At 43.5% G+C, this 71,157-nt stretch overlaps 3 protein-coding genes and 2 long non-coding RNA genes across 6 annotated transcripts in view; 3 read left to right on the forward strand and 2 right to left on the reverse strand.

The window, feature by feature from the left end:
- LOC122679165 overlaps positions 1-2,677 on the forward strand; it is a 6,972-nt gene extending 4,295 nt beyond the window's left edge. The window contains exon 2 of the long non-coding RNA XR_006336342.1: positions 2,611-2,677. This is a non-coding gene — a long non-coding RNA (uncharacterized LOC122679165). The remainder of the gene's footprint in view (positions 1-2,610) is intronic.
- On the reverse strand, positions 1,705-5,261 carry SNAI2 (snail family transcriptional repressor 2). Its single transcript, XM_043879441.1, has 3 exons — positions 5,052-5,261; positions 3,847-4,392; positions 1,705-2,936 (listed from the first exon to the last, which is right to left on the reverse strand). Exons 1-3 carry the CDS (start codon positions 5,128-5,130, stop codon positions 2,755-2,757), a joined length of 807 nt encoding a protein of 268 aa, XP_043735376.1. The 5' UTR covers positions 5,131-5,261; the 3' UTR covers positions 1,705-2,754.
- Positions 5,262-5,272: 11 nt separating this feature from the next.
- Positions 5,273-14,632, forward strand: LOC122679164. Its single transcript, XR_006336341.1, has 3 exons — positions 5,273-7,317; positions 9,027-10,460; positions 14,575-14,632. It is a non-coding gene; the product is annotated as an uncharacterized LOC122679164 (long non-coding RNA).
- A 12,618-nt stretch (positions 14,633-27,250) lies between these two features.
- Positions 27,251-57,773, forward strand: PPDPFL (pancreatic progenitor cell differentiation and proliferation factor like). Of its 2 annotated transcripts, none has more exons than XM_043879442.1 (5): positions 27,251-27,395; positions 40,173-40,267; positions 41,596-41,673; positions 41,959-42,058; positions 57,502-57,773. In XM_043879442.1, the coding sequence occupies exons 1-5, from the start codon at positions 27,259-27,261 to the stop codon at positions 57,605-57,607; spliced, it is 516 nt and encodes a 171-aa protein (XP_043735377.1). In that variant the 5' UTR covers positions 27,251-27,258; the 3' UTR covers positions 57,608-57,773. The 2 variants fall into 2 exon arrangements, with proteins under 2 accessions (XP_043735377.1, XP_043735378.1); XM_043879443.1 differs by lacking the exon at positions 57,502-57,773 and adding an exon at positions 42,299-43,397.
- On the reverse strand, positions 56,642-57,447 carry LOC122679163 (serine/arginine-rich splicing factor 3-like). The gene has a single exon (XM_043879444.1). The coding sequence runs from the start codon at positions 57,329-57,331 to the stop codon at positions 56,837-56,839; it is 495 nt and encodes a 164-aa protein (XP_043735379.1). The 5' UTR covers positions 57,332-57,447; the 3' UTR covers positions 56,642-56,836.
- Positions 57,774-71,157: the final 13,384 nt, after the last annotated feature.

The following is a 71,157-nucleotide window of genomic DNA, read 5'->3' on the forward strand; positions in this document are numbered from 1 at the left end:
TTGAATTTGGGGAAGTATTCGAAGTATGTGACATCCAAGCCAGGTCTTATGTATTACAGGATGTGCAAAAACCTCATAGAAAAGCTGAAAATTCTAAAAAATTACTGAGCTATACCTATAGAAAATCTCAATATCTAATTGATGTACTGTACTTCAAACTCATGACATTAATGAAAGTAGAATATTTAAATCATGAATGCAATGAAAATTGTAAGGACAAAGCAGAAATGTACATTTTATATGTACTGCAAAAAATATATAATATTTCAAAAATATTACCACTAATTCTTCACTAGGAATTTAAACGAATGAACAGATTTTCCCCTTAGAAAATTAAGTTTGTGTTTTGGACACCAGGAAATGAGATGCCTGCAGATCTACAGACGAGGAAAGGAGATCGAGTCATGTTCTGGGAGGACCAACCAGAAGGCCACAGAGATGCTGCCTGCCTCACGTACACGTGTCCTTGTGAGATATTTCTACATATTACCTGGCCTGCAAACTTCTGGGCATCGTTTATATACCATATACACAAACTAAAGCAGTCTCTTCTTGACTTTAGAATACCCCAGACAAGACATCAGCCATCTCTGTTACATTTATAAATTGCTCTTCAAATAATTTTGCTTTAGAGAGATATGTCCTGAGATACAAAGAAATTAAACAAAATATGAAATTGAGGGGCTTTTTGGTCGACATACTCCCTTTTTATATGTCAGCTAAAAAATGTAACACACATTGAGATGTGTCTGAGCATCTAAGGGATACGTTGGTATTGCTAATGTCTTTGAGATACTAGTTCTGGCTTTTGTTTGTATCACAAGGACATTAGAAGGAAAAATAATTCTTTGAGTTCTGAGCAAACCAGAGAGAAGTGATTAATGGTGGCAGGAACTCTGCTCAACATGGGTTTGAGTCTGGATTTAAATACATAGCGTGGTGACTGTCACAGTGCCTGTGACGGTTGTTTAGCATCCTAATGTGTGAGTCAGTCCACTGTGTTTGGTGAGCATGTGCTTGTAGGTGGGCTGGCCAGTCTTGCCCTGTTGGATTAGGTCACAGTGGGTTTGAGCTGGGGCCTCTTCAAAATACCATAAAAAGAAAACCCAACCTTCTCTTTCTTAGCCATGCACCTGTCAGACTGCTGATTATCTTAACCTACTAGATGTGGTGCTTTCTTTGAATGACTTAATTTTCCAATTTGTAATAAGTCTACTACTATAAATAAATCTTTTTCCTAATCTTTTCATGCAGATGCTCTATTTTTCTTCTTATATATCATTAATGACATTTCTTTTAGAGTCCTTAAACTGTTCTGGAGGCCCATATGACAGACACTAATTACAACCAGTGACTGTAATTTGATTTCATAAAGCCAACACAATCAAGTCATCAAAAAGAAAAGGTTTTGAAAGATATTCTTGACTATCAGTAAGGTGAATATTCTTAGCACTCAGAAAGTGTGATTTTTGTTAGAGGCATGCTAACAAACTCCCAGTAAGATGTTGTCTTTCTGAATGTAATAGTACTATCTTAAGAGTAAAAAAAATTATTGGCTTTACTATAATCGAACACATAAACTAACAGTTGATATTCATAATGAACACCATTCACTTTATCTCTTATTAACAAAAGAAGCAGTTCTTTATATAGTTGTTTGAACTAATCATGAAGTAAGTAAAGTTTCTGAGAGCATACAAACAATAGATTTTAAATCAAAAATGTTTATTGTAAAAAAGAACCTTGAAAACTGTTTTTTTTTAAAAAAAGAAATGTAAATTTCACAAGTCTTCAGGTTGTTTATAGGCATTGGCTATAGACAACTTTTCACTTTCATACAAAACTCATTCAATCATATAAAAATAAACACAAATTTACATGGACTCATCAACTATACAGTTAACTAAAAAGACAGCTAGAAGGGGTGCAGTTGTGGATTGCATTTGTTGTATGCATTTAAAGTTGTTTAAGTGACATCACAGAGTTTCTAAAAATCCTTTGTTGCACTTATTCCCATCTTTAGTTGATTTTAGAAAATCATTAAAAATCTTTTAAAACATAAGACATGGAGCATGCACCAGGAATGTTCAAAATAGTCTTTCCCGACTCCCGAAGGCACATACTATTTATTGGCCAAAAAAAGAAGAAAAAAACACTTTTAATACATTCTCTTGTGTTTTTCCTTCTTGTTCTTTCTCTCTTTCCTTCTCCCTCTCTCCCTCAAAAACAGAGTTTAAAGTACGACAGGTAACAAAGCAGGCTTCAGTTCAAGGATGGTGGACCAGACATGACACATGTAATAAAGTGAACTTGGAATACTTTATAAGGCACCTGAGATAGTGTCTGGCAGATTCTTGTCCTATAGGAAAATCTATTACAAATCCCGTACAAGGAAACACTGTTCTTTGCAGTTGAAATGCTTTGGCAGCAAAGTAAATCTTTGCATTCTTTCTTAGTAAGAAAAGATGCAATGTGCTTTTTGCTTCATCATAGAAGAGCAAGATTCTTGTCTTTTATCCTCTCCATCTATCGGTCAGTAAATATACGGTCATTTTAAACTTCACTCGGAAAGGATTCATCTGATGCACATGGAATCCCCTGCCCTGGCAGCTGTGTGTGTGTGTGTGTGTGTGTGTGTCTATACATATTATTCGAGTTTGTCAGCACAAGACAAAATGCCTTTGGACTTTTGCTTGTCGCTCAGAGGCGGAGTGACAAGTAAAATGCGTGACAAAAGTGAACAGGGGTGTGTCACTAGTGCGCCGCACAGCAGCCAGACTCCTCATGCTTGTGCAGGAGGGACATCCGCGAGAAGGTTTTGGAGCAACTCTTGCACTGGTATTTCTTGACGTCCGAGTGCGTCTGCAGGTGAGCCCTCAGATTGGACCTGTCTGCGAAGGCCCTGCTGCAGTGAGAGCAGGAAAAAGGCTTCTCCCCTGGGGGGGTGGGGCAGGGTGGGGAGAAAGAAAGATGGTCAGTGTTTTCAGAGGAAATGCAAATCCAGAAGAGGCTTACGAGCAATCTTCACACTTTGCCAAAAGCATGAGAAGGAGCAAAACTTGATTCAAATCCCCCTTAATTGATACTTGTTTCAATGTCTGGCCCTTTAAGACAAATGTGAAAGTTGCACTTAAAAAAAAATCAAATTAAAAAAATTTTAAAAATATATAATTCCTGCTGCCAGTCCTGCAGAAATAATTCCTGTCGTGCTAGGACTTGGCTTGTTCAAGCTCTCTTCTTCGGCAGGTGCAGCTAACGGCCAGCTCCTCCCCAGGTTTCCCAACAGTTCCCCTTTTCCCTCCTTCTGTATTATGACTAAGCTCCTGGCAGGGTGATTTTGTGCTAGGAATAGAAAACTCAGCAGCAAAAACAAAACAAAAGCAAACAACGGAAAGCAAATTCAGCCCTCGCTATCCAACTTGCTGTGGGTGAGAGACAGCACAGCAAGAATGTAACCAACAAAAACCCAAGAACCAAAAACTTCATCGGTCTGTCTGCCTAATCAGTTGATTGGGAGAACAACATCGGTATTTGCTAATCATTGGGAGACATTTCACAGAACAAACGGCCAAGCACATCTCTCCTGATTTGCTAACTGATCTTTGAGACCAAACCTCCTGAATCTAACTTTCCAAAGTCTAAATGCTGTTTGCAGTCTCGGGAGCAGAGGCTGTTAGCAAGCAGTGGAGCCCTTTCTGCTCTGAGGACTTTTGGAGTCGTCAGGAAGTAGCTAAAAACGAACATCCATCATCAAAAGTACTGTGTCACCACTTAAGGCAAATCGGACGGCCAGCCCAGAGCTTCCTTCTGCTGGACGGTGACACCCTGACTATGCGTTTCTCTTACCAGTGTGAGTTCTGATGTGCCCTTGCAGTAACCAGGGTCTGGAGAACGCCTTGCCGCAGATCTTGCAGACACAAGGTAAGGTGTGCGTCCGAATGTGCATCTTGAGGGCGCCCAGGCTCACGTATTCCTTGTCACAGTACTTACAGCTGAAGGATTTCCTGGACTGGGCGTCACAGTGCAGCTGCTTGTGTTTGCCCAGCCCCGAGAAGGTCGAATAGGTTTTATTGCATAAATTGCACTGAAACTTTTCAGCTTCGATAGCGTGGGGGTCTGAAAGCTTGGACTGTAGCCTTTCCTCTTCGTCGCTAATGGGGCTCTCGGAGCCGCTGTGGTCCTTGGATGAGGTGTCGGACGGAGGAGGGGGACTCACGCGCCCCAAGGATGCGGGGTATCCGGACAGAGGGGAGAGGCCGGCGGGCAGCGGGGCGTGGAAGGGAGAGGCGGTGGTCCACACGGCGATGGGGCTGTAGGCTCCCGACCTGAGGACCTCCGGCTGCGGGATGACAGGCACCGGGTAGCCCTCGTAGAGACACGGGGAGATAATCACTGCGGAGACAGGAGAGGAGCGGGGCGTGAGACAGAGGGCACCGCGAAAGCGCAGGGAACAAGGAGACAGACTCCTAGGAGCAGGAAGGCGCTGGGAGGACATTATTTTTCCGCCGCCGCTGCTTGCGGTCACTGTGCTTAAGGCTCATTTCTGCACCACCCCCCACGCCCCGCACATGAGCGAGTGTGGGGGGCTGCCCGGCCCTGAGACCAGCAAGCGCAGGGGGAAACCTACCCACTTTCTAAAGATACAGAAAAGTTCTCTTCCACCTCATGCGTGGGCTGCTTGCTTGGCTCACGCCGGTAAGTACAAGGATTGGCGTAAATCAAGCCGCTTTCTGGAGGAAAGGAGCCTTATTACATGAAAAAGGCAATAATTCAACGTTCACGCACTGCCTCACCCAGCCTCCACGTCCTCATTATGCAAGTATGTACACGCTGCGGAACGTGACGTCGCAAGAGCCCAGGGAAGTTCTCCTCGCCAGCTCAGAGTGTGGAAGTTTTGAATTAAACCCGAGACCGAACGATCTGAGCAAGGACCGCTCTTTCGGGAGCAAACAGCCTGGGTGTCCAGCTCTTTCGTACTGAAGTCGAGAGGCGGCACACCCCTGTCGTTACCCATTTACAGACTGAGATGCGGACATCTGGCCCCCCCTTACCTGTGTGTGTGTCCAGCTCGCTGTAGTTGGGCTTCTTGGAGGCGTTGAAATGCTTCTTGACCAGGAAGGAGCGCGGCATCCTGGCGGCGGCGCGGGGCGCGGGGCGCTGGGCGCGGGGCGCGCGGTCCTACAGCATCTCTGCCCCGCAGGTGCGCGTGCGGCGCCGCCAGGTCGCGGGCTCCTCGCGGACTGAGCCCGCGGTGGCGGCGGGGAGGCCTTTTTTTCCTCTCTTTCGCGAGAAGGGTCCAATCACAGCCGAGAGGTTCAGATTTCAGCTCCTCCCTCTGGGCCAGCTGTGAGCAGAGGAGGAATCTGTTGTCAGACTAAATTATTCTGGTTCAAAATGGGCTGTGCCCCGGCTTTCAGTGGAGAGGAAAAAAGTGCTTCAGTCTTTTCGGGAGAGGTCGTTTTCCTTCCTGAGCGCAGAGCCGGGCGTCTTTACTCCGGGTGCGCTGGGTCCGCCGGCCGGGCCTGGCTTCCAGGTGCGGGCTCCGCGCCGGCTGGGGAGGCTGGGCTCTGGGCTCCTGGAGCCTCGTGGCTTTGGAGAGGTTTGGCGCGCACAGGAACGGAGCAATTCACTCCTGGCTTTTGAAAAAGGAAGGTAGCGGCGAAGACAAAGCCCCAGTGAGTGAGCCGCGGGCCTGCAAGGGGGCAGCCCGGGCCGAGACCCGCCCGCTTCGCGCGCTGGGGATGCGCTTCGTGTCCCGGCGGCTGGGGGTGGGGGGTGGGGACGCTTCCTCGGGAAATAAAGCGGTCGTGTCACTTGTTAACGTCCGGGCTTGAAAGAAGCGCTTTGCGTCCCCCGAAGGACCCACTTCCAGGGAGAAGCGGGCCCCCCAGGATGAGAGGGAAGGATAAACTGAGGTCCCTGCCGTGGGAATATGGAAAGGGCTCTCCCAGAGGCCTCTGAGAAGCGCTTCTATCTTTTCATGCATCACTAGGTGTTTTTTTTTTTTTTTTTAATGGAAAAAAGCGTGAATGAGCCGTTAGGGACAATAGTTTCAAACATTTATTTGCTTTATGTGGTGCTGGTTTTTCAGTATAAAGTCACCGCATCATCTCTCTGCTACTCTCCTGTGTGGCGTTTTAAAAGAAAGGGTGCCTCCTCTGTAGCGCTTGGTTAAGTTTCTAAACTAGCTGGGTAACTAGCAAAAACACCTTGATTTTGTGCACGGTATTGAGTCGAAAAATACACTAGAGTGGCTCGTTGTAAAAATGACATTTCAACCATGTTTTCAAGCATCTCTCATCCTTTCCACCTCTTGCTTAAAGATTAAGGAAAGAACAAATCTGCAGTCAGACCACCCTACCCTTGATTCGAACAGGTGCTGGGAGGAAAAAAAAAAACAAAAAAACAACAAGTGGAAAAATAACAGTTGAAGTCAAGACTTGCAAGAGGAAGGCGCATGTCTGGCACATAACTTCTTAATCTTGAGGTGAGGCGGCAGGGAGGGCGGGGCCCCGAGGGCGGGGCCCCAGCTGCCTGGGCTATTGTGGAGGATCCCTGTACCTTCCTTCCAAGAGTCACTGGTTCAACCACCAGAGAAAGGAATTTAGATGAACCTTTATGTTGAAAGAAGCAGTTTTCCTGGGTGCCAGGAAAGTAGGAATATGCATCAGAGTCCTCCATAAACCATGAACTGCAGGATAACCCAGAGCAACTTTCTGAACTTCTGTTTCGTGAGGGAGTGGCTACCCACTCCAGTATTCTTGTCTGGAGAAGTCCATGCACAGAGGAGCCTGGCAGGCTACAATCCATGGGGTGGGTTTCAAAGAGTTGGACTCGACTGACCGACTAGCACTTTCATTTCAGATTGGCCGGTTTACTGGGACAGGAGCCCTCCTCGCCCCTCCCAGCCCGTTTCCTGCAGGAGGCACTTTGTCAGGGACGCGACCCCCTTGAGAAAACCCAGATGCCAATGCGCTGACTTCCTCCTTCAGCTCCACCCAGAGTCTGCTCAGCACAGTGAGGGGGCTGCAGGCATTCTGGTGTTTGTTTGTTGGTCGATAATTACAGCACAGGGTGACCTGCTTAAGTGTGTATGTGAACAATCCGCTCTAAGAGCTGAACAGTATTTCACTCCTCAAGGGATAGCCCTTGGATCTGCGTTACAGATGCCTCGTCACGTGGACATTGGGCAGAGTCGGACGTGTTCCCGCGCCTGCCAGGCGGCGAGGGTGTCAGGAGCCTGTCTGAGGCGTGTTCTCGCACAGGTCTGCCAGGCCCGTGTGAGGTCCGCTCTGCTGCAGGAAGGGCCAGCCCCAGGTGAGTCAGGGCACAGGCGCCCCGCTGAGATACCTCGGGGCTGGTGAGGATGGCAGATAGAGGAGACCATTGGGACACCTCCCCCCTGCAAGAAGACCCACTGCAGGGATTCTGCTCAGACCTGTGGCAGTTCCTCTCCTGCGGGCCAGAAACTGGCCCAGTCACTGCCCAGGACAGAGCCCTGCGTGGGGGCAAGGACCCCTGGCTTCCATGTGTCACTGGGGCAGTCACTGCCCAGCACAGAGCCCTGCGTGGGGGCAAGGACCCCTGGCTTCCATGTGTCACTGGGGCAGTCACTGCCCAGCACAGAGCCCTGCGTGGGGGCAAGGACCCCTGGCTTCCATGTGTCACTGGGGCAGTCACTGCCCAGCACAGAGCCCTGCGTGGGGGCAAGGACCCCTGGCTTCCATGTGTCACTGGGGCAGCACATTCCCAACCTTGGTCTTGTTCTGCCAGAAACAAGTCCTGGGCTGACGGCTCAGGTGGCCAGGAACAGTGAGGAAGGACACTTGTCCTGAGATAATACTGACCCGCAGGCCAGTCAGGGAGCAGTTGGGGGCACAGCAGCGCCTCCCAACAAAGGACAAGGTAGGGACAGGCTCAGCCCGCTGTGGGGCAGAGAAGTGAGGGGAGGGAGGATGGTCCGAGGGCAGTGTCCAGGCTCCCTGGCCTGACTCCCCAGAGAATCTCGGTCCTGCTGGAGGAAGTGGGGCTCTATCAATACCCGCCCTGTGGCTGAGTCCCACTGGCAGGAGTGCCTCACCTTACCTGTGATCTGTGGGGAGGCCCACATCAGCTGGTTCCTTACTCATCACGAAGTTTTATTAGGCAGGACCTGGGGTGGCTTAGCAGGCAGGCTCTCCTTTGCTCTGTTTTCTGAAGAAGCTGATGGAGAAGACTTGTAGACAACTCTGTGACCTTGTGGGGGGCCAGCCCTTCCTCACAGCTTCGTGTGCCAGTGGGGTTTCTCCCAGACCCAGGCTTTTCAGTGAAAGACATATTCTTGCCTTGCCAACTCGGGGAATAAAGTAGATGCATGAGGTTTGGGAGTGCATCTCAGGTTTGTGTACTTTGCAGGAAGATTTGTGTGCAGGTAGGTCCTCAGGTGTGGGAGCAGCAGTACAGATACTGAGCTAAGGAAATGGAGTGATTCCAGCTCCAGAAGAAGCCAAAGCTCAGCCAAGACAGAGAACCAGCTCCTGAGACCAATGGTGTCTTTTCCAACTTCAGTTTGGGCCATTACCCTGGTGTGGGCGGGGGCGGGATTACCTCTGTTGAAAGACATGCAGTCATGGAATGTCGCTGGTTTGACTGTGATATCCAGAGAATATTAGAGCGTGCAGCTGACTTCTTAACTATTTAGACAGGAATAAAGTGGTTGTGATACTGAACTTTGAATGACAAACGTGTGAGCGGCCTCATGGTGGTGTGTGTGTCTGTGTTTGTACACAGATATACATGTATGTGTTCTAGCTCATGATGGAACTCAGCTTCAGGTAAAGTCAACCAGCCCCTGAAAGAGAAGTAAAAGTTTCCTTGGGTTCCTGGGTTTCTCTGTCTGTAAATTATGTTCGGTACTCTTCATTTATTTCTTTTATGGTGATCTGGGGACAAATATTTCCCAAGGCAGAAGGGAGACAATCAGAGTGCGTGTTGGGTTCTGCTAAGATGTTCTGAGCTTTGTGACAAGCAGGGTCCCTGTCCTCCAGGGACGTGGATGGAAATCGGGTACACACGTGTGTCTGCTCAGGAACGTCAGCGTGAGGGACACACACACATGTGTGTGCAAAGGAGAACCGAGGTAAGGAACCATGGGGAGCAGGCTGTCTGTGTCCTGTGTGGTGTGTGGGTGTTCGTCCTTCCTGGGTGTGCGGGGCCTCCACTGGCCAGTCTCCCTGCCACAGGTTCTGTGTGTGTCCATCTGGCTTTGATGTTGTGGTCAGGAGACACCACAAATGCTATACATCTGACACCAAGCAGAAAATCTTGCTGAGCGTGGGGACAGCATGAGATGCGTTTTATGTTGAATCCCTTGGATTCTGAACCTCACTTCCAGCTATGGTTTTCGAGTCCCTCTTGCCTCTGGCGGCTGCCCTGCGGTTACTGTGTCATTCAAGGTCAAAGACATGCGGGCCCCCGATGTCTTGTCTGTACTTGTGGACTCTGCAGTTAGAGGAACAGGAAAGACTGCAGAGAGAGGGTGTTTGTCCTCCGCGCTGCGGTTCCGGGATCTGTGGGCACGCAACGACCCCTGCTGGTGGGCTCTGGAAGGCACCTGCTTTCCTTTCCAGACTCTAGCAAGACCTGTCACCTCCCGATGGTGGACGAACAACCTGCACACCCAGGACAGGAGCTTGACCTCATTTTGTAATTGCCCCACTTTCAGGAGACTGTTATTTAAACCCTGACTTTTTTTTAAAACTCTGTTCTGAATTAACGATGGCTTACTTGGTTTGTGGAAACACAAGTGGCGTTTACAGGTGTGCTATGTCCCTTATATGACGGTGAGCAGGGTGACTGTGGTTGATCTGGGCTGTCATGAGGAAACCTTGTATTGGGACTGGGAACTGAGTGTGGGAGGGGCTGGAGCACGGGAACTGGGGGTCCTCCGAGGCAGGGCTGCCCCTTGGCCCTTGGCCAAGAAAGTGAGGTGTGGCCCTGCCCAGGTGTGGACTTTCTCAGCCTCACTGGGATTAGATCTGACACTTCTGGTCTCCAGATAAGGCACCCACAGGGGTATCCACGGTGCTGGGAGCCAGGCCACCTTATGCTGGGATGTGATTCATCAGCTTCTGCAGACCCTCCTCCAAAGCCTTTAAAGGCATCACAATAGAAAGAATGATCCTCAACTTCAGAACTCCTGTGCATTTAGCATCCTGTCCTCCTCTGTCCTCCCCAGCCCAGGAGGGGTCCAGCCTAATGCCTCCGTGAGGATGCCACCTGCCTGGTTAATTTCGGTTACCTCCTCTCGTCCTGCACATCAAATGTCCGGCGCTACGCAGAGATTACAGGTGCCACTGAGATGGCAATCATGCCTCCACCCAGGAGAGACCCTCACTTGTGGAAGGAGAGGACAGAGGGACTTGGGTTCCGAGTGTGAAGGAAGACTTGGACCCCACACACCCCAGCGGAACAGCCTCTGTGTAAGCGGGAGCTTACAGGACAAGGAACACAGCTCAGTCTGGTCTTCCCAGACCCCAGGTTTTGGTTTGCTCTTTATGATCACTGGCAGGGAGACTGCCCTGGACACTGAGCTGTGTTGGGGAAGCACTTGAAACAGGCTGGTCCGGCTCATGAGTAGGTGATACTCACGGGTATCATCACACGTGAGGATGGGGCTGTCTCCAAGATGGGAACTTAGTCCCTCGGCCCCTGACACCTGCCAAAGCACCAGACAAACCTGTGTTCTCATGGGACTGGCCACGTGGCTGGCGGCAAGTCCTCCTGTGGACAGGCCCCCCAGCCCTGCCCAATCCCTCCTGTGGGCACCTACAACCGTGCTGACCCCCTGGGTACAACACAAACACCCCACAGTTCTTAAGAAGATGATGACGGATATTTGTCCAGTCACACTAAGGAAGAGACAGGAAACGGGTTCCTGGTAGCCATGACCTTTAAACATGTAGGCTGAGGCCAGGTCCCTGATTCTGGAGGGCTCAGAGTTGGCTGTCCCCATTGTCTCCACGACATGGATCAAAGCCATGCTGTGTCAGTAGGGAGACTCCGTGCTGGCGAGTGTCACCCCCGAGCCCCAGGGAGGCCCCAACTTGACACTATGATGTTGAAAGTCAACATGAGTGATGCCCCAGGATTAAGCAACGGAGGGAAGTGGGTAGGTGCCCTTTGAGGAAGGCTCTACAAATGCAGGCCCCTAGGGGCCCCTCCCTAGGGAAACCTGCTGGGCAGAGGCAGGGCTGGACCCCTCCACACAGGGGTGGAAGCCCAGTGACTGCAGGACCCTACAGGAAGTTTAGTGCACTGCCCACTTGATTCCAGCCAGTTTGGAAGCCCGTCCTATGTGCAGAGGACGAGACTGTTGGATGGCATCACTGACTCAATGAACATGAGATTGAACAAACTCCGGGAGATGGTGAAGGACAGGGAAACCTGGCTTTCTGTAGTCCACAGGGTCGCAAGAAGTTGGACATGACCAAGTGACTGAACAACAGCCTATGTGCTGTGCATTCGTTTTTAAGGATAGGATTCTGCTACTTTTTCCCCTTTGTCCTTGGAATCGGGTCAGTTCAGTTCAGTTGCTCAGTCGTGTCCGACTCATTGCGACTCTACGGGCTGCAGCACACCAGGCCTTCTTGTCCATCACTAACTCCTAGAGTTTACTCAAACTCATGTCCATTGAGTCGGTGATGCCATCCAACCATCTCATCCTCTGTTGTCCCCTTCTCCTCCCACCTTCAGTCTTTCCCAGCAGCAGGGTCTTTTCCAATGAGTCAGTTCTTCACATCAGGTGGCCAAAGTATTGGAGTTTCAGCTTCAGCATCAGTCCTTCCAATGAATATTCAGGACTGCTTTCCTTTAGGATAAACTGGTTGGATCACTTTGCAATCCAAGGGACTCTCAAGAGTCTTTTCCAACACCACAGTTCAAAAGCATCAATTCTTTGGCAGTCAGTTTTCTTTATAGTCCAACTCTCACATTTGTACATGACTACTGTAAAAACCATAGCTTTGACTATATGGACATTTGTTGGCAAAATACTGTCTCTGCTTTTTAATATGCTGTCTAGGTTGGTCATAACTTTTCTTCCAAAGACCAAGCATCTTTTAATTTCATGGCTGCAGTCACCATCTGCAGTGATTTTGGAGCCCCCCAAAATAGTCTGTCATTGTTTGCACTATTTTCCCATCTATTTGCCATGAAATGATGGGACCAGATGCCATGATCTTAGTTTTCTTAATGTTGAGTTTTAAGTCAACTGTCCTGTTTCACTTTCAACAAGAGGCTCTTTAGTTTTTCTTCACTTTCTGCCATAAGGGTGGTGTCATCTGCATATCTGAGGTTATTGATATTTCTCCTGGCAATCTTGTTTCCAGCTTATGCTTCATCCAACCCAGCATTTCTCATGATGTACTCTGAATTTAAGTTAAATAAGCAAGGTGACAATATACAGCCTTGATGTACTCCTTTCCCTATTTGGAACCAGTCTGTTGTTCCATGTCCAGTTCTAACTGTTGCTTCCTGACCTGCACACAGATTTCAGAGGCAGGTCGGGTTTAGTCTGGTATTCCCATCTCTTTAAGTATTTTCCAGAGTTTGTTGTGGTCCACACAGTCAAAGACTTTGGCATAATCAATAAAGCAGATGTTTTTCTGGAACTCTCTTGCTTTTTTGATGATCCAACAGATGTTGGCCATTTGATCTGTGGTTCCTCTGATGTTTCTAAATCCAGTTTGAACATCTGGAAGTTCATGGTTCATGTACTGTCCAAGCCTGGCTTGGAGAATTTTGAGCATTACTTTATTAGCATGTGAGATGAATGAAATTGTGCAGTAGTTTGAGCATTCTTTGGCACTGTCTTTCTTTGGGACTGGAATGAAAACACCTTTTCCAGTCCTGTGGCCACTGCTGTTTTCCAAATTTGCTGACATATTGAGTGCAGCACTTTCACAGCATCATCTTTTAGGATTTGAAACAACTCGACTGGAATTCCATCACTTCCACTAGCTTTGTTCTTAGTGATGCTTCCTAAGGCACACTTGACTTCACACTCCAGGATGTCTGGCTCTAGGTTAGTGATCACATCATCATGGTTATCTGGATCATGAAGATCTTTTTTGTATAGTTCTTCTGTGTATTCTTGCCACCTCTTCTTAATATCTTCTGCTTCTGTTAGGCCCATACCATTTCTGTCCTTTATTGTGCCCATATTTGCATGAAATGTTCCCTTGGTATCTCTAATTTTCTTGAAGAGATCTCTAGACTTTTCCATTCTATTGTTTCCCTCTATTTTTTTTGCACTGATAACTGAGGAAGGCTTTCTCATCTCTCCTTGCTATTCTTTGGAACTCTGCATTCAAATGGGAATATCTTTCCTTTTCTCTTTTGCCTTTCACTTCTCTTCTCTTCTCAGCTATTTGTAAGCCCTCCTCAGACAACCATTTTGCCTTTTTCCATTTCTTTTTCTTGGGGATGATCTTGATCCCTGCCTCCTGTACAATGTCATGAATCTCCATTCATAGTTCTTCAGGCACTCTGTCTACCAGATCTAATCCCTTGAATTTGTTTCTCACTTCTACTATATAATTGTAAGGGATTTGATTTATGTCATACCTGAATGGTCTAGTGTTTTTCCCTACTTTCTTCAATTTAAATCTGAATTTGGTGATAAGGAGTTCATGATCTAAGCCAGAGTCAGCTCCTGGTCTTATTTTTGCTGACTGTGTAGAACTTCTCCATCTTTGGCTGCAAAGAATATAATCAATCTGATTTCGGTATTGACCATCTGGTGATGTCCATGTGTAGAGTCTTCTCTTGTGTTGTTGAAAGAGGGTGTTTGCTATTATCAGTGCATTCTCTTGGCAAAACTCTATTAGCCTTTGCCCTGCTTCATTCTGTACTCCCAGGTCAAATTTGCCTGTTGCTCCAGGTATTTCCTGACTTCTTACTTTTGCATTCCAGTCCTCTATAATGAAAAAGACATCTTTTTTGTGTGTTAGTTCTAGAAAGTCTTGTAGGTCTTCATAGACCCATTCAACTTCAGCTTCTTCAGCATTACTGGTGGGGGCATAGACTTGGATTACTGTGATATTGAATGGTTTGCCTTGGAAACGAACATAGATTATTCTGTCATTTTTGAGATTGCATCCAGGTCCTATCTTTTTGCCTTTTCATACTGTTCATGGGTTTCTCAAGGCAAGAACATGGAAGTGGTTTCCCATCCCCTTCTCCAGTGGACTATGTTTTATCAGAACTTTCCATCATGACCTGTCCATCTTGGGTGGCTCTATGCAGCATGGCTCATAGTTTTGTTGAGTTAGACAAGGCTGTGGTCCATGTGATCAGATTTGTTAGTTTTCTGTGATTGTGATTTTCAGTCTGTCTACCCTCTGTTGGAGAAGGATAAGAGGCTTGTGGAAGCTTCCTGATGGGAGAGACTAACTGAGGGGGAAATTGGCTCTTGTGATGGGTGGGGCCATGTTCAGTAAATCTTTATCAAATTTTCTGGTGATGGGTGGAGTGTGTTCCCTCCCTGTTATTTACCCGGGGCCAAACTATTGTGCTTATTTAATTTATATGCAGAGTACATCATGAGAAACGCTGGGCTGGAGAAAGCACAAGCTGGAATCAAGATTGCCGGGAGAAATATCAATAAACTCAGATATGCAGATGACACCACCCTTATGGCAGAAAGTGAAGAAGAACTAAAGAGCCTCTTCATGAAAGTGAAAGAGGAGAGTGAAAAAGTTGGCTTAAAGCTCAACATTAAGAAAACTAAGATCATGGCATCCGGTCCCATCATTTCATGGCAAATAGATGGGGTAACAGTGGAAACAGTGGCTGACTTAATTTTTCTGAGCTCCAAAATCACTGCAGATGGTGATTGCAGCCATGAAATTAAAAGACGCTTACTCCTTGGAAGGAAAGTTATGACCAACCTAGACAGCATATTAAAAAGCAGAGACAGTACTTTGCCAACAAAGGTCCATCTAGTCAAGGCTATGGTTTTTCTAGTGGTCATGTATGGATGTGAGAGTTGGACTATAAAGAAAGTTGAGTGCTGGAGAATTGATGCTTTTGAACTGTGGTGTTGGAGAAGACTCTTGAGAGTCCCTTGGACTGCAAGGAGATCCAACCTGTCCATCCTAAAGGAGATCAGTCCTGGGTGTTTATTGGAAGGGCTGATGCTGAAGCTGAAACTCCAATACTTTGGCCACCTGATGTGAAGAACTGACTCATTTGAAAAGACCCTGATGCTGGTAAAGATTGAGGGCAGGAGGAGAAGGGGACAACAGAGGATGAGATGGTTGGATGGCATCACCGACTCAATGGGCATGGGTTTGGGTGGACTCCGGGAGTTGGTGATGGACAGGGAGGCCTGGCGTGCTGCAGTTCATGGGCTCGGAAAGAGTCGGACATGACTGAGCGATTGAACTGAACTGAAACTATGGTGAAGGTAATAGTGACCTCCTTCAAAAGGTCCCATGCACGCACTGTTATAGTCAGTGCCTCCAGCCCTGCAGCAAGCCACTGCAGACCCATGCCTCTGCTGGAGGCTCCTGCACACTTATGGGCAAGTCTGGGTCAGTCTCTTGTGGGGTCATTGCTCCTTTCTCCTCGGTCCTGATGTGCACAAAGCTCTGTTTGTGCCCACCAAGAGTTTGTTTCCCCAGTCCTGTGTAAGTTCTGGTGGCTTTATGGTGGGGTTAATGGTGACCTCCTCCAAGAAGGCTTATGCCATACCCAGGTCTGCTGCACCCAGCGCCCCTGCCCCTGCAACAATCCACTGCTGACCTGTACCTCTGCAAGAGACACTCAAACACAGTTCTGTCTCAGTCTCTGTGGGGTCTCTGGGTCCTGGTGCACACAATGTTTGAGCCCTCTGAGCATTTCTGGCGGGTTTGATCTAAATGTGATTTTGCCCCTCCTACCATCTTGCTAGGGCTTCTCCTTTGTTCTTGGACATGGGGCATCTCCTCAGATACTTGGAATAGAGATGTTAGCTATTTCCACTAGCAGTGAGTCAAATGGATTCCAAAGTGAGCTTAACAAATTATAATCTGGAAATCACAGGAAGTTTTGTGCTTACCATCATCTTCATCATTTTCATCACTTTTCCATAAGAACCCTGAAATTTGTGTATTTTCAAGATATTTCACCAGATACACCTACAATCAGTCCAGGTAGAGCAACCACTCAAACAAAGCCTCAACGTGATGGCTGGTACATTCAGATGAGGAAAGGTCAGTTTTTGACTTGGAAAGGACAATTAAAGATGATCCATTATAAATCCTTTGTTTCTAGGGCACTTATATTTTCTCAAGCTCTGTCAGCCTGGGGTTAAAAAGGGGTTTGAATAGAAGCACTTGAAGAGCAGTTCTCCTGCTTTGTCCCACCAGCCGTGTACACAGGCTTCCTCTCAGGGACCCCAGCTCCTGCCTGGAGTCCTGGGTGTCATGGTGCTTCTCCATCTTGATGGCTCTGTTTCTGTCTCTGATCACCAAGGTGGCTGACCATGCCCACAGGCTGCGGAAGCCCTTCCCAACCCCCCTGAGAGCACCCTCAGCTCTTGTCTCATCCATGTCAGGCATGTCCTGTTAGATGTCATCCTGGGGCATGTCCAGCCCCAGGAGCTGGGGCCTCACCTGGACTTGCCTTGGTCTCCACTTCCTGGATGACACAGAGGACAGGACAGAGCAGCAATCCTGACCCTGGGTCTCCCACGGCCTTGCCTTTTGCATACACTTGACTTCACCTCCCACCCTGGGACCCAGAACAGAGATGTGAGGACCTGGGGCCTGATCAGAGGACAAGCCCCTGATAAATTCAGTGCTCGAGGCCAAAGGGCCTCTCTGCTGCAGCCTTGAAGCAGCAGCCTTCGGATTCGACCCTTTGGTGGTTTTTCCACGGAGGCTTCTGGTCCTTGATGCAAACAGACACCTGGAGGCATCTCTCCGGGCTGGTGCCTCCTGGTGTCAAGGGTCAGGATGAGCAGAGCTGGGCTCCTTCCCTCCCATCTCCCTCCTTCCCTCCCTTGCTCTCTTTCTTTCTCTTTCTTCCCTCTTACTTTCTCCTTTCTTATGGATTTTATATCCTTATAAGAACTGCATATATATATATATTCTTTTTTCTTTAAATAAAACACTAATTGAGCATCTACCTTTAGCCAAGAATTGCGCTAACTATATTTATGAATCTTGTTTCCATCTCATAGCAACTGTCTAGCACAGGTATAATTTATTATTTCACAGCTGGTGAGACTGAGAACTAGACTTCATACACATGGCAGTTGTTCTAACTCTAAGTCTACTGGCTTTTACACTGAATATTAGTAGATCGACCATTTATTGACCTCTGAGTATTTGGAAATCAGACAATAACAGCCCTTATGCAGACTGGGGTAATTGTGTTTGGTTAAGGGTACAATAAAGAATAATATGACCCAGCCTGAGTGCCCATTAAATTATGCAGTTTTCAAGTTAAAAATGTTCACAGATTTTGAAGTTCAATAGGTCTGGATTTGAGTAATGACTAGTGTCACATAGTAGCTGAGTGACCTCAAACTAATTATTTAATTCTCGTTTACTCTTTAGTGAAATGAGAATATTGACGATTATCTCTCAGAACTGTTGTAAGGACTTGAGTTGTTCTGTGTAAGGTGCTAACTGTAGCACTCAGCACAGAGCAGAGTATTAAGAGCGATCCTTTATTCTGTGCTTACCTTGTGCTAGATAGTGTTGAATCCTCTCCTCATCCCTTTAATCTAGTCCTGAGTTAGTTGGGATAAAACTCATTTTGCACACGAGTTGCCCAAGTTACACCCATCAGTCCTGTGGACAAGACTTGAGTCCAGTTAGTCTGAACACAAATGTTATGCCCTGTGCTTCTCTGACAGTAAGACCTGCTGGCAAGAAGTTGAATGAATGACAGCTATTATTGCTAAAGTTCCATAATATAACACCCTAAAAATGACATCTTTTGTTGTTGTTGTTGTAAAAACATTTTTAAAAGGAGCTCCGGGGTGGTTCAGACTGTGAAGGATCTGCCTGCAATGCGGGAGACCCAGGTTCGATCCCTGGGTTGGGAAGAACCCCTGGAGAAGGGAATGGCAACACACTTCAGTATTTTTGCCTGGAGAATTCCAGGGACAGAGGAGCCTGGTGGGCTACAATTCATGGGGTCGCACTGAGTCAGACATGACTGAGTGACTGATACTGTGACTTTCATGCTGACCCCTGGCAAATCCAGCAGCAGTTTTGCTTTAGGAAAGCAATCCTAAATCTTGGCCTTTCGTTGCCAGGATTCTAGGTGCCAGGTGACCCTTGGTTACTTTTTGTTGTTTTGAAGCATCTTCTGACAGGCTTGGGTAGAAGCAACTCTGGGGCTGCTTTGAAATAAGGTCCTGTCTCCACCCTTACTGCCTGGGGTCCTCAGGTTGGTGTTTTCACTGCTGCCCAAGAAGCCAGTGGAGCTGAGCCAAAGTAAGCGATTGAGACCTCTACCATTCCCCAGCCAAACCTGAGCAGCACAGTAGATCCTTGTTACGACATGACGCATCCACAGATCTGGGTATATTGCCGGTCAGGCAGAGTCTTCCAAACATAACAAGGATGCCTGCCAAAGTCTCGATGAAGACGGTGAGTCTGTGATACAAGTATTGGTCCTATTTCTTGGGACTGGAGTTGTAAGTATGAAGGCGTTACAGCCCTGAGTATTGCTGGGATAAGTTTGTTACACTGCAATAAATTAGGGAGATAGATTTAATTTCTGTTTTGCTCTTGCTCTTAAGGCTGGAATTTGTAATTCTATGTGAGGAGGTGTGTGGGGCTTTAGGAAACATGACTATATATATGTTAGTTCTGTACTTATTCAACAAATTCCATGTTGGCAGTTCTCTTTTCTTTTTTTTAAGTAACTCACAGCTGTCTTTTTTTTTTTTTTGATTAGTTAGAGAGAAATAAACACCTATGGTGTTGTTTTTACTTTTAATACATCAAGCTAAATCTACTATACTATCAACTAACAGCAAATATATTATTGATACAATGAACCAATTTATTAAAGAGAAGAGTAAAGAAAAGACAAGGTTGATGGAAAGAAAACAAGAGGACTCCATACACTGAAGTCTTTTGAGAGTTAAGAAGAAGTCTAGGGCATTGAGGGTAACAAGTTGAGGTGATTGAGGGTTATAATCAGAGAGGGGAAATTTGAGTTAGTGCTTTTTTTGGGGGGGGGCATCTCCATGTCATTCAAGCATTCATATAGTTTAAAATGAAGAAGATGAAAAAAACATGCATGATGCTAACAGCACCCATAAAAAACTGGAGTGGCTACATGACTATCACACAAGAGACTCAGTGTTACTAGCGATAAAAGGCAATTTTATTACAGAAGTGGTCATTCAGAAGTTATAGGAGTTACAACTTAAATGCACCTACCAGCAGAGCCTTTACAGATGAAGTAGAAACACTTGATAAAAATCCAACACTTTTTTGTGTGTGTGTGTGATAAAGACAAGCCACTGACTAGACATGGAAGGGACTTTTCTCAATATGACAAAGGAGATTGATGAAAAGAAAGCCACACAGCTCACATACTTAATGATGAAGGATGAATGTTCCGCCTAAGATCAGGAGCAGCACAAGGATGTCCAGCCTCCTCACTTCTGTTCAACATTGTTTGGAGGTTCCAGCCAGGAAGTCAGGAAAGAACAAGGTATTGAGATTAGAAAGGAAGAGCTAAAACTTTCTCTATTTTCAGATGACACGATCTCACTCATAAAGAATCCTACGGAGTCTACTGCAATGTGGTTAGAACTAATAAACCTGCCCAGTGAGGAAGCAGGATACAAGATCAGCATACAAGTATCAGTGGTCTGTGAACCGCTTGAAAAGGAAGTTAGCAGTTTCACAGTAGCACCAAAATGAATAAAACACTTGAGAAGAGATTAGCAAAAGATGTAGAAAACTTTTACTCTGACAATTACAAAACATTGTTTAAAAAAAAAGAAAATCCTGCAATAAATGGATAGGCATTTCATTGTGAAAAAATGAAAAGAAACATCTATTTGTCGGATATGTCCAAGCACATATTTAGAGGCAGAAAATACACGCATGGATGTGCAGGGCTGAAGGGCTTGGGGGTGGGACAGAACTGGAAATAAATGCTGATGAGGATATGAGGATAGATGGATGAGGGTAATGCTGTAAACTGGACCGTGGTGGCTGCACAATCCTGCAGATTTAGCAATACTAATAATCATGAAGCTGTACACTTTCCTCAGCTGAACTGTATAATATAGGAATTATAGCTCTCAAATGCTACTACATATTTTGTCTTTATTATGAAACAAGATCACTGTAAATTAAGCATTTTTTAGTATTGAAGTGTTATGTATAAATAAAAGAATCATTGAATATTTATATACAGGGTTAAAAACTCAGTCTGGGAACATTCTTATCTTATTTAAAATGCTGTTGAAAATCTGAAACATACAGGAAACTCAAAATAAGGATGAGGAATATGATCTGCAATTTCTCTCTTCTCTCATTCTCTGCACTTCCCTGAATAAAATAGGAGCCAAGATTAGGGATGTTATTCTGTCTTAAGGAATCAAAGTCTGAATTCTTTTTTCTTAATATATGAATAGATTTAGAAACAAATGGAAATCTTAATTGATCCTGAAAAAAGCAGTTGAGAAAATCCATCATGTTACCAGGATAGAAACAGAGGTGAGCCTGGGCCAGAGGGAAGTCCAGGTGGGAGGGACATCCCATCCAGGGAAGTGCTCCGTGGATGGACACTGCAGCTGCCGGTGGATCCAATGGTTCACGGCAGATGACTCATGGCTTCCTGACGACACGAGCAAGGATTCAGGGGCTGGAAATCCATTTGCTCAGCATCTGGGTGCAACTGACCCAGAGACCTTCATGTGGTGACCTCATAAGGAGAGAAGAGAGTAGTATTTCTCAACCTCACAACTGAGCCATCTGTTGGTCTGACTGTAACCCAGTCACAATCTACTAAGTTCTGTTGGGGTTAGATTATGTCCTGAGAGAGGAGGCTTCATCGTGGGTTTCTGTGGCACTCCGTGGCGCCCGTGTGACCAGGGAAGGAAACCGTCCCTCCGGGTCCAGCCGCCCATGGGTCCTTCAGCCACTGGACACCACCAAAGGAATCAATTCCAATCTGTTTTCCTTCCACAGTTAAAATACGTTTTGTTATTGTTTTTTTTTAGTTTATTTTGAGCTTAAAAAAAAAGTCTTCCTAGAGGAACAAAGCTGTGTTAAACAAAGGCAAATATCATGAGTATCACACCCAGACAGGAGCGGTGGAGCTGGCGTCCAGGAACCACAAACCACTCAGGTTCGGCTGGATTGTAATCACAGCCTTTCAAGTGTTGGGTCTAATCCTGGTTCGTGGCTGGCTTTGAGGGCTGTTCAAGGAAGACTGAAAGAATGATGAAATCCTTGCGCGTTCATCCCCCTGGAAGGGATGTGAGGTGCTTGGGAGGAATGGGCTCCCCAAACACTGTGCAATTTATTTTCAGCTTATCAGCTGGACGCACAGCAGGCTTAGCAGAACCACCAGCCCTGGAGTTTCTCGTTTGCCTTTTAAGCAAATGAACACACTACTCGGTGGGTTCCAGCTGTAAGTCACAGCTTTGATGAAGGCTGTCCCAACTGTCTAATATGAAGTCATCTGTCCTTCCGAAGACTGGAGAACTGTAACACTTTAAAAGTAACATTTTTTCTCTTACATTTTGGTTTCTTTATTCTTTTATTTTACTGTAATCCTTTGATGTATTAAGACACCCTAAACTATTTGATTCCCATGTGAAGCAGCCCAGTGATATCATATTTTCCAGATGTATTGTTTTTTGTTTATTTCTTGGAGGTTTTGTTAAAGGCTGAAAAATGCCAGCTTTTAAATTGATCAAGTGTGTTTTCCCCTAAAGGCAATAGTGTTACTGGGGATCCTTGGAAAAGAAAAAAAGGCTACTCTCTATTATATTTATAAAAAATAAATCGTGTTACATTGTTAAAAAGAATATACAGTTTTTGAAAGACGTGGGAAATGAAGAAAAATTTGTTATATTGCTATTAGCACTCTAACAGAGCCTTTGGTAACACTTTGTTGTATTAATTTTCAGACTTCTTTCTATACACATTGCATATGTTGTGAAATAATAATGTCCAGCAGAACTGTGTTCTACTCTTCTATTTAGCATTGGATCCTAAGGATTTTCCTGTTATTAAATCTTCCTTAGGTTTATGATGATAAATAACTACACAATATTCCATGGTTGCAAAGAGTCGGACATGACTGAGTGAGCAACCCTCACACACAATATTCCATCACGTGGACAGATCCTTATGTGTTTTAGTATCTTCTGTTTGTGGACACTGTTTGTTTCTGGGTGGTCAGTGTTACAAATGATGCTACAGTAAATACGTTCGATGTCACAGAAAACAGTTCTAGAAGTAAAATCATTAGGCCAAGGGGTACAAATGTGTTTATGGCTCCTGATACAAACGCCAAGCTTCCAGCTATCAAACCCGAGCCCTTTGTGTTCAGAGGTGGTTTGCAGGTGAGTTCCCGCAGCCACCCTGCCATCCATGTGGCACTGTTGTTTTACAGCTGATGCGTCTTTAGTACAAGAGAAAACGGATATTACAGTTTAAATCTTTATCAGATTCATTCAAGTAGTCCGAGGCCATCAGCTAGCAGTGAAGTCAAGAACAGAACCCAGGTGTTTCTGATCACAAAGCTTATTTTATTAAAAACCACGCCATATTTCTTTTATGATCATTTCTAGCCTCGTGGATGAAATTGAGATAATAAACCTTGTCAGGATGCGATAAGATGCACCAGGTGATATGTGTGGGGCTTTAGGGCGGATGCAGGGCCTGAAATCCTTCAGACCGTGCTGTCGATGATTATTTCTGTGTGCAGCCCACTCGCATGAATATGTGTATTTTCAATTTTTTCCTATTTGTTTCAAAGAAGATTAAGAGCCCTTTGCTTTCACTGATCTTTTTCAAACATTCAAATTAACTTTGTAATGGAGCCAGTGTTTACTGACCCTTCCCTGGCTAGCTCGCCCTTGGCTGCCCTACATGCAAAGTCTCCTTGTGCAGAGACCCCGTGAGGACACAGTCAGCTGAGACAGTCACCTGCCCTCGGAGGCAGAGCACTTAGTGGAGAGGTGGGGATGGAGCAGTGCTGGGTGCGGACCCACAGGTGATGAGTGGACATCGTGAGGCACGTGAGGCACTCGTCACCTGTTGGTACAGATATTCTTCTCCACGTCCCTGTCCTCTGAACTGTTCTCGTATTTCTACATCAAGGAAATAGAAGTAATAGAGGTAACTGTCTGTGATAAATACATAGCAATCTCACCTGCCACAGCCGTTTCCATGGAAACCAAACAAAGACTAAGAAAGGATGCATTATATATTCCTCTGCTTTCAGGAACAATGCCATAAATCCATAGTTTCATGTTTTGTTTCCATTAGAGCTCCTTTAATGTGTTGAATGAGAAAAGCATTTGGGCTGGACACAGACCCCAGAATATGCTAAAATCTCTCCACTTGCAGCCATCATATGCTAAAAATACCCACTCACCAGCAGTATTATTGAAAGCCTAGTATGTGCCAGTGTTTTAAGGCACACCCATGAGAGCTGCTTCTCAGACAAGGAAGACAGAAGTGGCATCCCCTGAGCCCCAGCTCTGTGCAGGAAGAGGCTGGGTGACTGCAGCATCGTCACACTCCATGAAACACGTGTTACTATTCATAACAATGGTGCAGTGGTCGTGCTACCTGTGGTCTGAGGATGAGTAAGCTGAGGCTGAGTTATAGTAAATATCTGCCTGAGGTCACGGTCTTAGAAAGCAAGCTGATCTATGAGTTTCAAATTCTGGCCGCCTGTTACTTTCTATTTCAGTTGTCTGTGATGCCATTATCAAACTCTTAACATGTAAACATTCTCATAATTTAAAAAATGAAAAATAAAAAATAAATTAGTGAATTAAATCCATCCATTTTGGTGGATGCAATCTATCTGGAGAATTAGTGAAATGTATGGGATGTCTTGGTTATAGCCTTATCTTAGAATTATGTTCATATGTGAAAATATATTAAATGGAAAATAAAAAGCATGAAATAAAAGTGTCTTTAAAATATGTGTAATTTGAGAGGAGTTCTTCTATTGCACATATTTTATTGTTTTAACTTTTTATCAGTGACATTTTGATAAAAGTATTCTAAGAAAGACTCTAAGATTATAAAAAGATAAAAGTATTCTAAGATAAATAGTCTAAAACTATCTGAAGATTACCTTTAAGTAAGTAGGTCTGCTTAAAAATTAAAGAAATAAAAAGGTAAAAATAAAAATTTGAAAGTTTTGTTTGTTGGAAAATAAGTTTCAGAAAAAAACTCATTCACTTTGGGAAAAATAGTTTGTTTTCTGGGGAATGCTGGGTTCTTCACAGACTCAGATCAGTTCAGTTCAGTTCAGTTGCTCATTCATGTCTTACTCTTTGAGACCCCATAGACTGCAGTATGCCAGGCTTTCCTGTCCATCACCAACTGCTGGAATTTGCTCAGACTCAAGTCTGTTGAGTCGGTGATGTCATCCAACCATCTCATCCTCTGTCACCCCCTTCTCCTCCTGCCTTCAAACTTTCCCAGCATCAGGGTCTTTTCCAATGAGTCAGTTCTTTGCATCAGGTGGCCAAAGTATTGGATTTTCAGCTTCAGCATCAGTCCTTTCAATGAACATTCAAGACTGATTTCCTTTAGGATTGACTGGTTTGTTTATCAGATTCGTTTACAGTGTTAGAGGCCGTCAGCTAACAGCGAAGTCAAGAACAGAACCCAGGTGTTCCTTGCAGTCCAAGGGACTCTCAAGAGCCTTTTCCAACACCACAGTTCAAAAGCATCAGTTCTTTGGTGCTCAGCTTTCCTTATAGTCCAACTCTCACATCCACACATGATTACTGGAAAAATCATAGTTTTGACTAGATGGACCCTTGTTGCAAAGTAATGTCTCTGTTTTTTAATATGCTGTCTTGGTTGGTCATAGCTTTTCTTTCAAGGAGCAAGCGCCTTTTAATTTCATGGCTGCAGTCACCATCTCCAGTGATTTTGGAGCCCAGGAAAATAAAATCTGTCACTGTTTCCATTGTTTCCCCATCTATTTGCCATGAAGTGATGAAACCGGATGCCGTGATCTTAGGTTTTTGAATGTTGAATTTTAAGCCAACTTTTCCACTCTCCGCTTTCACTTTCATCAAGAGGCTCTTCGTCTTCCGCCTTAAGGATGCTGTCATCTGAGCATCTGAGGTTGTTGATACCTCTCCACAGACAAGGTCCGCATTGATTTTTATGTTAGGCACACAATGACCAGCAGAGGGCGGTATGGGTTTACAATTGGCCTGGAATTATTAAAAGGAAAATATTCTAACTTGATCCAAAAATCTATTCTGTAGTAGGTGAAATCTTTAAAAATATTTGTATTATATATAGGTGGGCCCATGATATTTGATGCTTAACTATTATGACAAAGGACGGTGGTTGAATATTTTTTATAAACGTGAAAGGGACTGTTGCCAGCCACCCGGCCCAGAAGCTCCCGGGCCCGTGGACAGGACGCAGCAGGGTGACTGGGCCTCTGCCCTGTGATGCTCAGACCCCAAAACCTGCTTCGTCTCTGTGGCAACCTTGCAGGCACCCCTTCCCCCTCCCCTGCCACCCTGTCCCTTTCGTTGATCTCTGTTTCCTGGGATCCTGTCTCCTTGTTTTGTTGATAAACATGCCCTGGGGCTTGGGCTTACCTGGTAGCTCAGCTGGTAAAGAATCCACCTGCAATGCAGGAGACGTAGGTTCGATTCCTGGGAAGATCGAGAAGATCCTCTGGAGAAGGGATAGGCTACCCACTCCTGTATTCTTGGGCTTCCCTGGTGGCTCAGCTGGTAAAGAATCTGTCCTCAATGAGGGAGATCTGGGTTCGATCCCTCATTTGGGAAGATCCCCTGGAGAAGCAAATGGCTACCCACTCCAGTATTCTGGCCTGGAGAATTCCATGGACTGTATAGTCCATGGTGTCACAAAGAGTCAACACGACTGAGAGACTTGCACTCACTCACTCTGCCCTGGGGGATGTGGGTGTCCTGGGGAGCAGAAAGGTCTGCCCCTCAGAGCCTGATGCTTGCAGTTGATGTTAATGGCTATCAAGACAGTGGATGCAACAGAGCCTCCTCAGCTCTGGGGGCAGGAAGTCAGGGAAGGCTTCCTGGAGGAAGTGGCATTGTTACAATGGAGTCTTGAGCTGTGAGCTGTAGTCTGAGGCCACAGGAGCTCCCGAGGTGAGGAGGGCAGTTATTCAGTATGGAGAAGCGTGGACCCTGAGACTGGGTAGAGGGGAGCCATGAGACACCACAGGCAGGTCACAGGGCAACCTCCCATCTTGACATGAAGGCTCTGTCCTGACCACATGTGGTGGTGACCACATGTGGTGACCACATGTGTCGTCTGGAAATCACCCTCCGTCCAGGCAGTCTCTGCTGCGTCCCTGACCCTCTGCTCACTAGGAAGTGCTGCCTGGTTCATCTCTGGCACAAAGAGCTCATGGAAGCAGCTGGGTCTGTTTCTTTTTCTTTCTGCTTCTCAGAGATATTATACTGACAAGAAGAGTAAAGCAATTTCTCTTCTTTTCAGGTAGTTCTGTTTGTGAGAATTCTAGATATGTTCCATGCAAAGAAAGCACATTCATGAGTGCACACACAAATATATAGGCACACGAGACAGGCAAACATGCACATACAGATATATACACATGCACACACACACGGACACACACATGCACTCACACAGTGTCCTTGAACACAACCTCCAAGTTCTCCCTGCTCACTGCCTTGCCCTGCCCTCCATCTAGTGGAACTTTAGAAGCCAAGTAAATCTACCTTTCTCCTGCCTGGGTGTGAGTGTCTCATAGCTCACACGTGAGAGCTGCCTGGAGATGCTCTAGGGCCGTCTGTGACCCTGAGATTCCACAGCTCATAGCTCATAGCTTCAAATGGCAGCAACAGGTCAAAGTCTGAAGTTGTATAATTAGTAGTGCAACATTTTCTGGGAAAAAGATTTCTTTTAGTATGTATAGTTTTACTCTCATTTTTGTATAATAATGTTGTATAATGCTTATATAATAATATTAATATTTACATTCATTTATTATAATTATATGTAATTTTCAGACTTGCTAATGTCTCTCTCAAGAATGGAACTGGCTCAGAAAAATCACACACGTGCAAACCACGGGCAGCTCATCCCTCATCCAGACCCTGAAAGATGGCTGTGCCTACAGATGCCAGTGGAACTCAGGCTTCGCATCCATGCTAGGTAAAGAGTAGTTCTCAAGGATATGTTAGTCGCTCAGTCGAGGATGCCTACAGCCTACAGCCCGACTTAAGTGTTGAGATGCCAGCAGCCCCTGCCGCCTAGGCTAGTTCCAGGAGCAGAGGTGTCCTCTGGTGCTTCCTGGATGGATGGGGCAGAGTGGACCGCTGGGCGCCGTGTCAGAGCAGACTCACTTACGGGCAGAGGGGGGCCCCAGTCACCGCCATGTGGGTGGGCAGTTTTGGGTGTCAGACCCCCTGAGCTAACCTGGCTGCTGATGGAGGAACACAGCTGGTTCGGGTCAAGGCCGCCCCACCAGCCCTTTGCATCCAGTACGGTGGTGGTGGGTTGTTATGGGGACATGTGGCTCCTCCACGAACAGTGATTAACCCCCGTGTTTTCAGACCCACATCTCGTGTCCGCGTTCTGTTCTTTCTAGAGATTCCTGAGGAATTGAACTGCAAGCTCCCCTCCAGGGCCCCCTTGCTGGGGGTCAGAACCCACTGTAACCCTCCTTCCCACTGTCCCTGGGCCAGCCACAGCCCCCACCCCCTGACTGACTGTCCTCACGTCTGGCCCTCTTGTTTCTCGACAAATGCTTCATTGTCATGTCAAAGGGCCTGGCCTGGAGAGACTGATACAACCTAGTCTCCACAGGGTACAACTGCCTTGTCCAGTCCCCTGGGCATGGCCCCCATCTCCACATCTACCCTGCGTAGATTTGGCTCTCACTTCACTCTTGTGGGAGCCAGCAGCTTCCATACTTCACGTCTATTTTTCTGTGCATCTTGGCTTCTATCCACCCAGGGACCTCTCTGAATTATTGATTTGACTTCCCCTTTTGACCTTCTGACAACTGGGGTTGTGGCCAGTTTTTCTACCAGTTGTCCTAGCATCATTTAGGAACTGACTTTTCATCCTTAATGGAGCAACAGGCACGTTTAAGGAAGAACTCTATTCCTTTCTCTCATCCTGCCGCCTAGCTCAGGAACTGCAGTGGGACACAGGGACAGAGCGGCTCCTGGATCTGTCCCCCACGCCGGAGGCAGAGGGGAGTGTCAGCCTCAGTGGGGAGAGGAGACCCAGGTCACTGAGTTCTGCCTGATGTTGCCGCCAGGACCTCAGACAGGAAGGGGCCAGCCTCCCCGAGCTCCCTTCTGTTGCTAGATCAGGGTCAGAGGTTCACGCCAGGTGGCTCCTCAGTTGGGAGGAAGACTCTTGAGGGCCCTCGGACTGCAAGGAGATCGACCCAGTCAATCCTAAAGGAAATCAGTCCTGAATATTCATTGGAAGGACTGACGCTGAAGCTCCAATGCTTTGGCCACCTGATGTGAAGAGCCGACTCGTTGGAAAAGCTCCTGATGCTGGGAAAGATTGAAGGCAGGAGGAGAAGGGGGTGACAGAGGATGAGATGGTTGAATGGCGTCACCGACTTGATGGACATGAGTTTGAGCCAACTTTGGAAGATAGTGAAGGACAGGGGAGCCTGGCATGCTGTAGTCCATGGGGTCACAGAGAGTCAGACACGCCTGAGCGACTCAGCAACAAGTTACACTTTTTGCTCTTCTAATTCAGCCTTAGAGCCCTGAGAGTTCCCAGAAGCATCCATACATGAAGTAACTAGCATGTTCATGAAGCAGTAGCTCAAAAACTCTAAGCACTGAACGGAAACACAGAGCAGAAGAGGGGAACAAGAAAGAAAATGGTGAAGGGCAGGTTTGGATGCCTCCATAACAAAGAATGATTATTGTCAACAACAACAAAGTTTCAAGAAGTATTAATGTGAGACACAAGTTTTCTTTTTTAAATTTCAAAGGTACAGAGTGAAATATTTTCTAATTTAGTCACATCTCAGTTTACAAAACAATCAGTCACTTGGTATGATCAGAAATGTGTCTGTATCAAAGGGGTATCATACTTTAGGCCCCAAAACGGCAACTTAGTCATAAGTGTCATCTTATCATCAGACATTTAAAAATTTAACCATAAAAGAGAATCCAGAATATATGAAAGTAAATCTTTTAAAATAAATGTTTAATAAAAATGATTTTAGATGGACCTTACATCTAAACCTGAAATATAAAGGTATACAACACCTAAATAGAAAAATATCTTTACCACCTTGGGCTACACAGAGATTTCTTAGTCAGAATACAAAAAAGCACAAAACCTACTTTTTAAAAGTGACTAATTGGTCTTCAACAAAATTAAAAACTTCAGCCCACCAAAAGACATGAGTAAGAAAAATTGTAAGGCAGCACACAAAATGGAAGAAAATATTCGTGAAGGAAAGACGAATGTGTTCAGAATAAAAGCTTGCTCCTACAAATCAATAATCAAGGGCAAACAACCCAAACGCAGCACAAACAAAGTTGAACTGATGTTTTCTTTTCAGAAAAGAAAATATGTTGTCAGGAAGCAGAGGGAGAGATGCTCGACATCATCAATTATCAGGAAATACAGAAGAGAAGCATCATTAAACACCATTTCACCCCAGCAGGATGGGGGATAGTGAACCCCGACAAAGACACGGCCTTCCCTGGGCTAGGTTCTCATAGATTATTGGCAAGAGAGTGAAATTTTACAGCCATTTTTAGAAAGCTGTTTGGCAGCTTCTTATAAAGTTAAACACGTACCTATTCCATGACCTGGCAGTTCCACCCCTTAAGTATTTACCCAAGAGAAATGAAAACACTTGTCTACAAAAAGACTTGTAAACATTGTGTTCTTAGCAACTTTACTTACAATGATCCCAAACTAGAAACCCCCAAATGTCTGTCAAAAGGACAACGGACAAACACACTGATAAAGTCACATGTCCGAATGCTACTCGGCAAGAAAAAAGAACAGAGTAATAATGAAAAGAATAAACAAATATGTGTAAGACTGAAGTCATCAAATTTCCCCAAAATGAGATGATCTCCTTGTGCTTTCTGTTTGGGAAACGTCTCATCCTGACCCTAATCCCCCGACTACAGCCGCCCCCTTGCTGAGCTTGTCTGAGATTGCCCTCACCCTGACTCCAGGCATGAGTCAGCTCTTTCACTCAGACTCTGCCTGGTTCACCCCCTCAGAGAGGCTGTTCTGTCTACCTCACCTAAATCATCTCCCAACACTGCTGGCTTGTGAAAAAGTGGAAGTGTTAGTTGCTCAGTCTTGCCCTATTCTTGCGACCCCATGGACTCTAGCCCGCCAGGCTCCTCTGTCCATGGGATTCTCCAAGCAAGAATACTGGAGTGGGTTGCCATTTCCTTCTCCAAGGATCTTCCTGACCCAGGGACTGAACCTGGGTCTCCTGCATTGCAGGTGGATTCTTTACCATCTGAGTCACCAGGGAACCTTCTTTCTGCTTAGTTATCTGTTTTTTACTTGAGGTGTGTTTCCCTGTTAGGAATTATATTAGTTTACTTCCTAGAGTCCATGAGAATCAAGGATGTTGTCTTGGCTACCAAATGTGTCAGCATGGTGAGATGCCCGCTACATAGCACATGCTTAAAAAACACTTTAGGAGGAGTGAACAGTAAGAAAACCTGAGTTTCAGTGGGTGCTGAGGATTCAGAATATTGAATTTCACCTCCTTGTAGAACTATATCCATGAAAGCCTAGTGTCCATGAGTGATAAACACCAGATGTCTGTTGAAAATGCCATTGTGATGTCAACTCCTACTTTCCATTCTGTTGTAGAGAGAGATGTGACACTCTGTTAATCCTCAGGAGTGTTCACTGAGTCCACAGGATTCTCAAAAGTAAAAATAGTAGCCTGGTGCCTGACACATAGCAACCACTCTGTAAATAGCTGTGACACGGATCTATCTACTTGCTGGAAAATTCATTCTCATCTTAGTCTGTCATTTGATGACGATGTTTGACTTCTAACTTATAGATTATATAATTAATTCATCAGTGTTTCAGAATTTGGTAACTGTTATCTGTAAACTCAGTATTAGAACTTTGTCTTCTTTGCCCCCCAACTTTTTGAGAGTTATTGAGCACCTCTTGTTAACATGACAAGTGGGGTCTAAAACACTGTTGATCCCAAGTAAAGAGGTGCAACATATGTTCCAAAGGAAGAAATACTGATGCTCACCAACATATGCATGGTTTAAGTTCATGGATGTTCTTTATGTGGCTCTTGAAAGGACGGCAGAGTGCTTCAGTTTATGATCTCTGTTTTCTGTGAAATATTTACGAACGTTTTTAATGAGTCTGAATGAATGCTTGTGAAGTTTGGACAATGAGCTTTCATAAATATTCATTGAAAAATCATAAACACTTTATCCCTTGTATGGAAATCTTAATTAATTAAAAGTTAAAACAAACTCAGAGTATTCCCACAAGACATGAAAGAGTGGCTTCTGTTTTGTTTACTCTAAACTCATTACTGATTATATTTAATAAAATGAAATCAGTGAATTTGCAGTCATTGGGTGTATCGATAGCATAAGCCCTGCAGAAAACATGTCTTAATTCTGTTCAATTCTCAATGAAATATCAAATCAAAGATACTTCAGTGGAGATGCTTCATAAAAGGGTTACATTCACCAAGAATGTAAAATTGCTACAAAGGAGGACTGTTTTAATGATCAAGGGAAGTTAGTTCTACAGAGTTCACTGAAGAAGCCCTTGGCCTCTAATATGGTTATTTGCTCTATAGCCCAACTCCAGTAGACATTTTCCCCTGGAGATTTGCTAAAAGAGGCTATACTAGTTCATGATTTTTTCACAGATATCTAATGTACAATTAGAGATTAATTTTAAAGTAAAAGGAGAACACTAATTGGATTGAATTGCTAATAAGGGGCATCTTGTGTCATGTTTTTCAGAGCATACACCAACTTAAAGATCCTCAAGTGCAATACTTTAAAGTATATGTAAACTTTAATAGTCCTGTTCTCACAAAAAGAAATAAAGATGTAGGGAGAAGCATGCCATCTTGCTTAACCAGTACTTTTAGGCAAAATCCAGACCCAAATGGACTGGGTTCTGAATTTCATTAGCTTTCTTTCCCAATAGATACAAGTGGAAACTATCCATCATGGGAAGTCAATACAAGGAAATTTGCCTTGGTTTACGTGGGTCTGATCCTTGGGTAGGCAAGTTCCCCTGGAGGAGAGCATGGCAACCCACTTCAATATTCTTGCCTGGAGAATTCCATGGACAGAGGACCCTGGAGGCTGCAGTTCATTGGGTCATAACTGAAGAGCTGGACACAACTGAAGTGACTAAGCATTAGTAAGGTAGAGTGGTTCTGAGGGATGTTTGGGGAAGGTGATGCAGCCTTGGTGAAGAGCTATGAAACATCAAAACACCTGTAAAAATCCACCCTAATCTGAAATGAGCCTGGATTCATGAAAGGATCCTAGATTTTATCTTTCGGATAAAGATTTTATCTTTACATAGAGATGCATCTATCTTTGTGTTATAGATGTATACACAGAAGGTTGTGCCACTGATTGAAGCAATTAAATTTTCAGCAAATATTTCACCAGTATTTTCTCTGGATTTCAGGTAAAACTAGTTTTACAAACATACAAGCAGCTAAAATTCCACATCTAGGCATGTTTTTGTGATCGAGGGCCTGCATTTACACACATCACCAGTAGATCTTACACCAGTAGAATCTAACACTTTAGAAAAACACCCTGTGACTCACGTAACCTTAATTGCTTCTGCCTTTCCGCAGTTAACCATTCATAAATCACCTTGAATACGTAAAACTATTTTATAATGTTATAATGGGTTTGCAATACAAGTGAGCTTTCTATGGCTCCTGGCAACAGCTTGGGAAAGTTCTGCCAGAAGTCCTTTTTTCCTCCCCTTCCTCTCTGGTGATGAAATTCATAGAGATAGTCTTCCTTCCCTAGGCTGAAGTTCAAAATTCACTTGTGTTTTGGATCACCTGATAAAAGTTGATACTTCATCTGAAAGTTGAGCAGAGTTATTTTCATAAGAGAAAATAAAAGCAGATAAAAGCAGAATAAAAGGAAGTGAAAAATGCCACATTTAAAAACTACTCGCAATCAGGCACAGAGAGTGAAAAGTACAGTAAAATAAATATCACTGTGAAAACTATTCTTTCATTTTATGTGTAAATCTCAGACTTAAAAATATTTATTTCAAGGGAAGAATGCACAATCTAATGTTTTCAACATGTTGGGTTGATTTGTGCTCTTTGATAATTACTATGAGTCAATTAAAAATGAATCTCATGTTTCTGCCTCTAAAGTTCATGGCTTCTCTGGTTTTAATTCTAAATAAGAAACTATTTCTTGTAAGCTTAGTCAAAGGATCAGTGAAAACATGACCATAGCATATGAAATTTTTTTGTCAGAAACTATGTGCATTATGTTCCAGCAATAGCAGTGCCCAGATTTATGGATAAAGATACATCAAAATGGATGTAATTCAGGATATTCAATCAATTCACGTCTGAAATGAAAGCCTTTGTGCTTAGCATACACTTTGTGTTTGAAATCTCGCTATACCTGGCAAGCTGTCTGAGTGATCTCGTGATGTGTTGATGAGATTGATGGATTGAACAGGTAACGCCCAAGGCTTCTTTCTGCCCCACAAGTGTCGCCATGTGCGTCTCAGTTTCTGCTCTTCAGGGAACCCGACCAAGGACAGGGCGCCCTGGGGCTGGGGTTTCAGAGTTGGAGCACCTTTCCCCTGGTTGGCAGCTGTGTGGCCCCCGTGGTTGGTGATGGGTGAAGTGCCACAGCCTGTGGGAAACTCCAGCAGGCTGTTCCAGGCTGAGGCACGTGTTGAAGTCCCAGCCCCCAGGACCTCAGGATGTGACTGTATTTGGAGATAAGGTCTTTTTTTTTTTCTTTCTTTTTTTTTTCATTTATTTTTATTAGTTGGAGGCTAATTACTTTACAATATTGTAGTGGGTTTTGTCATACATTGACATGAATCAGCCATGGAGTTACATGTATTCCCCATCCCGATCCCCCCTCCCACCTCCCTCTCCACCCGATTCCTCTGGGTCTTCCCAGTGCACCAGGCCCGAGCTAAGGTCTTTAAAGAGGTGACTAAGTTCAAATGTCATTGTTAGGATGGGACATTGGTCCAGTATGACTGAGTGCTTATTAAGAGAGGAGGCTAAGACACAGACACAGACAACCCTGTGAATTCACAGAACCATCTACAAACCAAAGAGAGGGGCCCAGAAGAACCCAACGTTGCCCCCAGACCCAGGAGAAGAGAAAATATAAATTTCTATGCTTTAAGCCACCTCGTCTCTGGTGCTTTGTTACAGAAGCCCCAGCAGACCAGGGTGGCTATCACATCCTCTACCAGTGATGATCTGGGTGTGGAGGGGTGGGGGGCACTGTGGCATGGGGGGTCCAGCATCCATGGCTGTTTAGGGGGTGTGATGGTCAGAGAGACAGCTAGCACTGGACATCGGGATGAGCTGGCTGTAGTGGGATGGCATCCACACATTGGAAAAACCTGTGAAAGGAGGAGAGCGACTGTTAACCAGTGTAGGGGGATGGTAAGAGTTGGCAGGTGAAGGATTTATCACCTCTGGCATCTGTAAGGCAGGGGGGCCGACAGTCAGCCTCAGGGACAGAATCCTGAGCTGTGTGAGAAAGGTGGGACCCTCGCGGTCCCAGGTCCACAGCTGTCCCCTGGCACCACTTGAATCTGACACTGTGAACTGTAAGTTCACCCTTGGTGACTCAGGCAGGTTTTTTCCCCTAGGAAAACTCACAGGAGGAGGGTGAGGGGGTGAAGGGTGATTCGGCTATAAAGCACCTGCCACAGATGGTTGGATGGCATCACCAACTCAATGGACATGAGTTTGAGTAAGCTCCGGGAGTTGGTGATGGACAGGGAGGCCTGGCGTGCTGCAGTCCATGGGGTTGCAAAGAGTCGGACACAGCTGAGTGACTGATGTTGGACTGAACAGTGTTCATTTGAAGCTTTTGTTATTATAGAGGCCTTGTGCATGTTTTGGGGCTTCTCTGGTGGCTCAGTGGTAAAGAATCCACCTGCCAATGCAGGAGATGGAGGTTCGATCCCTGGGTCGGGAAGATCCCCTGGAAGAGGAAATGGCAACCCACTCCAGTATTCTTGCTTGGGAAATCCTGTGGAGAGAGGAGCCTGGCAGGCTACAGTCTACCAGGTCTCAAAAAATCGGACAAGACTGAGTGTATAACAACAACAGAGTGTTTATGTTTAATGGGGTATGTTCATCGATTCCAATGTCACTGCATGTTTAAGAACCCCGACGTGTTGTGTGCACACATAGACATGTCAGACTGGAGTTGGAATGAGGCAGAGGCAGTGAAGTCGCCCAGACTCTGATCTCACCTGGTCAGTGGTCTAACAGCATAGGTGGTAATGAATTATCTATAAACACAACTTTTTGCCATGAATTTCCATGCTCTACAAAACAATGATCAGATACCTGTCTCCTACTTCATCCATCATCAATAAACCCAGAAAGAGTAATAGTGTCCCACATGTAATAAATTGGTCACCCCTCAGAGAGACTATGGTGGACTGTGACAAGTACTTAGTCTTTCTAAATTATGCCTTTCTCTTCCTCTAATGAGATGTCCATTAGGTTTGAAGTGTGTGTTATGATCAAAGAGAAATGTTTGCATAACTTAATCTTAGGACAAAACACTCAGTGAAATGTGGATGGATCTAATAGTGGATCTAATAATCTAATAATTTTAATGGATCTAATAATCTAATAATTTTAATAATGAGATATTGGAAAATAACGTGGGTCAGGGAACAATTGGGGAGAAATTAGCTGCCTTATGTCATGGTTACAGTGTGGAAATCTGAGCCCTATTATAACATTTTAATCATTAGCTGAGGATATAACCCTCTTTACCACACACAGGAGGAAGAATACATTGGTTTTGTCAGATTTTCAGAACAGGAACTACTTATGGTATGTGTTGGGTTTTGTACTGGATGTTGCTAAAGCGAAAATATAGAGGGTACCTATCTCACATGCTAGCAAAGTAATGCTTAAAATTCTCCAAGAGAGACTTCAACAGTATGTGAACTGAGAACTTCTAGATATTGAAGCTGGATTTAGAAAAGGCAGAGGAACCAGAGATCAAATTGCCAACATCTGTTGGATCATAGAAAAAGCAAGAAAATTCCAGAAAAACATCTACTTCTGCTTCATTGACTATGCTAAAGCCTTTGACTGTGTGGATCACAACAAACTGTGGAAAATTCTTCAAGAGATGGGAATACCAGACCACCTTACTTGCCTCCTGAGAAATCTGTATGTAGGTCAGGAAGCAACAGTTAGAACTGGACATGAAACAAAAAACTGGTTCCAAATTGGGAAAGGAGTACGTCAAGGCTGTGTATTGTCATCCTATTTATTTAGCTTATATGCAGAGTACATCATGAGAAACGCTGGGCTGGATGAAGCACAAGCTGGAATCAAGATTGCCAGGAGAAATATCAGTAACCTCAGATACGCAGATGACACCACCCTTATGGCAGAACGTGAAGAGGAACTGAAGAGCCTCTTAATGAAAGTGAAAGAGGAGAGTGAAAAAGCTGGCTTAAAATTCAGCCTTCAAAAATGAAGATCATGGCATTCGGTCCCATCACTTCATGGCAAATAGATGGGGAAACAATGGAAACAGTGACAGACTTTATTTTCTTGGGCTCCAAAATCACTGCAGATGATGACTGCAGCCATGAAATTAAAAGATGCTTGCTTCTTGGAAGAAAAGCTATGACCAGTCTAGACAGCATATTAAAAAGCAGAGACATTACTTTTCCAACAAAGGTCTGTCTAGTCAAAGCTATAGTTTTTCCAGTAGTCATGTATGGATGTGAGAGTTGGACTATAAAGAAAACTGAGCACTAAAGAATTGATGCTTTTGAACTGTGGTGTTGGAGAAGACTCTTGAGAATCCCTTAGACTGCAAGGAGAAACCAATCCATCCTAAAGGAAATCAGCCCTGAATATTTATTGAAAGGACTGATATCAAAGCTGAAACTCCAATACTTTGGCCACTTGATGCGAAGAACTGACTCATTAGAAAAGACCCTGATGTTAGGAAAGATTGAAGGCAGGAGAAGGGGACGACAGAGGATGAGATGGTTGGATGGCATCATGAACTCAATGGACATGAGTTTGAACAAGCTCCAGAAGTTGGTGATGGACAGGGAAGCCTTGCGTGCTGCAGTCTATGGGGTTGCAAATAATCGGACACGACTGAGTGACTGAACGGAACTGAACCCCCTGTCTTTGAGAGACTCACTTTTGAATCTTTCAAAAACTGAAACCATGGGTCAAACCTTGATAGCACCAGACAGGAGAGAGGTGTGGTGTAGTGGCCAGGGGTGGTGCACAGCTAGACAGAGCAATGGAAGTTACCTGCCACTCAGAAGGAACCTGCAAATCCACATCCCAAAATTTGTGAAGAAATCTAGTGCTAAGCAACTCAGCCAACAGTTCAACAACTGTGACAGAAAATGCATCTGTAAAACTAGGAAAAAATAATGTAGCCAAAGGGAGCTGATAAGTTATTTTTAAAAGGAAACAGAACAGATAGCAGAAAATAAAAAGATGAGAGGAGATAATTTCTGATTGCATATAAAAAAGCAGGTGCCACAAAATTAGCATTAGACCAATGAGAATCTAAGGCAGAAGTTAAACCCTTAGTGCTGATAAAGGAAAGTAAAATCCAAGATCCACCAAGAAACTATGACATCAGGATTCTGTGCACACTTGCCCACACGGCTGCAAAACACATGAGGCCAAAATGGACAGACTCAACTGATGTGATGGCACCACAAACTGGGAAGGCAGATGGTAAGACAGCAGTGAGTACATAAATCATTTGTTTAACATAATTAAGTAACACAATCAAACAGATACCAAATCATGTCTGTGCAATGGAAGAATATTTACTATTATTAATACACAGAAAGCCACTTCCAAAATTATTTGAAAGAATGAACAAAAATGAAAAGACTCTCTTGACAACATAGTGTATTTAGGAATCATCAATTAAAAGATAATTGAGAAAATTTATATGTCTAGAAAGTGAAAGTGAAGTCACTCAGTCATGTCCAACTCTTTGCGAGCTCGTGGACTGTAGCCTACCAGGCTTCTCCATCTGTGGGATTTTCTAGGCAAGAGTACCAGAGTGGGTTGCCATTTCCTTCTCCAGGGGATCTTCCTGACCCAGGGTTCAAAGCAGGGTCTCCTGCATTGCAGGCAGACGCTTTACCCTCTAAGCTACCAGAGAAAGTATGTGTCTAGAAAAGCATCACTAAATAATTGAAATTTTCAAGAAATGTCATAACAGCAGTAAAAAAATTTTGAAATAGATAACAAGAATAACCTTAAAGTAAATAAAAGGAAGAAGAATAAAAGAAGACAGGAAATAAAATATAAAACTTAAAAACACGCGAGGTAGTTCTTTGGAAGAACTGATTTAATAGAGAAACCACCAGGAAAATTAATCAAGACAAAAGGAGAAAAGGCGGAAATGAATAATACTGGCAACAGAAAGGAGCCATAACCAGGTGGAGTGGGTATTTAAAAAGAACCACGAAGGCAAACTAAGACAAATGTTTTGAGTAAATTTGAACATAGCTGATGAGCAATTCTGTATATGTTGCCCAAATTGATTTCGGCCAGTGAAACCAACAGCCACCAAATGAACTGAATCATCAGTTGACAGCATCTTCCTCCCAATAGCGAGGGATCCACGGCTGGAACCTCTTGGCAAACTGAGTCTAGGAAATGGCAAAACAGTTCAAGTAAGGACCATTGCTAGAAGCAGAACAGAAATGCAGCTTTTGTTTCAACCAGCAGTGTTGCTAGAATGCCATCAAGTTCCTGCTTCCTCCGTCCCCATGATTTCCATGTGTCTTGGATTGTTCTTGCTGGAATCTCTAACCTGCTGTCCCCTGGGGGTGCAGTGAACGGCCCTCCTCCAGAAGGTCCCCACACTTCCCCGACCTCTTTCCTGTCCTCCAAGACCCCGTGACTCTGCGCTGCATCCCCGTGGCTGTGATGACATCCAGTGCCCCTGGGGGCCTGCAGCCTGTCCATGGTGTCCCCCTCAGAGCCCAGCGTGGTGCTGTCCCCGAGTGTGTGACTGACCCCAAGTTTGTGTCTCTGCCCCCAGAGCGGCTATTACCTCTCTCCCTGCCAAACCAGCAGTCCTGAACCAGGACTGTCCAGAGGGCCAGGACAACACCACGTCTGGGCCAAGTCCTGCTTGGCCCACAGCCCCCCCGGCAGGCTGACTCAGTCAAGGGCACACAGGCAGGCAGGGAGCCTCTGGCTCCGCCTGTCGTGGCTCAGTGCCCACCTGCGTCCACTCCCAGCTCAGGTTTCTGCCTTCCAGACCGAGGGGTGCTGTGCTCCCAGACGGCTCACCCTCTGCCCCATGGCAGGTCTGTCCTGGATCACCATCAATCAGCCCTTCCCAAGTCTGCATTTTCTGAAGAAGCTATAGACCCACGTTCATTGGAAGAGCAGGCTGAAGAAAGCAGGCAGGTGAGTGATGGTCAGGGCTGTGTTTACACTTCTGGAGCCAGCTGTGGGCATGGTTATACTTGGATATATATTTTTTCTTGTGTTTTCACCTAATGAATTGCATTTTTGGTTTATGGCAATGAATTTGATTACAATTTTATGTGAACTCTTTAATTCTTTGTGGGATATTTATTACATGGTAAATTATGTTGCTTTACAAAAAATACTCATGGAAAAAGGAACAGGAACCCAATATGATTAACTTTAGCCTCTCATCATCCATTTTGCAGGCTGCCCGTCACCAACTCACTGGCTCCTGCTCAGGGGACAATGGCATCCGTGCCTTCCGCTGGTTGTCTTTTGGCCAGAAATCAGTATTATCGAAGTGAGTCATAACAACTCTAGAGGGTGGCCCTAGAGAATATGATCTCAGGTGATGTTTGTGGGGTATAATTAACCTACGTATCATGTCCTATCAGAACTAAAAGGAGAATAGTGACAATTCTTTGTGACAGCGAAGAAAATAGGAATAGACCTTATCAGAGACTCCCCGAATCAATAAAAACTGTCAAACCTCATCACTTTGCTTTAACTATGTTTTGTTATAGCCATGAAACCATTAACACATAAATAAGTAAAAATAAGCTTATATTTCACAATTTTGGCAGGGTTGGGGGGAGGGTGGGTACTTCCCTGGTGGCGCTAATGGCAAAGAATACTCTTGCCAATGCAGGATTCGAGGGTTTCATCCCTGGGTTAGGAAGATCCCCTGGAGGAGGAAATGGCAACTCATTCCCGTGGGTTTTACTTTCATGTTCCTTGCCTTTAATAGGATACACTAAAACCTGATAATTTTGCATAAATAAAATATTCATTTCTGAGAAAAGAGAAGTAGCACTAGTGTGTTTCAGAGATTCTCTCATTTCCATTTTCTCCTGTGGTTAATAGGTCAGCTTCTACTTGGCCAGCTTTACTTTTATTTATCTCTCCATCTGTGAAAATTTATAGCTAAATGGAAAAGTATAGCTTCTCGAAGAAAATTCAGAAATTTCATACAATGAAACAATCATTTCAGAACCAAGCTATCATTTTTTGAAGTCACACCAGCCTGTAGAAAAGTCTTATTTCAAGGGCTGTTTGTAGACAAGAGATGGAAACATCTACTAATTTATTCTCCCCCACCCAAAGTTAAACTATGCCCAAGTTCTTAGAGTTATTACATTCTTAAAAGTTATTTTTCTATTCTTATCTTTTAGAACACTTAGGTTTAAAATACAAGTATGATATGACAAATAAGATGTTTTTCTTTTAAAATGATTCTTTTATTTTTAAATTTGATAACTTCTGTAGGATATTTAAATATAATACATTATATGACTTGTATGCAAGTAATATATTTAATATAGTACAATAATATTCATTCTTGATTTTGTACTTTTTAAGATTTTGAATTTGATAACATTTATTATATATTTTAAATTCTACTTAATATCTGTGTGAGAGTTGTTCACTATGGAAAGGAACACACTTTATTAATAAAAATGTATTATGCATTATTCTGGGAGACTTCTAATTGGCTGGTAATATAACCAAATTTTCAGTTCATAATCCAGGATTAAATGATTTCAGACCATGCTGCTTGAGAGTTTATATGTAAAAATCTGTGTTGGCTTATTATTTATATGCTTGTTTATTATTGTTTCTTTCTTACAGAGGCCAGTGTTTCTTCAGGCACTTCTTTAACTGGTCCTGATTCTGTCAACTTTGTAGGTGATGACAAAGCCCAGCTAGGTATGTAATTTCTTATCAGTATCACCCTCCCTATTTCCCTTCGTTTTTCGTCTCTCAATTGTGTTTGATAAGACCCTGATGCTGGAAAAGATTGAGGGCAGGAGGAGAAGGGGGTGACAGAGGATGAGGTGACTGGACGGCATTACCAACACATGGACAGGAGTCGGAGCGAACTCTGGGAGATGGGTGAAGGACAGGGAAGCCTGGTGTGCTGCCGTTCATGGGGTTACAAAGTGTCAGATACAACTGAGTGACTGAACAGCAAATGTGAATTTTATTTGATAGGATTACCCGAAGTGGCAGAATCCACCTGGTGGTTTAAATCCTTTTTTCAATCTGTACCTGTACTTTCAAGTGTAAAAAGAGAAGACCAGTCTGCTTGTGGGTAAGTTTTAGTCTTTTTTGATAATATTTCCTTTTCAGATGAAAACAGTGAGTGTCATAATTATCACATCAACCAACAGGGATAAAACATGGTCCTCTCTGGAAGGTGAAGTCTTTGATGTAACCTGTACTTGAGGGCAGAGGTGGGGACACTTTCTTCTAGTTAATCATTAGTCAGATCTGAGCATTCTATTTCCAAAGAGAAATTGAAAACTCATATGCTGTTGTTATTATGGTTTAGGGGGAATGGACCAGGAAGCAGAAGCAAGGGACCTTTAGGAACAAATAACCACTCTCTACTCCAATAAGAGGAATCACAGCTCCTTGGAGAAATGGCTGATTCTGGAACAGTAAACAGATTCTGGGACAGTAAAGCAGTAAAAGACAAGCCCGGACCATTTCATGATGCCCTCAAAGATACAAATGCCCCCAAATGATGGGGATATATTAAAATGACACGGGAATAAATTGGGCACATCTGGGACTATTTCAGCGATATTTTTCCAGTTTACCCTGACTGTGCAGACAACCTAGCTTACAAAGGAGCATTTCTCAGCTGATCATCTTTGCCTTGCAGTTTGGAGGGCAGTGTTGTAACAGTTAACTACACTATTCAAAGTATTACTATTGTTTGCAACTCTATGTAATAGCCACCCGCTGAGGCCCTGCAGGTGTGACCCCCGGACCCTTTAGCACCTGAGTGATCTTCTCCTTTATAAGATGATGAAAACCTTTTGGATATCTCACTTATAAGACAAGACCACCGCAGACACACAGACGGCAAAAGTTTAGGTATTCTCTTCAATGTTGAGAGTATTCCTGCCACCGGTGTCAGCTACATGGAGAACAGTGGAAAAGCCTTTGAAAACACGTGACCTTCAAATAAAGAGATTCATGTGAAATAGCCTTTTCATTACCCTTGTAATTTTTCAAATTTTTTAAAAATCGAAAATTGTGTGTTAATTTTCAAAAAAGTTGTTAAACTCTCATTACATCTGTTAATTGTTTTATTATGCCTGAAAACTGAAGCATTCATGCCTAACACAATTGTTTTAAGAGCCCTGGATTCAGAAGTGTAAAAAAAGAGTTGCAGAAATTGTATTTTTTTTTGCAGAAATTGTATTTTTAATCATGAACATTGGAAGTAGAAAACAAACCCATAAATACATTATCTGTTAAATACATTACTGTACATAATTGGTTATATATGAAAGGTTGGGGCATGCCCCCGGGAAAGTGCTGCTAGGCAAATTCCGGAGGCTGGCTAAACTTCCAGGGGCTGGCCCCCTGCAGCCTGGCCCAATCAGGTACCAACATAAAGCCCTCGGACACTGACCACCGCTGTAGCCGGCGCTTTCTTCCTTATATGAAAAGACCTGGCCTGGATGCCTGCCCGGACTATAAAACCCCTCCCCACCCCTCATACCTTGCAGACTCCCTTTGTCTCCTCACTCACCAGCCCCCGGGAGTTCTGCCCGAGAGCGACGCTTAATAAAAGGCCTTTACCACCGGTCCTTAGAGGCGGCTTTTTCCTCCCGCGGCATTTTTCCTAACAATATAGACTTTAAAATTCATGATTGTAAATTATTTTCAACAACGTGGAAAACCATAATGATACCAAGTTGGATGAAAAAAAGGAGGATAATCTGTATACGGCGTGAACTTTGTTGTATTTTAAAAGGTATATATGCTTAAGAGTAGATTGGAAGGAAATATATCAAAATGGTAACAATGGTTATTTTCAGAGATGGGAGTTTGGGTGGTTTTCATTTTCTTCTTTGTATTTTTCTGTACCTTTTCAAATTGACTAATATGAGCATGTTTTTGTACGTAGAGGAGGGCTGCAATGCACTTTCTGAATGTGAATATTCCTGACATCGGATAGAATATTTCCTACTTTCCTTCATGTTTGGTAGATAATGCTAAGGGAGTTTCAGCTGAAGATTTTCTGATACTGCTTGCAGATATCTTTCAAAGTAAGATGCCAGTCCTAGCAGTTAGGGATGCTACGGTTCACTCAGGGGTAGATATCAGTACATGCTGGTGTGGCTGATGATGCACTAAACACCCGAAGGGGGCACTGTCTTTCTGCCCAACCACAGGACCAGGCAGCCATGGCAGGGTGGCTTCCTCAGTGATGGACACCTCACCAGCCTTCACCGGTCCCTCCAGATGGGATGTGTCCTCCTTCTAAGTCACGTTCCTCCATCACTTTGCTGTCAGTGCAGGGATTCAAACATCCCTGTGGCCCAATAGTACTTCATTGCTGACACATTACTGCTCTTCTAATGGTTACTTGCCTTTACACTTTTTATGCATTTGTGGAGGCTCATTAAACCTTTGAGTTCTACATTTCATTTGCCTTTACTCTAAAATCAAATTAGCATGACTGAAGACTGAATTTCTCCAAAGTGAGAGAAAAATACAGTGAAACAAAATGGTAAATTGTGGGGGGGGTTTATTTTTAATTTGAGATTATTAGCAAATTCCTTTTTTTGTAATCACTTGGGATATGTGTGAACAGATGGCTTGTTTAGTTTATTGGATAAATTTCCCCAAATAAGCTATCAAGTCAGTATTTACTTTGTCTACTTAGAAAGATACTGTTTGTTAAGTTACACTTTTGCCTTTGTGTTTGCAGTATTTTTAATGTGTTTAATGCTACTGTTACTGAAAGTTATTATTGTTTAAGATAGTTAAATTTTACATAAGGTTTTAAGTCCAACATATTATCATGAACATACATAGTTATTAAGCACTTTAGAGTACTATATATATATATACACACACACACACACACACACACATACATACACACACTACATCTATCTGTGCAGATTCGTAATTGCCAGATAGATAGATGTATAGCTATAGATCCTCTGAAAAATATTAGGAATCTTTCCAAAAAATAATGTTAAAGTGAACTCATATAATGATTGGCTTCCCTGGTGGCTCAGTCAGTAAGGAATCTGCCTGCAATTCAGGACACCCAAGTTCGATCCCTGGGTCAGCAGGATCCCTTTGAGAAGGAAATGGCAACCCACTCCAGTATTCTTGCCTGAAGAATCCCATGGACAGAGGTGGCTGAAGTCCATGGGGTCGCAAAGAATCGGACACGACTTTGCGACTATACCACATATAATGATTAAAAACTGAAAGGATTGCTTTGTGCTATTTCAGAGTTTCTACAGACTTATGATGATAGAAATAGTGACAACAAAATGTCTCCTAGGCAAATTCTAGATTCTAATGCAATTGTCCCACCATTCAGACACTTTGGGGCTGTCTTTAAAAAGTACCTCAGATGTTGGTCTCAGCATAACTGTTGTCTTAGTTAAAACATCTCCTGGCTTTGCTGCCTACTGAGGAGATAATAAATAATAAAGGTAATTATGTCAGAGGGGTGTCCATGTGATCTGAAACATGCTATGATCATTCTAGTGTGATTTATGAAATGTTATTTGACTGGACCTGGATGTTGGTATCAAATGAAACAAAGCTTTGATAATTTGCCCTCATTTTCTGTGAAATTTTATGTTGAGATTCCACCAACCTTTTTGAGAAGTGGTTTTGATGGCAGGTTGGACATTATTGGCCTCATATTCATTACAGATAAAGCTAGTTCAACTGTCTCTGAAGTCCTCCTGCTGGAGTTTACGCCTATCTGATGCTTCATACATTTTGTAGAAGTTAGGGTTGTTAGGCCAATACTTTGGCCATCTGATGCAAACAGCTGACTCATCAGGAAAGACCCTGATGCTGGGAAAGACTGCAGGCAAATGGAGAAGAGGGCAGCAGAAGATGAGATGGTTGGAAGGCATCACCGATTCAACGGACATGAACTTGGGCAAACTCTGGGAGATAGTGAAGGACAGAGAGGCCTGGCATACTGCAGTCCATGGGATCACAGAGTTGGGCATGACTTAGTGACTGAACAGCAACAACAAGCGTTGTGAGAAACAAAATTGCAGAATTCCATTGGGCTACTAGAGAGTGAGGATATAAATAATTGTCCAGGTTGAACAGCGTAGAGCTCAACTTCTAACTCATAGACATTCAAGAAATGGAGACAATCATAATTAATCCACCACTGTCCCCCAACAGCATTCTCTGAGGCCCACACTGTCCCCTATAGTTGAGACTGGCAGCTCCACTCATCAGCCCAGATGACTAGGCAGATGAGGTTCCCTTATGACTGATCCGACACCAAGCCCTTTAAATTTCATTCTGTGTGTTTCTAGGATCTACCTACTCATTTCCTTTCCCAACATCACTATCTGAATCCAAATTGTAATCGTGTCTCCTGAGGGCACTGCCAGGACATCCTTTGTGGTCCACCTGTGTCCTTTCTAAATCTCTTCTATAGATAAATCACAGTCATCTTCACAAAACCCAAATCTGGTAATTTTCTCCTATGAACACAAGAACAGGCATACTCACACCTCCACAACATTCGATGGTTCTATTACACTCAGGATAAAGTCACACCCCGGCCCCCACCCCATCCTGCCGCATATTCTAGCCACATAGATCCATCCCACTCACTCCTGTCTCTCATGTTCCCAGTGCCCAGTGGTCCAGCCCCATCAATCATCCTCTGTCCATCCTTCTGGCACTGTCTTCCCTCCTGCCAAGGGGCATCCCCAGTCCCCACTCTATTCCCTTAATTCATGTCTATGCATCTTAAATCTTAGCTCAAAAGCCTCTTCCCCAGAGAAACCTCTGATTTACTTAACTAAATTAGATGTTCCATCATAGGCACTGATAGCCTGTGTTTCTCTCCTTCTTGGCACTCACCACAGTTATAATTTTACATGTGTCGTGTTACGTCTTTTCTCCACAGCACCATAATATACGTCTTCCCCACTGCACCATAAACCACATGAGGACAAGGATCACGTCTGCTCTCCTTGACATTTTATCCCCAGCTTGTGACACAACAATAAATATTGGTCAGATGAATGACACTGCTTCTTTGGCTAGAGCTGGGCTGTTCCCAAGAAGCGTCACATTTTAGCAGAGAAGAGTAAACACTAAATCAACATGGAATATAGTTTCCCGCAGTGGTAAGTGCTGTAAGGGAGATAAAACAAGGTGTTATGTTGAAGTGCAACTAGGCCAGGACAGAGGTGGAGGCAGAGAGGCTTTGATTGGTTTGATTAGGAGAGGATTCACAGGGAAGGTGGCCAGGGACAGGGTCCTGAGGGGGGAAGTGGCCACCTTTGTGGAAGGCGCTCTAGTGGGCACCAGACTGTGACTGACCACGCTGTCCACCTGTTTCCAATACCTTGTGACTCTGTCGCCAGGGGACAGCAGCTTTGGGCAAGTTTGGTGTTCTCCTTGTGGAGGTCACATCGTCTACAGCATTGTTTCCAACTGAGCCCAGGATGAGAAATGGTGGGGCCTGGGGTTCTGTGCTTCCTTCTTAAGAAATCTGTGATCTAGTGAATTGTCCAAAGGCACTCTGTGCAGCAACAGTGTGAAGCCAGATCACCCAAAAGCCCTCCCCACCAGGGTCTCCGGTCTCAGAAGTCATCGTCTTGCTACCTCTCATACCAAGTACTGCTCTTATTTGTTTTTTGCTACTTTCTGTTCAAAACATAGAGCTGTTTTGTATGACCTAGAAAAATAGAGTACTACACAGTTACTCTCCTTTCTCAATAGTTTTGAAAGAATGTATTTTAGGTTTGGCACCTGAAAATTGTTTTCATGTTACAGAATAATAATTTGTTTCTCAAAATGTTGATAGAGGAAGGGAGGCATGCATGCATGCTAAGTCACTTCAATCGTATTGGACTCTTTGAGACTGTAGTCCACCAGGCTCCTCTGTCCATGGGATTCTCCAGGCAAGAATACTGGAGTGGGTTGCCATGCCCTCCTCCAGGGGATCTTCCCAACCCAGGGACTGAAACCATGTCTTCTGCATTGCAGGCAGATTAGTGACCATCTGAGCCAGCAAGGAAGCCCTTTATTTAGCATCAGTGGAATGTGAAAGTTTTGCTTCAACATATTTTAATTGGATATAGTGAAACTTATTTGCCTCCAGGTTGTAAACACAAAATATATTAAATCCTTTGCGCTATAGTAATTATTTGACTAAGAGCCACAGAGTGTGAGTTTCATAAATATTTTATCCTTTTTTACATGCTTAGCAGAGGTTTTTGAATTAATAAATGAACGGTTACTGGAACTACATTCTGGATGCCAACTCAAGCAATGGTTAGGATGTTGAAATTCCTTTGCAAGGAAGAGAGACAAACATTCTATTTTCAAATAAACTACCTTTGAAAATATTTGTGCAGTCTTAAAAAAACTCTTTGAGGGAGCTATCTGTCTTCAGATTTCAAGCTAAATTTCACATGAAAAGAGAATACAGAAGAAGGCCACCAAGTAGATGTATCATGTTACTTTGTCCTGTGTCATCCTTGATAGATTCCAATGCTCATCCATCTTCTGGTATCACTGATGCTGCTGAGCATCCTGGAGGAGACCACATTCCCTCTTATACACAGAGGATCCTTCCTCTGAGCTGCATCAGGTTGGCTCCACTCGGGGCGGTCCCTGAGGTGGGAGCTTATCTATCTGATGATGAATCAAAGAGCTGAAAGAAAACTGAGTTCTGGAAACTGTGGGAGCTGTATCCCCAACTGACAGCAAATTAGACTTCATCCCCAGCAGCACTGTAGAAGAGGAAGAGGGATTTGAGGGTCTATGGGGTTAATAAATTTTTCTTAAATATATTTAAAAAGTTTAACCAATCTGTAACTGGTCAGTTAATTCCAATTCAAGTATTTTCCTTTTGGAAACCACCTTTTACAGGATTCCAGAATCCTCCTCCTTTCAGAATTCTAAAAATAATAAATTTTAATATTTTAGAAAGTATTAAATTCCAAAATATTGAGTCTCTCCAGCAAGTTATTATAAATCATTGCTTGCAGTGTTCCTTGAAGCACTGTGTTTCTTCAAATGGAAGTAGCATCTTCTCTGATGCTAAATGATTAAAAGCACAGGTGACAGACAGACAGGCTGGACATATATTACAAAAGTATAAAAACCTCATAAAAGCCTTGGACGTTGCCTAAAAAGGAAGCAATTTGTTTGAGCAAAACTGTAACCCTGCAATTCTCAAAATCTGGTGTATCTAAGAACCGTGTGAGGAGCCTGATAAAATGCAGACACGGGGCTCCATCTCCAGGAATCTGAAATCAAGGGTCCTGAGCTGCAGCCTGAGGATTTATTCTCTGCTGAGGCTCCTGGTGACTTGTAACTGATGTGTAAAGTAGCACTTTCTGCTGTGGTACATATACACATGGACTATTACTCAGCCATTAAAAAGAATACATTTGAATCAGTTCTAATGAGGTGGATGACACTGGAGCCTATTATACAGAGTGAAGTAAGCCAGAAAGAAAAATACCAATACAGTATACTAACGCATGTATATGGAATTTAGAAAGATGGCGACGATAACCCTGTATGCGAGACAGCAAAAGAGACACACATGTATAGAACAGGCTTTTGGACTCTGTGGGAGAGGGCGAGGGTGGGATGGTTTGGGAGAATGGCATTGAAACATGTATATTATCATATGTGAAATGAATTGCCAGTCCAGGTTCGATGCATGATACAGGGTGATCGGGGCTGGTGCACTGGGATGACCCAGAGGGATGGGATGGGCAGGGAGGTGGCGGGGGGGTGTTCAGGATGGGAAACACATGTACACCTGTGGCGGATTCATGTCAATGTATGGCAAAACCAATACAATATTGTAAAGTAATTAGCCTCCAATTAAAATAAATTTATATTAAAAAAGTAGTGTTTTCTTCAGTTCAGTTCAGTTCAGTTCAGTCGCTCAGTTGTGTCCGACTCTGTGACCCCATGAATTGCAGCACGCCAGGCCTCCCCTGTCCATCATCAACTCCCGGAGTTTACTCAAACTCATGCCCATCGAGTTGGTGATGCCATCCAGCCATCTCATCTTCTGTCGTCCCCTTCTCCTCCTGCCCCCAATCCCTCCCATCATCAGGGTGTTTTCCAATGAGTCAACTCTTCGCATTAGGTGGCCAAAGTATTGGAGTTTCATTTTCAGCATCAGTCCTTCTTTCTTAGATTGACATAAACTGCAACCACCCCTTTCTCCAAACTCAGGAAACAAGCTACTATGTTACTACGTACTACTATTAGTCCTGTTTCTCTGTAGTTGTCATTTTAGCATTAAGAACTCAATGGTCTGGGAGAGCACCTTGGGCAACTGCACATAAGATCATGTAACATGGAGAAATTGTTTCAAATAAGAAGGGTTAAGAGCTGGACATTCACAACCAGTTGACTTCAGCCTTTGGAAAAAGAGTTGGAGTTTGGAAGGATTTTCCCCTCGGGGAGACAGTTTTCTTCTCCATCCTCAAATGGTAATGATTACCAATAACTGATCATTTTAAATTAAAATGCACTTCTTGTTTTTCAGCCCCTAATTCACCCATGGTCCATGTTAGAGATAAATGCAGTTTAAGGAAATGATCATTTTTCTTGATTTATCTCCATCGCACACCTGTCATATAAAATGCACATTATGCATCTTTGATAACAGTTTTTCTCTGTGATTCTGTGACAGCATTATGGCTGACAAAATAAATTTTGGAAAGGCAGTCTATAAAATCTTAATTTTAATCCAAAAACTTAATTTTCAAAAACTGGAGTACTTGAGTGAAGTCACTGTGGACTGAGACTCTGGTGGTGTGGTGGCCCCCTGGAGTCCCAAGTCTGGGATGGGGTCCCACTCGCCTCTGCTGGCCAGGTGGGCGCAGCTAAAGATTCTCTGTGCTGTTTGGCTGCAGGACAGAGATAATTGCAAACTGTCGGTCTGGCCAGCAGGCCCCTTCCCTGGGCTTCTGACCTGACAGAGCGGGCTCACTATAGCTTTTTGTTTGTTTGTTTTCCCCCTCATTGGTGTTTCCTGGTTGCTGGCTTCTACAGGATTCAGTTAGAAACACACTGTTGCTTAGTCACTAAGTCGTTTCCGACCCCATGGACCATAGCCCTCCAGGCTCCTCTGTCAGTGGGTTTTCCCAAAAAGAATACTGGAGTGGGTCGCCATTTCCTACTCCAAGGGATCTTCCTGACCCAGGAATTGAACCTGCATCTGCATTGGTAGGTGGATTCTTTACCACTGAATCACCAGGGTAGACCTTAGGATACATTATGGAGAAATGAAACCCAGGGAACTCACCCCCATGTCCTTCCTTGGCTCTGAGAACATGGCCATTCACCTCTCTGAGATGTCTGTGCTTGTTTTATATATAACATCAGGGTTTTTAGTTTTACTTACAGGAGGAATGTGCTTCCTTGGTGGCCCAGACAGTAAAGAATCCACCTGCAATGTGGGAGACCTGTGTTAGGAAGATCCCCCAGCGGAGGGCATGGCAACCCACTCTAGTATTTTTGTCCGGAGAATCCCATGGACAGAGGAGCCTGGCGGGCTACAGTCCATGGGGTCACAAAGAATCAGACATGACTGAGCGACTAAGTACACACACAGGAGGAATACACCTCCTCCACATTCCCAAGAAGTGGAAGTCTTTCTTTCTGTACTAATTTTCTTCAGAAGTTTTCTTTGTATTTTTACTTTTTTACACCTCCATATAAAGTTTGAAAACTTTGCCTTTTACCCCCTCTTTTTTCCTCCCAATATATTGTTGCTATTGTATTGTGACTGCATTAACTTTCAAGATTAATTTAGGGAGGAAGTTCACTCTTGTTGAATTAATTATTTCCCCCAAGATTAAGCATGATTTTATATTGCTCAAGGCTTCATTTGCATCTCAGCTCCATTTAAAAATTTCCCTCACATTGATATGTATTTTGGGAGCTGATTGTGTTCCTAGATATTTTATGTGTTTTCTTCCATCTCTTAACTTCTTGGGTTTGTCTATTGCAGACTAATGATTTCTGTATATTAATTTTCTGTTTAGACATATTATGAATTATAATAGTTTTTCAGTTGATTTTTAAATTAACAATAAACAGTCATGAAGTCTGCAAACAAATCATTACTTTACCTTCTGTTTCCTGGTTTTTATATGCCATTTCTGCCTTGTGTCCAGATGTGTAGTCTGGTATATCCATATCAGTTTCAGGTAAATAACCTTCACAGCTGAACTAAACAAGCTGGGGAGGGGACATTGTGTCCCTGAAAACACCCTGACCTACAGCACAAGGACCCTTGGGGTGCCGATCAGGAACCTTGTCTTGCTGTGGCTTTTTCACTAAGCATCTTGCAAACTTTAAGGAATGCATCTATTTAAGAGCTTTTTCAAAAGAAGAATGGATGATGATGTTTTAAGTGCATTTCAAAATCTATGGAGTTCATTTTAATCTATGAGCCTATGACTCAGTTCATTTAATTATAAAATTGATCTATAATTTTCTTCCCTTGTGATACCATTTTGGAGTTTGTTTTAATGTTGGCTTTATGTCCTGAAAAGAATTTGCAATATTTCTTTCTTTATCTAAGTTCTGGAAGAGGTTAAAAGCATTGGCATGATCTGTTCCCTAATGACTTGGTGTAATTATCCAGTAAAGCCACTGGAAAGTGTAGCCTTTTAGAAACAGCGTGAGGTTGCTGGGGGAAGGGTGGTGGGCAGCTCTCTGAACAGCATCTGCATTTCTGCCCTCGCTTTGTCATCCTTACCCAGTTCATACAGGTTGTCACATTTATTTGCATAAAAGTGATCAAAATAACCTCTTGGAATTCTTTTAATTTGAAGGGTTGTCATACTCTCCCCATCATAATATTTTTTATTTTAAAATATTTTATCCTTTTTTCTCTACTGGGTGGCAAATGTTTGTATATTTCATTATTTATTACAAATAACTAGCTAGCATTAGTATTTTTAGTCTTACCTTTACTATAATGATCTTAAATTAAAAAAAATTTGCATTTGTATTATCTACCATTTTGTTTTCCTTGTATTTATTTTTTGTTATATTTTTCAGTTCTTCAGTTGGAGCTTATTTATTTCCATTCCATACGAAAATTTTAAAGCTTATGGGTATTTAAGGGTACACATTTCCTTTCACCTCAAGCACAGCGTTGGTGAACTACTGACCCCAGTGGGTCAGCAGGGGAGATGTTCTGCTCTTACACATTTGGCTGATGTTCTGGTCAGTCTCACAGCATCCCAGACTCAGACTACTTCACTGGGGAGTACACACCTGGACGGTACCCACGGGAGCCTCCAGCTGCAGAGTATTTTCAGCAAGACTTTACCTGCATTCACTTGTCCGACATAAAAATAAAAGGAGCTCATTATCACTGTAAAGTGCCCATTGTGACCGATATTGATTTACTTATTTACAATCCTGAATTCTGTCACTTTTTTTTTAAAGGTTGCAATATATGTAGTTTTGTTCACTTTCATTTGTCTGGAATGTTTTGAATGTTTTTTGCACAAACTTTTTCAATTTCTTTGTTTTATAGATATTGCTTATCTACCACTTAAAGTTAGCTTTACTTTAAATTCTAATTTTTTATTTTTTCTTTTAGCATATGAGTTTAGCCCATTTATATTTATTTATATACAATAGACACATTTGATATTATTTCTTAGCTCACATATTGTTCTGTGGCTCTTATTTTCATAGATTTTAAAATAAATTTTACATCTGTCTGGCTCACTGAATTTCCTTCTTTAAAATGCTGCTCTGTATTACTCCTTGCTCTAATGGTTAGCAAGGTGATCACAACTTTTAAAGATGCTGTTAGAACTCCAGATAATACCTGTTTGTTTTCTACTCTGTACAGCAATAGGATTCATATAAATCCTCCTTTGACAAAATCCTTGGGGCACATGCTCAGAATTCAAATTTTTAGAATTTTAGAGTGAAGGTGTAAGTGCTTACCCATGCATTACATACCAACAGACAGAACTAAGAATGTCAATATTGTATGATCACAGAGGGCAGAAAAAAGGAGATTATAGAAAGCCTCCCATTCAAATCAGGTTTTGAGTTGAACAATTGTCTAAATAAGTTAGTATCTTGAAAATCAGGAATTACAAATTTCAGAAAGAGGATTGTAGACCTTTGTACAGTATTTTCTTCTTTCTTCTGCACCAAATGTATTTAACTGATTATACTATTTTTCTTTTACTTATCTTTGTAACTTCAAATATATTTCTACCATATGGCTTAGCAGTATTTAACGATCTCTGTCAATCAGCTATTTTTAAAAATTGAGAAAATCAGAGCTGTGCAGAAACTCCTACACTCTTTCTCTTTCCAATTTTAGCAATTTAATATCATTTCTACATTGCCAAGATTTATAATTTTTACATTTTTTTCCTGTAACCATAATTAACATATGTATTTCAGACTTCCGTCAAACAATTCACATACTCAATTCTCAATGCTGGAATTTTGCCATAATAATTTGATTCACTAATTGGTTGGCTGAGGTTCATTCTCTGATAGTTTGCTGAAGAATAACTCGTAGGAACAATGCTCCCTGGACATCCTCATTGCTGCGTATTTGTCTTTAATTCCTTCTTTGCATTTGCACTGTTGTTCGGCTGTGCCTGAAATTCTTGGACTATGTTCCTTTCCCTGAGGACTGTGTGGGCTCTGCTCTGAGGTGGTCTAGCCTTGAAGAATGTATGTGGAGCTGAAGAAGGCTGCTAGTTTTCACCACGTAGCTGGAGCTTTCATGGCTTGAACAGAACTGGGGAGAGGAATGTGGGAATAAACTGCTAGAGTTCACAGTCTTACCAATATTCATTCCTTTTTTTTTAAAGAAATGTTCTGGATTGTTGCAAACTGTTGGTTCATTTCCAAAGTTCTGAAAGAGTTGATTTGACCATTTTTATTATTTTTCTCATTGCATTCATGAAACCAAGTAGTTTTGGAACCCCCTAAGCTGCCATTTTCACTGGCCTAACTTCCATGTTCTATGTAATGTGCTTCCATTTCATTTGCCTGCTTCTCTCTTTCTTCCCCTCCATGTTTTTTTTGCTGTTTTTGTGATTTTTACTCTCCTTTAAACTGTAAGTAATTTGATCTTGATTGCCATAATGCTTTTAATTTTTTTCTTTCGCTTGTGTTTGCTTCATCTCTTTTGTTAAATCTCTATAGCCCTCTCAGTTTTTTTTTTTTTTTTAACTTCTGCTTTTTGATCCTGTTTCATGGAGGCTATATTTTCTTTTCTTTTCTTCCTTCCTTGCTTTCTATTTTTATTCATGTCAATATATTTGGTCAAAATTTTCATCTGCTCCTTAGTAATATTTTTGTTGTTGTGGGGTACTCAGTTTGTTTATAATATGGTTTTATTTCTTGTAGAATATTTCAGATGTTCTGTGCTTGTTCCCTTTTATACCCTTAATCACTTTTGGACAAAGTAAGTTACTTCTAAACAAGTGGCTTAAAATTATTATTATTATTATTATTTTTTGGCAAGAGCTTCACAAGTGGAATGAGTCGGAGCTGCGGGCTCTGCACAAACAGGAATTCTCCTTTATTCACTGTGTTTTGTGTGTGTGTCTGTGTCTTTGTGAGCCCTCAAAGACGCATTCTTCAAATACAATGTAAAATTGTCCCTGCAGCCCTGTTTGTGACCCAAAGTACCTCTCCTCCACTCATGTTCTACCAGCATGTTGTTCTTTCAAATTATGGCTCTTCTGTGCAATCGCTCATTTGTCCGTCTCCTCTGCTCGCTGAGACTCTGCACTAAAGATCAGTGACCGGAACCTTGTCAGCCCTGCATCTATGATTGTTATTAACAGAGTTACGGTTTGCTGGTCTCAGACCCCAGGCCACACCATTTCCCAGACACAGGGATAAGCCCGTGACTTTTTATTAAATTCCCAGCACTTCTCTGAGTGTCTTTCATTTTTCACTAGTTTTTACTTTTTATCTTTCTTTTCTTGTATTTGTGGTCCGTGTGTTAAAAAGTCTCAATTTTTGCTGAAGATTGATTATTTTTTTTTTCAGGTTAAACAACAATTTGTAACCAAAACTTTAATCCCAAGGATTCTCACAAAACATATTACAAATGACAGCATGAAAAAAGAATCTTGCACAGTAACTCAGTTCAGCTCTACAATGTACCCTTAAACTGGCAGGACATTTGTTATCTTGAGTATCTCAGATTTCCAAATAAAGAACGTTACAAAGAGCTATGTATTCATATACAGCAATCACAGAAGGAACTTACAACCTAAAGCAAAGGTAAACTAACTTCCTTGAAACTTCTTAGATTCTACACCAACTGGACAACCTTTTGTCCAGTGTGAAGACTAGTGGGATTTTTAAACCTCTAATCTAGTTTAAGGGTGAAGCTTTAATTTTTCCAGCTGGTTTTTCAGTTCACAGCAGTTTAAAAACTGCTTAACTACAGCTGCATACCATATCCCAGCTATGTTGAAAAAAAATCTTCCAATTTTTGCCAGTTTTTATTTCCATAATGTTAAACATTGACTTTAGCTGGGCAGGAGTTAAGAGGTTTATTATCAGCCTATGCAAGACTAAAATTCAAAGCAAATTAAATTTTGCTTAAGGGAACATTGTAAAGTAACAATTCTTGATATTACATGCCCCATATGATCCATTTCAAACCATAGAGAATTACACCTTTGTGTCACTGTTCCAACAGACAAACAAATGTGAACAGCTAAAACATTTTAAAAATGCACCAAGCTTATGAAGTCTCAAACAAAACTTGAATTTTCTGTACATACTCCTGTCAAATGAAGTTATTTCCTGTACACCACTCCTCTTGCAAACTTGTCTTCTATTTCCTTTCATTTGGCCTAGATCGGCTACGAGACCTAGAGAAAGATCGGGACGGCTTGTGATTTCTCTCCCGGGACAGTGATCTCTCTCTTCTCCTATCTCTAGAAAGGGACCTGCTCCGGCTGCGGGAGAAGCTTCTCCGTCTTGGAGATCTGCGTCGAGGTGGAGGACTCCTCCTCCGATAATCATCTCGAGGGCGACGACCCCAAGAAGGAGGTGGGCCACGATTACGACTTCTCTTTTCACCATTCGATAGTTCCACTCTTACTCGGCAGCCACACAGTGTTCTCCCATCTAGCTCTCGAACAGCATCAGCTGCATCTCGGGGATCTTCAAATTCAACAAAAGCAAAGCCGGGAGGGTTTCTAGCAACCCACACACTTCGGAGTGGTCCATAATAGCCAAAAGCTCGTTCCAATTCAGTCTTGTTACCATTGTTTCCAAGATTACCTACATAAACTTTACAGTCCAATGGACAGGAATCACGATGCATTTCGAGATCTTGGGTTAGAAATGCGGAGGTCCAAATCCACAGAACCTAGGCTAGGTCTTCTCAGTCCCCTCCCGCCCAGCGTTCCCGGATGCTCTCGCACACCCGGCGTCCACGAAATGGCCTGAAGATTGATTATTCATTTCTGTTTTTCTCTGTCTTTCTTACCTTAGACAAATTCTAGGAGGACTACTTCATGTTGCCATGTTAAAGCTGGCATTTCCGGTCCTGCTGCTGCTAAGTCGCTTCAGTCGTGTCCGACTCTGTGCAACCCCATAGATGGCAGCCCACCAGGCTCCTCTGTCCCTGGGATTCTCCAGGCAAGAATACTGGAGTGGGTTGCCATTTCCTTCTCCAATTTCCGGTCCTAGCTCATCTTAACTTCATACATTACAACCTGAATGAGGATAATTAACTTCAGTGTTTGCAATAAACATATGCAATGCCATCACACTAGAATACGTGCTTTGAATGTGATTCACCACAGGATTAATTAATTGGAATTATCTGCTTAAAATATCTTACCAGGTCCCTTGGGACCAATGATAATTATATACACAACATCTTTTCTGGGATAGAACTTAGGTTGCAATTAAACACTAAGTGGTTTACACAAAGATAAAATTTGCAAATCTAAGCCTATATCACAATTCAGCTTTGGATTTACAAACTGAAAAATTCAAACTGCAAGTGTCAAATTCTCACCTTTAACACAATCTGTGTGACTTGGAAGAATTTTCTGAACTTTAAATTTCACTTCTCTAATCTTTAGGCTGGAATAATTAAAAACAAACTGCCAAACCATCACTCGGATTTATTGTAATGAGGTAAAAAAATAACACTCCTAAAGTTTCCCATACGGAGCCTGGCATATAACAAGCACTTAATGGGTATTAGCTGATTTATAGTTAGCTATTTTAGTATATGCATGTGCATGTATGCTAAGGTAATAAGAGCATGTTCTAATCAAACATCCTCTTATTAGCTAAGAGCATGTTAATTAGCTAAGGAGATTTTTAGGTATAGAGTTCTCTGTTTTTTAAGTGGAAACATTTTCTAAATGTCATAAAATAATCTGAATATTTGAAGGAAGGCAGTAGTGCTTTATTTCTTGCAGAGGCATTGCCCATGTATCCATTGATCTCCATAGCAACCCCACAAGGTGCATGGATCAAATGGGAAGAGAAGTAGTAGGAATACTGATATATTTCTCCATTTCTCTGAATAGTTAGACAGCATGTGCTGATGCAGCTTTACCGACATCCCCATGAGGTTGGAGTCAGCATGGTGAAGCAGTGAACGTTCTTGCTTTGGAGGCAGGCGCCCAGACCTGACTTTGTCCATTAGTAGCTGCAAGACCATCAGCTGGTTACCTGACACTTGTGCAGTGTTAACAAGACCATCTCATCCCAAACACTGTTCTGGAGACTAAGAAAATTATCAGTTACTTCCCCTTACTCCTCTGCGTTTTGTGTTGGTTATGATTCCATGGCAAAGGGGTTGTTTTCTTTACTGACCTTAAGACAAGGGGAGCCATAGTTGAAGTGATTTAAGGTTAAATGGATAGTGTCAGAGAAGTTAAGAGGACTTCAGTACTTCTTGAATGTTATTGGTAACAGGGCCTGAGAGCTTCCTGGAGGGCCTTCACTGTCTCATGGGAGCATCCAGAGCTGGGTGGTATCCAGTGGATGCTGTGGACTTAATACACTTGTGTGTAGGGGTCAAGGGTCACCCAGGTCATGACCTAGTAGATGAGGCAGAATCCCAGGGGCTTCTCGGTAGACACCAAGTCTGAGGTAGGGGGTGGGTGTCACCTTGGAATGGCTGTTGGTTACTTCTGAGTGGGGATGGGGAAGAAGGAGGGGGTTTCTGAGATCATGTGCCAGGGCTGCCCTAAGTCATTACTGCAAACAGGAGCTATAACAAAGCACAAACATATCCATTTACAGTTTTAGGGGGCAGGAGTCCAGAGTGAAGAGTCTGGCAAGACCGTGTTCCTCCTGGAGGCTCCTGGGAAGGTGGTCTCCTTGCCTTCTCAGCTCTCAGACTCCCCACACACCTCGGCTGTCCCCTACCACCCCTGCATCCAAACACAGTGGCACAGTGCTGAGGACTCACCAGGTACCATCCTGCTGTCCCTCTTCTGCCTTTTGCTTCAAGATGGCAGGACCCTTGTGATCACGTTAGAAACACATGAATAATCCAGGATAATTTGCCACCTGCAGGTCTTTAACTGAAACACACCTGCCAAGTCTCTGCCACTGAAGGACCCTCTCTGTGGGTCCAGGGAGGAGCATGTTGTGAGCATCTTTGCGGGGGGGGCATTGTTCTGCCTACCACAGAGCTCAACGGTGAAGATAAATGACACCAGGACATGGTCTAGGAGCAAGGTCAGGGCATTTCCTGCTCAACGGCAGGTATGCCTGCTGCTTCCCCAGGGTTTTGGGAAACCCTCACGTATTTTCCTTCAAGCCACCAAGCTCTAAACCTCCTCACACACTTAGAAATCTGCGGGGGGTGGGAACCCCTCTCATTTCAAAGTATTTCTTCTAGTCGTCCAGATTTAGCAAGTGGTTTATGCTTAAAGTGAGTTTAAAGACAATTGGAAGCAATTATTCCCTTGAAACAAGTTTCAGGAATAACTACTACACAGAAAAGAATAAGAGGAGGGTGGTTCTGGGAAAAGGGTTTTCTTTTTGGGCAGAGTCTTCTGTGGCATGGTTAACCTTACTGTAATAAGCGTCTCCCACTGAGATCTGGATGGCTTGTCAAGACCCTGTAAATGTAGCATCCTGCAAAGTTCCCCACCCCCACCCCCAACTGTCAATCCAGGAAAATCTACCAGCTGTGCTTCTATGTACCTCCCTCTCTGGCCTGTGTTTCCCAGTGATTAAACATTGTCAGAGTCAAGGACCTTTCAGTGCTGAGTATTCAAGAAGCCAGGTAGCAAGCAGATGCTTCCAGGAGCCTCGGAAAAGTCTAAGACCATCATTAGCTTCTCTACGTGAAATGGTGCTCAGAGCACACAGCTATTTCTGAGAGAATCCGAGAGGGTGTTACTGGATGAAACTGGCATTTGAATTGCTGCACACCGTAAAATGTTGCCCTCCCAATGTGGGTGAAGGCCTGCACAGAACAAAAAGGCAGAAGAAGGGAGAGCCTGGCCTTTCCTGCTTGACTATGGAACTGCCGCTGCTGCCCCTTGTTCTCAGGCCTTCGGACTCAAAACGGCGGTGGGGGGATAAATCAGGAGTTTGAGGTCACCACAAACACAGCACTATATGCAAAATAAACAACAAAGACCTACGTATAACATAGGGAACTGTATTCCATTTCTTGTAATAACCTGTAATGGAAAACAATCTGAAAAGTCACCTTGCTGTACACTGAAACTCACACAGCCTTGTAAAGCGGCTCTTCTTCCACCGGAAAAATATATGAAAAATATTAGCATTTGGTACAGCTCTTGCTACTCTTTTCTTGTTTCCAGGCAAGGGCCCAAACCACTGGACTGAATGAGAAACAAGACCTAAAGCTTTGCTTTGTCAACTAATTAAAGCACCTCTGCTTGGGGAGCATCTGTAATGTCACAAAGACCTGGTAGAAGCTAAAAGAGTTCAGAATCTTTCCTGAGGCAGGAGCCAGCCCACCTTCTCTGTCAGGCTTCATCATCTTCATTTCTTCCCATCTCTAGACATCCTCCCGCCTGCCCCCTCCCCCACCCCACGTCTGGAAGCCCAAAGGGCTAATAATACCACTGCCCAGATTCAACCTCCAGAATCGAGGGAGAGGCGGCAGTGAGATGGTGACTTTCTTCATTTTGCTGTGATGGAAACATTTTGTGTTAACTGGCTGGTTTGAACTTTTCCAGACAGTTTACAAATAAACACTTTTTCTTTGGTAATAAATCTCAAATTAATTATATATTTCTTCACCATCACCCATTACGCACAATAGCACACCACTTACTTAGGATGTAATATGAAGGTGGCTTCCTGGAGCTTTCACATGTTATTATATTTGTATAACTTATTTAAACATAATCATGTACTTAAAATTGTTTATTTAAAACATAAACACATACCACTGGCACCATTCCTGGGGGCATTTGTTGGGCACTAACATTGAACAGTCTTTGGAGTTTTATTTCAGTTTTGCTGTTTACTCAGACCTGTTTGTGAGCTAAAACTCCAAATATTTCATGAAAGCATTGATCAAGGGCCCTCCTTCAGCTGTTTTTCAGGATTTTAAAAATTGCCAAAGAAGCTCAAGCCAAAAGCTGCTTCGATATCTAGAGTTTGTATTTTGCCAAAAATAATAGCAGACTCGACCATCTAGGTTGGAGAAGTGCTGAAAAGGTGAAGCCACCAAATGCACGTGAATTGTTAAGTACAGTTGATGGCAAAAGACTGTGTAATACAAGTGTTTTATAATGGATTTGGGGCGAGAGCATGTGGCAGGAGCTGGATCTGGTATCTTTCAGTGAGATGGGGCACCAGGCCATGGACTTCTCTGGTCCACTTTCACCAGGTGGTAAAAGCCAGAGCTGACTTAAGAATCTCCACTGTCTCCTTCATTCTCAGCTTCCTTTGGGGTTGTAGGTGGCTCAGGGTTGGGGTGCTGTGTGGAGGTAGCCTAGAGTAGTGGGAGGTGAAGCATGGGGGACCCTCTCTCTGGGAAGAGTTAGGATGAAGAAAGGGGATGGGAAGAAGGATCGTAGCCCCAAAGGAGTGTTAGGAGGATGTGTTAGGAGTCAAAACACTGACCACATGTGGGGCAGAAGGTACAGGGAAAGAAGGGATCCAGTAAATAAAATCTTTTCTAAGGTAGGAATTAAATAAGAAGAGATATTTGAAGAAATCAGCCTGCAAGTTTCAAGTTAATTCTAGAGAAGATTTGAATTGGAGTTGAGCCCTTCAGTGACTTGAGTCACCTTGTAGTGACTTTAGATGCAAAGTCAGAGATGGATCATGTAAATTTTAAAGTATCTAAGAATCATGAAGACTGCATCTTAATAGAGGATATTTCAGGATCCCAGAACAGAGACTTGGATTCAGTAGACACAGGGTTACTCAGGAATCCTTTATACGATATCACTTAATGTTATATGTTGAGTTTAGAGAGAGAAATTTGAAGGAACCAGCAAAGCTGACTGTTATGAAATGTCTTTTGACCTCAGCTGCTCAAGTGTTGGGCTTCCCAGATGGTGCTAGTGGTAAAGAACCTGACTGCTTATGCAGGAGACAGAAGAGACACAGGTTCAGTCCCTGGGTCAGGAAGATCCCCTGGAGAAGGGCATGGAAAACTACTCCAATATTCTTGCCTGGAGAATCCCATGGACAGTGGAGCCTGGTGGGCTACAGTCCCTGGGGTCGCAGAGGGTCGGACACGACTGAAACAACTTAGTGTGCACGCTGAAGATCATCTTGATCCTTAGTATTTAATGACACACATTCACAGCTGTATATATACTACAGCTCTGTAATAGTCTCTGTACAGCTTTAAAAGATGTTAACGTTGTCTAAATAAGCTACAATGGAGAACGATTTCACAAAAGAAAAGCAAAATTCAAATCATAGTTTGATATTCTCTGACAAAGTCTCATAGATCAAAATGGTATTATTCTCTTAAACTTGATAAGGTAAATCTAGAAAGCCATCTGTGATGGACAACAATGTTTCATAAAGATCCTACAGAACAATCAACTGGAGTTCTGGAGCAATCACAACTATAAGCTTTGTTAAAAGTAGCTGCTGCTATCATGTTTCTGAGATGAGTACAGACAGACATGACTGGGGTGGACCCAGGGGATGCACAGTTAGATCTGTCCGTCACCAACAGGATATTATCAGATCCAGTGATCAATCAGCTTGAGTGAGTGCATGGATAATCCACAGCATGGAAGATTAGGAACACAGGTGCCAGGACCATGTGGATCTAGTGCCGCTTCTTCTGATGTATTCGATACTTTCAGATCATAACCACAACACCATGCAACTATCAACTGTATTTCTACATACAGGTAACGGAGAATCTGAAAATGAAATTAACAGCCAATTTGGGGACAGGACTGGAGAAAATAACTGTGAGGAGAAAACAATACATTACTCTTAAAATCCTTTGGACCAAAAAAAAAAAAACAAAAACCCCTTAAGAAGTGTCTGCAGATGCTTCTTTGTTTGTGGTTGTTACTTTGCTGGCTCTACTGAAAACTGAGAAAATTCACACAATGTTTATAAAGGAGCTGAGAAAGGAAAACGGTTGTCTTTATAATAAAAACCAGGTAAGTGTCAAAGTTTAGAAGCAATGAATGGAAGGCACGCTTATTTGGACTTTTGCCAGGAAAGAAGAAAGACTGCAAAGGAGAAATGGTTGAACACTGATTTTTCAAATCCAGGCTCTTTTTGAGTGAAAAAGTTAAAGCTAGTATTAACAGGTAATTGGGAATCAATACTTTTATCGCTTGTTTCCAATTACGTCTTGCATAAATGATGTCCCAAATCATGTCCTAAAAATGTTTTTTTTCAAATCCAGTTAAAAGGTAGAGCTTTTAATTTATGAAGAGAGTAAACCCTATGGAGCTCAGGGATTAATCTGGGTGACGCGCAAGGCGAACCATTTTGTTTCTCTTTTCTGGGTCCTTAAACACTATGGCTATCAGCATTTTTACTTGGTTCAACCAGCTCCAATATGCGTCTAGGTTTTTCCCCCTCATCTCTTAATTCCTCCTCATGTTCTTAATTTCTCCACTGAACTTAAAGTGTACACAGAACATACCAACGCTGCTGGCCATATTTTCCTTTTTTTTTTTTCACTGCAGACTCGTCTGACCAAGGCTGCCTGGAACTCAGCATCTCTCACTTGAGCTATTCTTTCTCGGTGGTCCCACCTGGGCCAGTGGGTCCCTGTCCACTGTCTGCCAGGGCCAGAATTCACTGGACTTCATCACCTGTGACACCAAGCCAGTCACCACATCTGCCCGTTTTACTTCTAAGCTGCCTCTCACCTGTTCTCAGCCTTTCTTGTACAGGTCTTGTCCATCTCCCCAGTTACCTGGCCCCAGCGCTGCCCTCCTAAAATCTCCCCCCTTGGACAAGTGACAATCTTCTGTATCTCATTTTTAAAAATCTATTAAAAATGATAAATGTTTACTCTATTTTTCCTTGAAAGTCATGACTGGTACCTGTTGTTTCAGCATAATTATGAAATAGCATCTCCTTTCCTCTCAAATGGGTGATACATGGTGCGGTCACTCTAAACACTGTTATTCACAGTTAAAGGACAGGACTTACAGCCACACCAGCTAACAGCAGGCGTCCTGCAGCATCATCTGTTACTTTAACAAGGGATTGTTACAATGTCAGTGTCTCCTGGCTGGCTTGCTCCCACCGCAGCCCCACCTCACACACACACACACACACACACACACACACACACACACACACACACACACACACACACTCAGGATAAGACCTAGTCGTCCTTAAACCTGCAGGCGTCTTCTCTAGAACAGACACCAGGGATATTCCCCGTGTGCCGACTTCATCTGCACATCTTTTTTTGGAAATTATTTTGTTCTCTTTGTAGGGCTTCCTAGGTGGCTCAGTGGTAAAGCATCCGCCTGCCAATGCAAGAGACTCAGATTTGATCCTTCTCCAGTTAGGAAGATCCCCTGGAGAAGGAAATGGCAACCCACTCCGGTATTCTGCCTTAGAAATTCCATGGACAGAGGAGTCTGGTGGGCTCTAGTCCATGGGGTGGCAAAGAGTCAGACACGACTTGAGTGACTGCATGTGCACACATACACACACATGTTCTCTTTGTATCTACTCCAGCTGATGTCAGCTCTTTAAAGAGAGCGACTACATTTAGTGTCCATTGGCACCTATAACACTGACCCTCCAGACCTGGGGTTGCACTGGCCCCCAGGTTTGTCCTCAAGACTGAGAAAGCAGTCTGCGCCTCCCCTAAGCTTGCAGGCAGTGTCTGTGGGTTCTGCCTCAACACCTTATTCTCACCAGTTTTCCTGGAAACCATCTTTACGTGGTCTGCTAACTTCCCTTTTCTACCTCAAATAGTCTAATTTATTTGCAAAGACTTGGCTTTGTTGCTAAAAACTGCACAAGTCTGCCAACTGTAGAGTCTCATGTTTGCAAGAGCCACGTAAAAAGAGCCCATTTGTTTCTATTTTTTCATTTTAAAATATAGTAAAATGCAGAGAGCATTTTGCAAGAGAGCATAGAATGATCTCTTTAGAGTCGGGTACCATTTGATGGGAATCAATTTGTTCTTGCAATTGAGGTTGCACGAGGTCCCTGGGGGCCTGAAGGTGGGTCGGTGGAGACGACAAGGAAAAAACTGCTCCAGCCCACACGAGCTTTAGTTCCTATTCTTACGGGTAAAGTCCTTCACCTTTAATCTCTCTCTAATACGATGTGCTCTGAGCTCCCCATACTGCCGATCTGGTCAGGAATTCTGTGTCATCATTTAATTTGGAATGCCACCTTCTTCTTGCTCAACTCCTCATGGTCATCTGAAAAGGACTGGATCTCCTTTATAACATTCAGGAGCTTTGGTCCAGGGGTGGTCAACATGGATGGTATAGGCTTGGAGGTGATGGCTGTCCACTCCTGGGCCAACCTTGGGCAGAAGGCCTTTTCTAGGGCAGGGCCTAGGTTCCTGAGTGTTTGAAATTAATCCACAGGAAGTCCCTTTTGAGGGTATTGCATCTGTTGTGCATTCACAAAGTGTGCAGCATGTAGACTCTGAGATGAAAATGTCAGCTTCCATCACTTCCCATTATTTGAAGAAGTTGCCTCAACTAGCTACACACCCCCTCCCTCTTTTCCCTCTAATTCTAAACGCCTTACCTTTAGGATAATTCAGTTCTTTCTGAAACAGGAGTTCTTCACTCTGAAGTGGGGAGTGGAAGGGAAGTTGCGGAATTCATATTTCAAAGCCTATTTTCCTGACATCTCTCCTCACCCTTGGTTGGGGGAGGGGAGAAGAGGGTCAATGGAAGGACACAATACTCATCTTTCAATTCTTTCTGCTATTTCTATATCAGAAGGGACTAGTATCTTATTGAGATACTAAATATCCACTGCATGATTATTTATTGAACACTTATGTGCCTATGGTCTCCTCAAATATTTTATTTTATTCAGACCTCATTGAAGATCCACAACAAACTAAAGAAAGTGCTCACTTTGCTGGTGAATAGATGGTGGTTTTGAGAACTAAAACTGAGCAAGACCCCATAGGTAGTTGTCACAGGTCAGCCTGGGATTTAAATCATGGCTTTCACATTTGAAATCTTATAAAGTAAACACTATGGTATGTAAAAGTCTGCTCAACGTGGAAGTAACATATTTTTGCATATGTCAAGTGAACATCCAGTGGTGGGGTAACAGCTCAGTCAGCCCTCTTTGGAGCTCTTATCTGAGGTTCCCTGTATCCGTGGATGCAGAGCTTTTTGGGCACCAAGGGTGGTATATCCACTTGACGCTGCCATTTTATACAAGGGGCTTGAGTGTCTGTGGTTTCTGGTGTCTTTTGGAGTCCTGAAATCAATGTCCCACAAACCCCAAGGGATGACGGTGATGCCTTTTGTCCATTCCCCAGGCAAAGACATTCACTCTTTTAGTTTGGAAGACACTGAAATTTGAGAAGGGGAGTTCCAATTTAAGACTCACTGTTCATATGTTTCTCAGCATATTTCCCAGAATCCTGGGCATTATAAGTGCTCACTGTTTATGTAAGTGCATAAACAATGCTTTTATCGAGGAAGCTTATCTAAAGGAGTAAATGTCACATTAAATGGTGGTAAAATTACAGAATTTCAGATTACTTGGATCTCAACAAAGGCAAGGGTTTAATGGAAGGAGCAGATGTTTCAACTCTCCTTCTCCTGAGTTCTGGCTCAGCTACTAGGTAACCACATCCAAATTACTCTGTATTGATAGTTCTGAATTAGATTCCCACTCTGTAAAATGGAGCAAATAATTCTCATCTATGAAGTGCTGTAAGGATGAAATGTTCAGGCTGTGTGAGCTGAGTGTATGGCCAGTGTCTGGGTAGCTACTTCACCTTTTCCTTTTCCTCCGTCCCCCACCCATCAGCCTTCGTAGGCAATCACATTTGGCCACTTGCAATCAAGTAAACTCACAAAATAATCTGGGCCTTCATGTGGTTTTTAAAGGTGCCTGCATCTTCTGATAACACACCGTCAGTATGTGAATTCCACCTGCCCTTTTCCAACCCCCAATCAGTTATGACTGAGGACACTTTGGTTAGATTCTGGGAAGAATTCCAAGAAAGCTTCAGGCCGGGTTCTGCTGTTCGATGGTGGATCGCCTGATAGCCAAAGAAGGCAATTTATTTCGATACCTAAAACACGTAAGAAATGGATGGAACTAGTTGCCAATAAGGTGCCCCCAAAGCTCTCAGCATAGAGAGAAAAGGGTCCCATTTGAAGATTCATGCATGGTTCTGTGTGGAGGATGTGTGATTAGCAAGGAGGTCAGAAAAAAAGTTATAAAGAGAAAAATATGTAAAAACTGTAAAGATTAACTAAATATGTTATAGCTGAGCTAACATATCCTCTATAAAAATCAACTTTAAAAGACCAAATAATTGCCTCTGTCATCAAACGTTTCTCATTATCCTGTTCAGTGCTGAATGCTTTCCCAGTCATCAGAGATTATATCTAACGTGAATTTACTGGGCATGTGATCTAGACTTGTTCATGCCCCAAACTAGACCCACAATCCTGAAAACACCCTCAGTAACACATAAATACATCCTACAGGATACTCTGTAGGAGTGAAAATGATCAAACTAAATTCCCTCAGAGCCAATATTAACGTCGAGCTGTCTAGATGCAGGATGTGTCAGGGGGATTGGACATAGGATGGAGAAGAGCAATGGCCCCAATGTGACGTGTCTTCAGCAGAGTCCACCTTTTCTGGATCCTGGCCGACCAAGTCGGTGGGAGCTGGGTGAATACTATACATGATGTGAAGTGAATAATATGAAGATTACACCTTGAGGAGAGTGGGTCAGACTTGGTCCCACAGCATCACCAATGGTGGAGCCTGGGGTGTGTGGGGGGTCTGATGTACATGCCCAGGTTTTGGGGGTAGGTGGGCTGCTCTAGCAGAGGCTGATTCTCCAGGGAAGGCCGTGTGGGATCAGCGGCAGTGGGCTTGCAGGCACAGCCAGGAGATGGATAGACCCTGGAGGCTCTGTCTTGGTCTCTCCTCCAGGCTCTCGGGTCCACCTGCTTCTCATGTTAGGTGCACTCTGTCCAGGGTGGGGTGGGATTGGGAGAGCCTGCCCAGGATTTCTGGTCAGAGAGGCCAGGAGCTTCCTTTCTTCCAGCCTGGGACAGCCCCTGCCTCCACCCCAGGATTTTCCTTCCTGCTGAGCTGGACCCTCATCCCTCCGGGGAAAGCACACTTTCCAGGCTGGGTTGCTGTACTTGCCCGTCAAAGCAGGCCGGGAGGACCCAGGGAGGCCAGAGGCCCAGGCCCCTCTGCTTTCTCATGAATTGTGGTGAGTGGCCACCGTCCTCACGGTGGAAGGAGAGGCGTGAAGTGAGCTCATCACCAAGTGGCCTTTGTCACCGGGTTAACTTACTCTAGAAAAGCCACGACGCCCAGCAGCTGAACTGCTGTGGATCAAGATGCACCGCATCTGTACTCTTCCATCTCCAGTACAAACTACCTCGTATTTTACTGTGTTTTCTGATGAGAAAATGGTAAACAATTCATTAAGCATCTGGGGTGGGACCTTAAAACATACCAGACTAATATTTTAACCAAGCAGTAGATGAGATAAAAGGGGCAGAATAAAACCAAAAGATAATATCACTGAGGCTGATTTTTTGCTTTTATGTCTTTTAGAGGGTACTCACCTCTAAAGATGAATTGTGTATCTCATAGACTGTGACAGCAAAATCTAATTGCTTAACAAGCTTATAAAAAAGTCCGTGCTACAGTATTAAGTCATTTGCTGGGGCTTCTTAACAATATATTTACTATTGGTGGACAAATGTTCATGTTCTTTATATGCTTTGGTAGAAAGTTATAGTCTTTCTCTGAGAGTTCATCAGGTGCTTTTCACGTCCCAGGAATGCAGCTCAGAGGAGGGGCAGAGAGCATTTGTATCAAGGCTATTTTGGAGACAAAGTTGAACAGAAAAAAAAAAAAAAAAAGAAAAAAAAGTTGAACAGAAGTAAAACATGTCCTGTGCTCAGACCACAGTGTGTGAAAGTGTAGCACAGACAGCAGCTGCAGTTTCAATTCCAGGGAATATCTGGTAGAGGAAATAATGCAAATACTGATCCAGAACCTCTGAGAACAATAAGCACAGGCATTATTTGTGTTAGAAATGGGACCTGAGATGAGTTAAGGAGCCTCACGGCTTCGGTACTAAACTTTACACTGGAGAGGGTGTGGAGTTAGGGGAAGAATGAAAGCTGTTTCCAGAACATTAGGAGAAAACTGAAGAACTATGAGTGGCGGGGTGTTGTTTTTTCTTTTCAAGTGGAAGATATACGGGAATTTTCCAGCCAAGCTGAGTGCACTGGGTGTTCCAACCTCATCTTTGCAGAGCACACACATTCTTGTGCAGTTAGACTGCAGGGCACGTGATGACCTTACGAAGGTGCTCAGAAACCACTTGGGGACTGATCGCTTTCCAACCATGCACCTTTAGTCTTTACAGAATACTTAGTCAGACCACTGAACAAGCGAGTGTGGATGGTGGTGATGCCAGGATTCAGATTCCATGGGCCATGTGCCCACTGGTCTCCAGTCCTACACCTGTTAGCACCTGGGACTCCAGAACCAAGCTCAGGCCACTTCTCTGCTTCCCACTCAGGCAGGTAGTGGACACCCTGGAGCAGGATCTAAGGGCTCACGACCATCTGATTCAGGAGAAGACCTAAAAAGCACAAATGAAGTCACCGGGGGACAGTTATGGGCGAAGAGTCACCTTGTAAAAGGCAAGAGGGGCTCAATACAGGGAACCTGCTTGCAGGTCCTGGCAGGCCCTCCCTGGTCACCCTCCCTGTCCTCATGCCCCAGGGACGGCCCAGGCTTCTCCACAACAAGCAGATTCATTTGGGGCACGGATGCTTTCCTTTCACTGCGTCCTTTACCCCTTCAAGCACTCTACCATGTGGACAAGAGAAGAGGGTCCCCTAAATGGTGAGGGCCCCAGACTCAGACAGATCCCCCAGCTGTGATAACTAGATGGTGAAGCTCAGGTCTGCCTGCCCACTCCAGCTCCGCCTCCGCCTCCTCTCAGAACCTCTAACCATCTCTTTCCTCTGGGCTGAAATCAAGTCCTTGCTCCTCTAAAGAGCCTATTCAGTAACCACTGATGAGGGTTATGCTCAGTTTGTCTCCAGGCCCTAAACCTCCCTGCTGAGAGGTCTTGGACAATCACTGCTATATTCTTAGAGGCAGTTTGTCACTGTAAAACAGGGTAAATAAAGAAAGGAGAATACCTGAAAGAACCCTGTCATTATTAAATGGATTCCTTATATCACAAAGAAAAATGAAGGTGGGATTATGGCTGCAAGAGCCACATCCTAGAGTAGTTCTCAGCTACATTCAAGTTGTGAAGATCCACATCATGGAAATGGAATTTTTTAAAATACAGGGGAAAAAAAAGGCCGGGGGTCGGGATATAAAGGTAAATCATTTGTGAAGAATTTTGGAAGGGAACTCTTTCCCTAGCCATAATTACAAAAGTCGTTGAACATCCGTGGATAACAGAATAGAAGTTTAACATTTTACTAATGTATTTAAGTTCTTGTG

Source organism: Cervus elaphus, chromosome 21, assembly GCF_910594005.1.
Source record: "Cervus elaphus chromosome 21, mCerEla1.1, whole genome shotgun sequence".
In the NCBI taxonomy this organism is placed as follows: Eukaryota; Metazoa; Chordata; class Mammalia; order Artiodactyla; family Cervidae; genus Cervus; species Cervus elaphus.

Coding starts and splice junctions, on each gene's coding strand:
- SNAI2 (XM_043879441.1), bottom strand. CDS start 5,130: ATGCCGCGCTCCTTCCTGGTCAAGAAGCATTTCAACGCCTCCAAGAAG. Junction 4,393..5,051: donor CGAGCTGGACACACACACAG/GTAAGGGGGGGC, acceptor CTGTCTCCGCAG/TGATTATCTCCCCGTGTCTC. Junction 2,937..3,846: donor GCACATCAGAACTCACACTG/GTAAGAGAAACG, acceptor CCACCCCCCCAG/GGGAGAAGCCTTTTTCCTGC.
- PPDPFL (XM_043879442.1), top strand. CDS start 27,259: ATGTCTCTCTCAAGAATGGAACTGGCTCAGAAAAATCACACACGTGCA. Junction 27,396..40,172: donor AGGCTTCGCATCCATGCTAG/GTAAAGAGTAGT, acceptor TCCATTTTGCAG/GCTGCCCGTCACCAACTCAC. Junction 42,059..57,501: donor GAAGACCAGTCTGCTTGTGG/GTAAGTTTTAGT, acceptor TTCTTACCTTAG/ACAAATTCTAGGAGGACTAC.
- LOC122679163 (XM_043879444.1), bottom strand. CDS start 57,331: ATGCATCGTGATTCCTGTCCATTGGACTGTAAAGTTTATGTAGGTAAT.